The sequence below is a fragment of the Apium graveolens genome, chromosome 3, assembly GCF_009905375.1.
Source record: "Apium graveolens cultivar Ventura chromosome 3, ASM990537v1, whole genome shotgun sequence".
NCBI lineage: Eukaryota > Viridiplantae > Streptophyta > Magnoliopsida > Apiales > Apiaceae > Apium > Apium graveolens.
In genome coordinates, this window is record NC_133649.1 from 280,129,292 (window position 1) to 280,201,380 (window position 72,089).

Genomic DNA, 72,089 nt, shown 5'->3' on the forward strand with positions numbered 1-72,089 from the left:
GAGGTAAAGTGGCATCCCATAAGGGGGGTTAGTAGTTACAACAGTTGAATATTCATACCCAACGGGTCGAGAATTCACAGGTATATGTACTTGTTGAACTTGAGGATTCGTACTTTGAATAGCCGGGGGAGTCGTCCCTTGTGGCTGAGGTTGAGTTGCCCATATCTGGGCTTCCACTTGATTAGATGCATAAGTTGAGTGGGGAGGTATCTCCACGGTTGATGAAATCACTTGGGTTGTCCCCGATGGTGTTCCTTCTTCTAGAGCTCTAATTGTTCTCCGTGTTCTCACCATGGTTGTTGTTGTGCTTCCCACAGACGGCGCCAAATGTTATGGATAAAAAACTAATATATATCATTGTTGTATTTATTACTAAGGTACGGGAGCTCAAGGCCTTTAATGGCTGCTCTCGTGTTTCGTAGTTTAACTCTGCCTTTACGAGATGCCTACGTATCTCTGTGAATTAGAGAATCAAGCCAAAAAACGTAGTTCTGATTTGTGGGGTGAGACCCCTTATATAGATGTGGGAGTCATTGAATTGGACTTGGTATAGGAGACTTGGTGGTCAAGTCTCTGAATTAGGATAGACTTAGGAGTCCTTGGGAGTAGGAAGCTGATTCCTTATCCCATGAGGTTCCTTGGAGGCCAATCTATAAGGATTTATATCCACACTAGGACTTATCTTAATAGCTGTTTTTCTCCCTTATTTATTAATTACGAAATTAATAAATAATCAGGGTTTTTGGGTCTTCTTTGTTCCATCAGGCCTGATCTGGTCCATCAGGCCTGATCAACATGTTAACCTTTCTGGTCTGAATATCATACATCTTCTTATTGGGCCTTGCAGCCCAAACTGTAATATTTAATTATGTAATCAGGATTTATTTATCCCTATCAATTATATTAAGTAGATTTTGGCTAACAAGTTTTTACTTTTCACTCGAAATGGTTTTTCTTGTTTCAAGCACCTATGATTTCATTTTCTAGTTGAATTTGGTTTATATGTAATTTTCTATTCAGAGTAGGTTTTTATGTAATTTACTATATGGATTAGGTCTTTTATGGGTTTTCAAGTTGGACTCAAATATAGCTAGGTAGTTGATTTTGAATATGATTAGAATTCTAATGGGCTTAGGTTATTTACCTAGCCTATATATACCCATATATTATAATCTTTTGAGACAGAGAATTTGACGAGATTAAAATTGTGAGTTTATACTTGCAAACCTTTGAAAGTTAGTGGTTAATTTCTTTATATTTTCTTATCCAGATTTCGTTTAGTCTGTGGGTGATTAAATTCTTTAAGCAATCTAAACAAATCGATCATTTAGTTTTGTTTCTTGGTGATTAAATTCTTTATAAAAAACATGCTAAAGTTATTTTTTCCACAACAGATCTGATATACATAGAAAATATATATCATCTTGGTATTAGAGCTCAGTTTGATAATTTGTTTGAAGGTGTTTTCTTTTAAAAACGTTGGACACAAGGTTGGTGTATTTTGTGGCTGTTCAGAGACATTTTTGAGTATTTTTTTTTAAAGAAAAAACGTAGATAACATGGTTGATTTATTTATTGGTTGTTTAGAGACTTTTTCGAAAGGTTTTCTTCATAATAACAAGGGCAACATGGCTGATTTGTTCACTGATGAAGAACTGAATATTATAAAAAGTTTAAAGGCACAATGAGATATGGAGATCTACAATTTAAGGGAGCAATTGAAAGGGGTTTTAGTAAAATTAAATAAAAAAGATTTGTATCATAGTCTGCAAAAAAGATAATAAATATGCACACAAATCAGATTTAGAAGAGTATCCAAGAAATAGGATTTGTAAATCTAAGGCTGATGGTAATGGCTTACATTTGGATATTCTAGATTTTGATGGTAGCATGGCTCCTGAAATTTTTGTTGAATGATTGAAATATGTTGAATGGGTCTTTGACTATAAGGATTATGATGATCACAAGAGATTTAAAACAGCGAGATCGAAACTCAAAGGTTATGAAAATTTGTGGTATGAACTTTTAAAATCAAAGAGGAGAGAAGAAGGTAAAGCACAAATTGATTCTTAGAAAGTACTTAAGCGGAGAATGAAAAAATGTTTTATCCCAACTGATTATTTGAAAGATATATTGGTAGAATCACATGGTGTCAATCAAGATGCAATCTTTTTTGATGACTACACACTTGGTTTTGAGAAGAAGGTACAAAACATTGCTCATTCTTATGTTGAAATTTCTCTTAAATATGATGCCTTGAAAAAAGATGACGATGACACAACTCATTTATCAATTGAAGACCAATTAGTTGATTTGAAGTGCAGGGGTTATGAAAATGTACAAGAAGAATTGCCCAGTGATATGATGATGAATATGCGTGACACTGAGGACACTACTACAACCATTATTTTTAACGATGGGGAAATAGATGAAGAAGAGGAGCGAGTTAAACATGAAGAAGAATTTGAATTTGAAATAGAAAAATTATTCACACATCCAATTGTTGTGGATAATTTATACTTGTTTGAGAAAAAAATTGAACATGGATTGGAAAAAGTGGATCATGATAGCTTGTTGATTACTCCTCCATTTATTATACCTGATTTTCTTAATCCTTGTAAAGTCAAATGTGATGCAAGTGGTGTTGGGGCTGTTTTGGTTCAAGAGAAGAGTCATATTGAATTTCTAGGCATCAAAAACTTGTTGAGAGAAAATAGTGGCATTGGGGATGTTTTGATTCAAGAGAAGAATTTAATTGATTTTCTAGGCATTGACAACTTGTTGGATTAGATAGTGATGTTGGGGTTGTTTTGGATCATAAGAAGAGTTTCATTAATTTTTAAGGCACATGCAATTTATTGAGAGCAGATAGTGGTGTTGGGGTTATTTTATTTGGAGAGAAGAGTTCCATTGATTTTCTAGGTTTGGACAACATGTTGAGAGCAGATATGAAATAAAGTGTTGGGGATGTTTTGGTTCAAGAGAAGAACTCTATTGATTTTCTAGGCATGGACAGCTTGTTGGGAGCAAATACAAACACAAAATTTCTTGTTCTTAATGTTGTTACCAAAGATAATTATCATTGGGCTAAAATTTAATGTTCTCAAATTCTGTAATATATCCCATCTTTGTGTGTTGATCATTCGATTCTATAAAACTCGTGGTCGGGTTTTTTCAAAGGAGAGGATAATGATGCGGAGCATGCCCTTAAGATATTCATATGCATTTATTATCAATTGAGGACAATTGTTTTTTGAAGAAGAGGAGAATGATATATGGGCATCATGTGTTGATATATTTGTTCTCATAAGGACAAACATGGCTTTGAACTGATCTACATTCATTATTGTTACAACCAACTCTTTCGGTAAAGCGTATATCCATCTCCTGTACCGTATTTTTGAACAAAATATCTACGATAAATAATATTTTATGGATCGTAGGCTAAAATATAATCTGATAGAGGATGCTTGCTAGTACATCAGCAAGTATGCCAAACAATAAACTTACTAAAAGTGAAAAGAAGAAAAATGACTAAAACTTGTTTTCATATGCAATGATATCGAGCTCCCCATGAACACTAGACATGCTGCTCACTCCTTTGTTGAGCCTAACCAAAGTTGTCAACCCATCTCAATCACATCTGCATTTTGATCTGTTCTATTATCTGAATCATCATTAGCAAGAGTTTATTAGCGATTACAGTTTCCTACAAAAGAACTAAAGAAAACAAAAAGTGTGTTGGTGACCAAGCAACTGCTGGTACGAACATAGTTCCACGCCCAATACCAACTAGCTCATTATTAGATTGTCCTCTATTTATGTGCACCCTTACATGCCTAAACAACCCACTACCTTCACCTTGAACAGAATCAGTGACATACATGCGCTCGCCATACCCATAAGGAATCATTTCCTGCAAGTGTCTGAAACAATCCTAGTACTCGTTGATTCAAAATCATCGAAAAATAATTTATTTATTTTTGCTGAATGTGTTAATGTGTACAAATGGGCATATTTCAGTAGTCAAGTTATACAAATAAATAAGAACTTATTTACCCTCAGCCAATAAAGCACAAAAAATTTTGAACGGAAAAAATGTCGTGATGTACAAAAGCTATTTCACGGGCCCGAAAATACATTTTTGTACTTTTAAGATTCCTATGTATTTTCCGTGAAATTTTAAGGGTCAAAATGTATTAAACCTAATAAAATATTTACCTGAAATTCTCTGAATAGTTTAAGTAAATTAAATTAACTTTGTTACTTCTTTCCTTTATACAAATTCATGTGAAGAGGAGAAATTAATTAGTCTGCAAGCGATTCAGTGAATGCAAGTGATTCAGTGACTTCGTATATGTGCAATATAATCTGAAGATAAAATAAGATTTGAGAAATTACGTGCTAATATTAGCAAGGGTTTTAATCCATCAATCATTTATGACTTGTAATAGGAAAATGAATGAGTTGCAGATGACCCTATATAGCTACACGTAGATAATGCAAATGGTGCATCAAATACAAATGAGGCACGAAAGACGATCAATGCTACTCAATAAAGACCTTATATCATTCTTATATAAATTGTTCACTTGGAAATCACATTTAACGTTTAGACAAAGCCTAGGTTGGCTTGTAATCAGCCCAATTTTGGTTGCTACGTCCGATTAGAAATATCTAGCATAGACACCTTGTCACTAACTAATAATTCCAGATCACCCCGGGGTCCCTTCTCTGTTGAAGCCGGACTCAAACTCCGTTTGGACAGAAATGACGGCGGCGTGCGGTGTAGCTGTAGGGTGGGAACCTACAAAACGGAACCAGAAGGGGGTGGCGTCCCCGCGGTACCTCCGGCGTGAGAATGAGAAAAGGTTTTGAAGGAGAAATAGGTAAAACGGGAATTACACAAATATTGTGGTATGTGTAAATATGTGTGTATATATGTGTGTATATAAGGGATGAAGTAACTATAGGGTTTCGAGCACATAAACGCAACGAAAATAGTAATTAAAAAACATAAAAAAAAACAGAATTTTCGAAACCCACCGCAAGATCCATGCAAAAAACATATATTTAATTCGTAGATCAGATTGTTTATCTTAAGAAGCTTTACCAATTGGTTGACAAATGGAGATCCAAAGCTTGTTCAATCACCACGCATCCCGCTCTCGCGATCTACGCTCTATCGGTATCCACACGAATGCTTGAACTCAAGGATTGGATGTGTACTAGCACAAACTCGTTTCTTCTTGCTCTCTCCCTCTTCTCTCTTGGTGGCTAGGGTTTTAGTAAAAGTCCTTTTTCACACAAAAATCAGCCACACAAGAGATATTATATAGAGAGTAGAAAAACGAATTATAACTCTTAACTAATTAGGAGTTATTATTAATTCGAAAATCCTATTTGTATTATAATTAAGTCTCACTTAATTATTTAACAAAAAAATTTCATAATTAATATTAGTAAATTTGAATATCAATATTTATCTAATTAATTAAGTCATACTTAATTAATATTATAAATAATTCGAATTAATTTAATATAATTTAAATCCAATTTAAATTAAATAATCCTTCAAGCATTCTTAGTGTGTGACCCTATAGGTTATTATTACATTGGCAACAAATTTTAAATCTAATTTAAAATCGTAAAAAATGAGCGGCATCTAGTAATACATCATTGTTACCCAAGTAATAATAATTGTATCGGTGATCGATTAAACCTTTTGTGAATAATGTACAATGTAATATAATCCCTTTAACCAAATATTATAGAGTAAACTAGAGGCATATAATGTTTCATCCTCATCATAGTTTAATCCAAATTTCCTTGATCAATGAGTAGACTATCATATCAAATCAACATTTGAGCGTGACCACGCATTTTATAGTCTAGCTCACACAAGAGGCCAATAATATCACCCCTAAAATAGGAGGGTTAAATCCCATCTAGATCATTCATATTTCTCATACGATTCATATTATACCCAATGTCCACTTTTATCATTAACCGGTCAAGGATAACTTTTAATGGAATCAATGTATATTAATTCTCGTATAGAAATATAATGACTTCAGGTCTAAGGACCATTACATCATTATCACTGTGAGAATTACTTATGACACAACATACATGTAGAATCTCACATTGGGTCTGTTCAGCACCATGTACATATACATCTGCCTGTATTTTTGACTTTAGTATCACTATACCTATGATTAATGAGATGTGATCATCAGTCAACAAACACACCAGTCTTAATGCATTATTATTGTCCCTTAATATTAATACTCGACTAGGGACATTTAGGAATATTGGTACTATTCCCATAATCTCATTTCTAAGTCACGTACTTAGAGATATAGAATTACATATCATATTCCAAGGACATTTATTAATCTAACATTTATATCGCAGTAAATTAAGAATTAATAAATTATAAATAGAATAATCGATAGAACATAAACATTAATAATCCTAATGTCTTAAACTAAAATATCATAGTGTTGTCTCTAGGGAACAAACACTAACAGTAACCCCTAACACTCATTTTGTTCAGCCTTTTATAGGCTTCCCATTAGGGTTTAGGGGTTTGTACCTTTTGATCTGGACCGTAGGTGTGTCTTTTCGACTATAGGACGCGTGGATGCCCATGATGAGCTTGTGTACTATTGAATCCGGACTGTAGAAACGTCCTGGACCCGAGCTACCTAGACGGTGGTGATATTGCCATGTGTCCTGGGGTCCTTCAGTGTTACTGCTAAATGGGTCTTGTGCCCTTCTTATTGGGCCTTGTGTTTTTATAACTGGGCATGTACTATTATAGGCTATCATTTGCCCCCACTTCCTTATGCGGGTTTACCCGGCTGGGGGAGTAGATTAGTTATTGTTGTGCCACAACGCCTTAGAGAAATAATTTGGGGGTCTTCTTTGATTTGTTTCCCCCTAAACCCGGGGTCCAAAGGGGATGAGACTCCGGGGTTGACTTGGTTAGTCTCTTTGATTTGAGTGCAAGATGGGTTCCTTGCATTACTTGAAAAAAATTTGGGGGTTTTCTTTAATTTGTTGCCCCCTAACCCCGGCGTCTAATGGGGATGAGACTCCGGGGTTGACTTAGTTAGTCTCTTTGATTTGAAATTTGAATTTTGGATAAGGTTTGGTGGATAAGGACAGGCTGACATTTGATTTGACTGGACTCTGAAAAGTTGATGCTGAAAATCCGGGTTGTCAGGAAACTGTTGGGATTCCAGCCGGGGTCTAAGATACATGCATTTATATACATATATATATGTATCTTTGAGTGTATAAAGTTTTTTAACTTCCCCCCTTTTTCTCCTGAAAAGCCGTGCCACGACATGATTACAACAAGGGTAATAACTGCTGCAGTTACTTTTTGGGACGAATCGTATGGAGCCACGTGGATGTGACGTGACACTTGGTAAAAACTTTTCATCTCCTTCTGCTCCCTATAAATACTCCCAAAACTCTTCTCTATATTCTTTTACGCGAACACAAGGATGAAAGCAGACATTGTTGGAGATTTTAAAGCTTTCTTTGCGACTCGAAGCCTCATATTTCTCCTGACTTTTTGTAAGTTCTTTTCCTCTGTGTGCTTCTTTCTTGATTATTTTCTCCCTTCCGCCATGCATGCCATCCTTTTATACTAATTTTGCTTTTCTATTATGTATTTTTTGTTCGAGTTTTGTGTTTGGAGGTTCGCAACTGTTTTTAAAGGCACGAAGTTAAACTGTGTAGTTTTGTAGTTCTTTTGTGGTTTTTGTGGTTGTTTTGTGTTTGATTTGTATAAACAACATCGATTTGGCCAGTTTTTGTGTAAAAATATGGCTTTGTGGAAGTGTAAAAGTGTAGTTGAGTCTAGGGTATGTTCTTGATTTGTGTTTTTGGTTGTAGTTGTATGTATGTGTTATAGATCTTGTTTTTAGGTTTAGATTTTTGCATGAACTATTTCTAAATCTCTCTTGTTTCTTGTCTTGTTTTAGTTGTAGGGTTCTGGCTGGCATTAACTCCGGAGTACACATACATGTATATATAGTATATGCCAGGTAGTCACTTAAAGAACACTGCTAACCTTAGAACCCGGTATCCAGGGCGATCTAGTGGTTTAAGTGAACTATTATCTAACCTCCCTTCTTCTTCTTCCTCTAGTATTAACTCTTCAGAGATGCCTCCCCGAGCTGACCACTTGTTCAGGTTTTGACCCAAACTCTAGTTCCAGGACCCGGGGGTACCTTGTCGAATCCGGATGGGTCCTAGGAGGACGTAGACCAATATTTTGTCCAGTCTCGGTAGACCCTAAGCCTCTGGGCTTTTACTATAGAGATTTATCCGAGGTGTATGGGGGCCGGAGGGCTTGGATGGTAGGGAGCCATATAACGAGGCTGACATGGATAGGAAATTTTTTAACGCCCCTGGGACTCGGTATGAGTACGGGAACGTTCATAGGGAGGTTGATGAAAAGTTCACCGCCGAACAGGTAGATAGTTCCCTCAGGTTGGCCTTTAATCTTGGGGATGAGTACGAGTTCATCACAGACCGGCGGGGGGCTATGTCGAAGTTCCTCTAGAGCATCTCCGGGGTATGCGTTTAGGGTTACACCAGTTTACGAAGTCATTATGCCGAGACGTTTATGGGATTCCTTTCACACAGTTGGCCCTGAACTCCGTGAAGTGGATTAGTTGGTTCCTGACTTGTTGTCACGCTAAAAACTACCTCCCCACCTACAGACTCTTTCACCACATCTTCAAAATTAAGAGATCCATTGCCCGACCTATCTTTGAGTTCTTGTTTAGGATAAAGTATTGTGGCTATCCTTCAGATAAGATGGTTCTCCCGGTTAGTATATTGACCTCTCTTAAGGGATGACACCGGAAGTTTATTTTTATCCGGGGTGGGGATTTGGAGTTTATGCCACTCCATAAACTTCAATTAAAACAGATAAATTTCTGGTCCAGCGGCTCGGGCAAGCAGCTCTCACGATGGTGTATGCCTTCTGTGGGGCACTCGGGACACAGTTGACCCGGGATTTATTTAATAACAACGAAACCATGCATGTTGTCGGCTGTATGTCTTTAGCCTTAGCTTTATTTTCTTGTTTTACCTTCTTATTGTTTGTCTGTATCTGGGGTTGATGTTTTCGTTGATGCATTTTCAAGTATTCCGAAGCTAATCCCCTACCCCAAGAACATGTCTGCTCAGCTTAAGGACTTGGCTGCAAAGTGTAGAAGGATCAGGGGTTTGAACAGCTTGGACACCGAAAAGAAGAAGGTGGGTGAGGCCGAGGAAGCTGGCGTCGGGGCCAGGAAAGTTGCGCCTCCCCGTTCGGGGAGGACGACAATCGTTATCAACGAGCCCCGGGATGAGGACGTGCAGCAGAAGGAGGTGGAGAGGGTACAGGTTCCCCAGAATAGGAAGAATGCTCATGCTAGGTCTGGGGACCAGGAAGATGAGGGTTCGGAGAGCCAAGCTTCAAATAAAATTGCTATTGAACTGGCCCCGGACACTCCGGAAACCCTCAAGGCTTTGCTGGCTAGCTTTACCCCGGAGACGCGCCGGAAGGAGCTTTTCGAAAACTATGCCAGTACTGCTGAGAGGAAGAAGTACCGGAAGGAACCCCTTGAGGACTTTCTGGTTTCACTTCAGGAGGAAATGACTGTTGTAAGTTTCTTTCTTGCTATTTTTTGTACTTGTCTTTTTCCTACCTTATATCTTCTATCTCTTTTTTTCGGGCCAACTCCGGGGTTGCTGGATTGGTTTGCATTACCCGGAGTCTCAAGACAAAGGCTGATGCTGTAGAGGTTGCTAAGAATGAGGCCGAGAACCACTGCCGGGAGCTGAAGGTTTTGAAAGGAGCTAATGCTAAGGAGGCTACAGCTCACAAGAAGATCTTGGACGAGATTCGGGAGAGGCAGGACCGGGCTGAGGCTTCGGCTCGGGATATGAGGGCGGAAAACAAGAAGCTGAGAGATGATCTAGCCATCCGGCCCACTCCTGAAGAAGTTCTTGCCGGGTTCCGGGGTACTCCCGCGTACTTTAAGGAGTTAAACGACAAGGCGCTGAAGAAGATCCAAATCTGCTGGAGGGTTGCCTCTAAGTACCTTGGCAAAAATTCTCAGGGTACAATTGATGTCTTCCTTGAGAAGTATATTGAGGAAGAGACCCGGTTGGAGAAAGAAGCAGAAGCCATCCTGGCAAGGGAGTCCGGAGTTGAAACCTCCAGCAGTGCTCCTCCCCTTCCCGAATCCCCTCTCGCTCAGCAGCCTCCGCTTCCTGAAGATGATCCGGAGCAGTCTCCTCCCCCTCCCGTCGAGCCGGCTGCAGCAGAATGAAGACTTTGCCATTTCGGCATGTAATTTCCTTTCCATGTCTTTAGTTTATGTGTTCCTGTAACTAAACGTATTGTGGTTTGCCCCCAGGATAGGTTTCCCCGGGGTAGTTTAATGTACTTGTGCTTTTCCTTCCTCTTTTCACTTGTCATATTGATTTGCATATGAGAATTTTTAACTTTCGAGAAATTTTTCTATGTAAACATATTGCTTTAATTGACCCCGGGAAGGGGTAAATTTCTAACTTATAGAAATTTTTCTAAGTACACATGGGCTGTGTTTTTGCAGACCCCGGGATGGGGTAAATTTCCACTCATAGAAATTTTTCTAAGGATACATGGGCTGTATTTTTGCAGACCTCGAGATGGGGTAAATTTTCACTTATAGAAATTTTTTTAAGTACACATGGGCTGTGTTTTTGCAGACCCCGGGGTGGGATAAATTTCTAACTTATAGAAATTTTTCTAAGTACACATGGGCTGTGTTTTTGTAGACCCTGGGATGGGGTAAATTTCCACTTATAGAAATTTTTCTAAGGACACATGGGCTGTGTTTTTGCAGTCCCCGGGGTGGGGTAAATTTCTAACTTATAAAAAAATTTCTAAGTACACATGGGTTGTATTTTTGCAGACCCCGGGATGGGATAAATTTCTAACTTATAAAAAAATTTCTAAGTACACATGGGCTATGTTTGTGCAGACCTCGGGATGGGGTAAATTTCTAACTTATAGAAATTTTTCTAAGTAATATGACGATAGTAAACAAACAACTTAATGGAATTGATTTAAGCTATGTGATGCTCAAAGTAGAGTTTTTCATTCAAATCGAAAGCAAAAATTACATTCTGGGGTGAATGAGAAGAGTGTTTACATCAAGATATAATAGCATAAACTCAAAGATGATCCCAGAATGTACACATTTCCCTCACTGGTAGAACTTCATTAACCGAGCTCCGTGCTAGGTGTTTGGGACTTCGGTTCCATCGAGGTAGTTTAACTTGTAAGTTCCTGGTCGGAGCACTTCTTTGATTATGTAGGGGCCTTCCCAGTTTGGCTGTAGCTTTCCTTAGTTTGTTGGGTCTGAAGCTTCGGTGTCCCGGAGTACCAGATCTCCCACCTCATATTCCCTTATCTTGGCCTTTTTTGCAAAATAAAGCTTTGTCTTTTCCTTGTAGATTTCCATTTTTTCCACAGCCCGGTCTCTTACTCCATCCAAGAGTTCTAGGTTGGTTTTGAGGCCTTCAATATTTGAGACTTCATCAAAGTTGACCACTCTGTGGGAGGGGGATCCGATTTCTACCAGCAGTCGAGCCTCGATGCCATGGGCGAGCTTAAAAGGAGTTTCACCGGTTCCAGTCCGGGAGGTGGTCCTATAAGACCATAAGACTTTCGGGAGCTCATCTGGCCAGTTCTTCTTAGACTCCTCTAACGTCTTTTCTAAACCTCGGGGTATCGTCCTGTTGGTGACCTCTACTTGTCTGTTTCCCTGGGGATGGGTCACGGATGCTCTCGTATGCTTTATCCCGAGCTCTTTCAGATATGCTTCGAAATCTGAACCAACAAAATGTGGGCCTTATACTTTCGGTAGCGTGCCTTGCTCTGATCTTCTGGTAGGGTTCCATCTTTCAGATAGGCTATGTAGGGAGTCATCCAGTTATCCGGGCTGCTGATGCACAAGACTTCAGGCAGATCGGTGCTGGGCACCCCGAGCTCCTCGAAATAGACCGAACTGCTTAGGTCCGAAGTATTTTGGACGAGCTTGGATAGCTCATCTGCCTTAGAGTTTTCTTCTCTGTTTATTTGCAAAATGACGGAATCGGGGATGGTTTCCAAGATAACTCTCACCATTGTTTGATATTGAGCCAGTTTGGGATCTTTCGTAATATACTCTCCATTGGTTTGTTTGACCACAATTTGTCACCATAGATGATCAAACATTTTACCCCAAGGGATTTGGCTAACCTGAGTCCGGAGAGGAGTGCTTCATATTCAACTTGATTGTTGGTTGCTTTGAAAGCGAAGGTTATGACTTGTTGATTTGTGAATCCGTCCGGGCTGGAGAGGATTAAGCCTATTCCGGACATTTCGGTTGTCGCCGAGCCATCAACATACAATGTCCATACATTATTGTCGCGAGTCTCCTTCTTGCCTCCAGATTGGGTTGTTGGTCCCTTTGGGGCTTCGAGGAAAGTACATTCCATGACAAACTCGGCCAACGCCTGGGCTTTTATGGTCGTCCTTGGAACAAAATTAATTTTGAATTGGCTTAATTCAATTTCCCAATTTACCAGTCTCCCGGAGGCATCCGGCTTGTGAATGATTTTTCGAAGTGGTTGATTAGTAATCACCTTGATTTCCTGGCCTTGGAAATATTGTATTAGCTTCCTTCTTGTGTATACAAGAGCTAAAGAGAATTTTTCTAAGTTTGGGTACCGGGTTTCAGCGTCCTTGAGGACTTGACTTACATAGTAGACTGGGCTTTGTGCCCCACTTTCTTCCCGTACGAGAGTCGAAGAGATCGCTCTTATCCTGACTGCAATGTAGAGACATAAAGGCTCCCCGGGCTTGGCTTTTGAAAGAATAGGTGGATTTATCAGGTGTTGCTTGACTTCTTCGAAGGCAATGTTGCATTCCGGGGTCCAGTCGACCAGCTTTTTGTTCTGGGCTCCTTTTAACAGCTCAAAGAAAGGCATGCATTTTTCTTCTAGTTTTGGGATAAACCTGCAAAGGGCTGCCAAACATCCTGCCAGTTTCTGAATGTCTTTTTGAGTGTGGGGAACTGTCATTTCCAATATAACTTTGATTTTCTCCGGGTTGGCTTCTATTCCACGTTCACTAACCAGAAAACCGAGAAATTTCCCATAGGGCACTCTAAAAGCACATTTTTCCGGGTTCAGCTTCATGTTGTACTTCCTCAAATTTTCGAAACATTCCTGAGGTCTTTGATGTGATCTGGGATCGTGACTGACTTAGAAATCATGTCATCGATATAGGACTCCATATTCCTTCCCAGTTGGCTTTTGAAGATGGTGTTCATCATTTTCTGATATGTTGCTCCGACTTTGATTAATCTGAATGGCATCATGACGAAGGCGTATACAGCCCGGTGTATAATGAATGGAGTCTTCGTGATGTCTTCCGGATTTATTTTGACTTGGTTGTATCCAGAAAAAAGCATCCATGAAGCTTAGCATAACATGGCCCGAAGTTGTATCTATCAATTGGTCGATATTGGGTAGGGGTAGGAGTCTTTAGGGCATGCTGAATTGAGACTTGTGTAATCAACACACATTCTCCACTTTCCGTTGGACTTCTTGACTAGTACAACATTTGCTAGCCAATCCGGGTACTTAATTTCGTAGATGATATCTGCCTTCAACAACTTTTCCACTTCTTGATCGATTGCTTGTTGTCTTTCTGGGGCAAAGTTTCTTTGCTTTTACTTGATTGGTCTTTGTTTTGGATCTACGTCCAGGCTCTACATTGCAACATATTCTTCAATCCCTGGCATGTCCTTCGAGGACCAGGCGAATACATCAGCATATTCCTTCAATAGGTCAATAAGCTCTTTCTGAAAGGTGTCTTCGAGGCCTTTTCCAATTTTGATCTTCCGGGTGGGGTTCCCGGGCTCCAGTTCAACTTCCATTATCTGTTGGGTGGGTTCGACCTTTGTCTTCTCTCTTTAATTTCCACGAGCTTCTGAATCCGGGCGTCAGCATTGGTTATGCTATACCCCGAGTCTTCGATCATACTCACAAGTCACATCTGGTCTAGTCCTTTTACTGAGATGTTCTCGGTGCTTTTTTCTGATTTGTCCCCTGGGTAGGGACATTATCTTTTTTCTGTTTTCCGGTTCCGTTTCTTCCATGATTAAGGCTTGATCATAACACCTCCATGCCATCTCTCTGTCTCCTTTCAATTCTCCAATGCCTCCCGGGGTGGGGAATTTGAGCTTTAAGTAAATAGTTGAGGGAATTGCCCTGAGCTTGGTGATCGTGGGCCTTCCAAGGATTATGTTGTAGGATGAGGTTGCACTTATCACGTAGAACTTTATTACATGAGAGACCTGCTGGGGTGCAGTCCCAAAGATAATAGGCAGATAAATGACATCCTGGATTGGAATCATTGTATTCTCGAATCCATATAAGGGGTCATTGAGATAGGGGTCCATGCGGAGGTGTCCAAGTTCTATCCTGTTGAGTGTGTGCTCGAACACAACATTAGCAGAGGAACCGTTATCAACTAAAATTCTTTTTACCTCGTTATTCTTCACATCAAGAGTTACCACCAAGGCCTAGTTGTGGTCCGAATTGAGTCCTTCAAAATCAGAGTAGGAGAAGTAAATTGGTTCATCCTCAAAAGACTGGATCATAATCACATCATTATCCGGGTCTGGGCTCGGGGGTGGAGAAGTCGTGCCTCCGAAGAGAACATTTACCATATTTTTGCCGCTTCCCGGGGCCCTGTCTTTGTCTTTCAACCTTCTCTGAAGATATTGGTTCATGTTCCCTTTCTTGATTTGATCTTCAATGAACATTCCGAGAGAGAAGCAATTTTCTGTTGTATGGCCATGATCTTCATGATACCCATAATGTTTATCCCGGGCCCTGTTCTCAGGGAGCGCAAGTAAAGGTTTCGGAGGATAATAGAATGGTTTACCTTTAAGTTCGCGCAAGATGTCAGCCTGGGGCCTATTGAAAGGTGTCCACTCTGGTTCTGGTTTGGGCTCTCTTTTAGCCTTGGGTTTTCTTTCATTCTTCCTGGGTTCAGAGTATGAGTCTCGGGGTGGGGTCCCACGAGATTATTGGATGTAATTCGCTTGTCTTTCTAGCTTGTATCTTTTATCTTTCTGGGAGGAAGTAGGACGCTCTGGGGACTCATCATTATCATGGATTCTCCTGTTCATCTTCATTGACTTGAGGAAGTCATTTTCTTTTATAAACTTAGATGTCAAGGCATAGGCATGCGCTAAGCTCTGAGGTTCTCTGTGAATCAAATCTTTGACGTATCCCTCGCAGGATATTGGATGCAAGTTCCTTCGAAAGATGTTCACAGCTTCCTTTTCTTCTAAGTTGGAGAGTTGGTTGACTGCTTCCTGGAATCTTTTGATGAATTCGGGCAGGGATTCCTTACTCCTCTGCTGGATTGTTTCCAAGTGGCACATTTGCAACTTATTCATTCGGTTAGCCCTGAACCTTTTTAAGAATATCTTGCGAAAATCTTTCCAGGAATCCACACTCCGGGATGGAATTCGGTTGAACCATTTTTTAGCCCCACCGTTGAGTGTTGATGCGAAGAAACCGCACCTTGTGAGGTCACTGTAATCATAAATATTGGAGATCTGTTCAAAGTAATTTAGATGCTCTTCGGGGTTAGCTAACCCGTCAAAGGAGTCGAAATTGAAATGTTTGAGCCCAGCTTCTCTGGAAGTTGATTCTAACTTCCTAGTATAAGGGGTCTCCGCCGCACCAACTTCCATGTCACCTTCTACCTTTCTCTTGAGGTCACGAAGAGCTCGGGCCATCTGCTCTTGTTTGGACTATTTTTCGGGCTTCGAATCGAAGGAGACATGAATTCGGTGGGATCTCTTTTTCAACTTTGCTTCTTCATCACGGATTCTCTTTTCAATGATTTCTTTAGTCTTGACTTCTTCTTTCCGAATTCTTTCCCGGAGGGCAGCTCTTTTGATTTCATCCCGGGCATCCTCTGGGGGTCTTTTCAGGTTCTTTGCAATTTGATCCAGGACGGATTCCCCCGGACTACCTGGATCGCTCCTCCTGATCCCCTGGGCGGGTCTCAGGTTCGACATTATGTTTTTCCTTCCACAGGTTCATCGCAGCTTGTATCTAATCCGGGGTCATGTCCCCCCAGGGGTTGGCTGAAGTTTCAGCATACTTGTGAGCATCTTTCTCGATGGTTAGTCTTTGATCCCCTGGTTGGAGATGTTGAGAGGGGGTCTGGGTTATGGGGGACCCTTCATCCACATCCTCCATTTCTCCGTCCCTGGGTTGGGGCGGAGGCGGCTGGAACGAGGCGGAGATAGCTGCCTTGCTCTTTCGTGACGTAATGGTTGTTTAACGATATAGCAAACTTATAGTAATATAACTCACAATTTCAAATACTAATACAGATATTCTAGATCTAAAGTACGCTATAATCAACTACTGAGAGCTCCAGAACTATTACAATATTACGACTAGAGTGGCTAAACAAGATCCACTAACGGTACATAAAGCAAGCAAGTTCAGGGTAAAAAGTGGATCTGAGAAATTGGGAGTGAAGTTTTTACTGAAGTGTGGTATTCTGAGTTCCTGGGTGGAGTAGAGCAGCAGATATGAACACCACTGGACGGAGGTTTGACCCCTCCTTCTAGCGCCAATGATAATCCCAGATCACCCTGGGGTCCCTTCCTTATTGAACCCGGACTCAAACTCCATTTGGACAGAAATGATGACGGCGTGCGGTGTAGTCGTAGGGTGGGAACCTATAAAACAGAACCAGAGGGGGGTGGCCTCCCTGCGGCACCTCCGGCGTGAGAATGAGAAAGGGTTTTAAAGGAAAAAGGGGTAAAACGGAAATTACACGAATATTGTGGTGTGTGTGTATATATGTGTGTATATATGTGTGTATATAAGGGATGAAATAACCCCTAACACTCCTTTTGTTCAGCCTTTTATAGGCTTTCCATTAGATTTTAGGGGTTTGTATCTTTTGATCTGGACCGTAGGTGTGTCTTTTGGACTGTAGGACGCGTGGACGCCCATGATGAGCTGGTGTACTATTGAATCGGGACCGTAGGAACGTCTTGGACTCGGGCTACCTGGACGGTGGTGATATTGTCATGTGTCCTGGGTTTAGTGTTACTGCTAAATGGGTCTTGGGCCCTGCTTATTCGGCCTTGTGTTTTCATAACTGGGCATCTGCTGTTATAGGCTATCACTAACCATGATCATGTTACGGCTTAATTAAGTTGGCTTAATTAAGTTGTTCTTACAAATTACTCCTTTGATTTGTCAGTTTGACTGTTGACATATTTCAATATATTTTGATCGGCTAGTTAGAAATATAATTTAAATTTTTTTTTCATGAATTATAATATAAGTTGGTACTTTTATTTATAATTAGAAAATTTATAAACGATAATTTTAACTAATCGATTAAACCTACAAAAGATAAAGCGATAAATAAAATAACAAAGAAATACTCGCAAATATATAAAAAAGAGTGTTACTCGGTTAATATAAGTCTTTAAATACATCAGTTAAAAAAGCCCTTTTAAAGTACATGTTACAAACTAGATAGGCCAAAACAATCAATTATCATTTATATTTGTAATTAAGGTTGGTTAAGATTTATTTACTAGGAACGTCAAATTTATATTTTAAGGATTCAGATTTAAGTTTTTTTGCATGAATATTTTTAGTGGATAAAAAAAAAGACAAACTGTGAATAAAGTAAAAATAATATTATCATTTTACATAACCCGTGATGTAACGTAGCGTCCATTTGAAAAATCGTACAATAAGTAACTTATGATTTAAAATGAATAAGTGTCTTAAAAGTGATAAGTATTTTAATACTTGTAAGTTATTTAAGTGCTTGGATAAATTTATTTATAAGTTAAATTTTTTTTACTTAAATGAACTAAAATAAATAATTTTAAATATAATTATCTTAATTTATGAAATTTAAATTTAGATTAATATTTTAAAACAACTATCTTAAAACTGAAGCTAATGAAAAAGTAAAAAAATCAAAATAAATTGAAAAAAGTGCATCATTACTAACATACAAGTTATCAACTTATAAGTTATAACTTCGACATATAAATTGGGTCGACAAATATTTATCGACAAGTAATTAAATGTTTATAAGCCGTAAACAACTTATAAGCGAACAAACAAATATGCCGTGAACTTTACGATTTAAAACATTGCAACTTAATTCTAACAATCTATCCATTCTTGTAAAGTAGAATCGGCAATTTTGAACACAACCCGATAACAAAAAAATATAAAATAGATTCAAATTTAAATTGCACAAAACTTGACTATTATTTTAAAGGTCGACTAATAAAAACTTAATAAATAAATAAATAAATATTATATTTATATTTATTATTAAATTTAAATTACACGAAACACGACACGAAATGTATACGAAATGAAGGTACACAAATACGAAACGAAACAAATCCTTAACATATCCTATATATTCCCATATATACGAGAGAGTTTTGTATACTTTACCAACAACCTTGAAGTTGTGCACTTATTTTCTCGGGGGTACATTGAACATAAAAAGCTCATACTATTGTTTACTTAAAGAACAAAATTATAATCTCTTTTGTAGACCAACAGTGTTGTATTCTATGTTTTGATTGTCTAAACAGAGATTACTTTGGAATTTATCAGGAGACCAAGGAGGGGACATACATAATTCCCTAAGAATTAGGCCACTGTGTGTTTTTCTTTAACCAGGAATCAATCATGTAAACCATTTTTAGCTTCCTTTAGATTAGTTATATTATGGATTAGATCATCTTCATGTATCTAAATTACATATTTATTCTAACATCATCATTAATTTACTTTTCATAAACTATTGTTATGTTATTAACGTAGGGGCTGATCAAGACAAACGATTGTTTAGAGCATACGTTATGCATACATATATTGTAGAAACTTTCAGCAATAAGATATGCGGTAACAATCGTTTATCCGTGACAATCTCTCCCGACTAAATACAATATTAGAATAAAGAATGAGATGGAACTATAACAATCTCCTTCTTCAAGTATCGAATCTCTACATCCACCAGAAACAGTTTATATTGTATCACAGGACGGGCTCTCAGAGACTCTTCTATAATTTCATCAGGAGTGTGTTGTCAACTAAAATTTTATATGAATATCAAGTGTTATTCAACTCTCTCGATCCCCATAAGTAGTTAAAGGAAAGTAGTTCCACTTACTAGCTAGTACACAGTTCCTTCCACACAACTGATAATGATTTAACAGACCAGAACTGCTGCGTTTCCAGTTAATAATCTCGAGGTTTACAGGATGTTACAGTTATTAAGGTAAACTCGTTAGATGCTGAGTTAATTATTAGAGCAAGAATAGAAGAAGACGATGAAATAATCAAAGCGATTACAGAGTTAATTAAAAGAACAAGAGCAGACCATGTAATCATTTGGTAACATGCATGGTTGTAGGACAAACATCTTTTCCTCATTTGAAAATGGACACTACTGATTATCTACTTGTTATAATAGCATATAGTATATACTTGAAACACTAGGCTTTCGATTTAAATAATCTCTTGTTCCCTTATAAATTAATCCCTAGTTCCGACAAATGATCATAGCAATGCAACTTCTTGGAGACTCTGTGGAAAGAATTGAAGAATGTATAACAAGTCTCATAGAGAGAGCTTTGTCATCCAAGTTAACGATATTAAACAACGTCCCTGTTGTCAAAATCCTCGAGCACCTGCAGATTCTAGTTCTTCTCTAAAATTTAATTTCTCTTCCATGAAGATCTTTAATCGATTTAGAAGGATTCTGATGGGATTTGTTTTTCCATTTCCTTCTTCTAGAAGTCGTCGCTCTTCAAGAAGGACAGCATGTGAGTCATCGTTTCCAAGGCGAAGTTCATGTGATAGGTCTGAACCTCCAAAAACTTCTTGCAGCTCATCATATTACTCATCCAACTCACACTATGATGAAGCAATTTCTGACTGTATTGAATTCTTCAACAAGTCTTCTCAAGAGGATGCCTTTGATGCTAAATTTTCTGACCTTAGGGTCTGATTAGCATGTGTAATCGTGCTTTTTACTAAATGCTCGTTTTACTTGTAAAAACTGTTTGCGAATGATTCAGCTGGTTCTTTTGTGTTCTAGCTATGCTGTACTAATCTCCAGTTTCTATCATACATATTAAACCCACAATCTTATAATAAACAGGAGCTAATAGATATACATCTCTTAACAAATAGGTAGAATCGAAAACCACTGCAAAGATCAGAGTATCTTGTGGAATGTACTTGTTCATCAGACTAAAGTACTATGTTCACAATGTCTGCATACCCAAAGAAATGAAACACGTATGGTAACATTCATAAATCACGAGTCTTACATATTCAACTCAAACACTCTTAAGTCAACCAAGTCAAACTAAACAGAGGGAATGGAAGCCGCTTTTTCCCCTGATATCATGACATTTTAGAACAGAAAAATGAAAAAATTACACTTCAAAACAGCCAATGTCATGCATTTCTTGTATACACAATGTACCTTGAATTCTTATTTGTAACTCTGCAAGCTTTACTTAAGAGTATATAGTTTCATCCTTATTACTTGTCGCCTGTACTATTGACAGATAATAGCTGTTACCACACTACAGTAATTTTAGGATATTCAGCATGTTGACACCAATGTAACAGTAATTAAAGATTTCAGAAATCACTTAACTTGTGCCCAGCCTGTGTAATTGAAATTCCTTGTTACCCTTTTTCCTCGAAAAAATACCTCCAATCAGTGGTATCAATGGCTTCTTTTTCTTCTTTCTGAGTGAAGGGTGTCTCTCCAGCACAGGATCTTCTTCTTGTTGCACTATGAATTTTGTTAGACAGGGTTCATTTGCAAATCTGACGTATTTTTTCTTTTGAAACTCGGCCTCTTTTTCTTGATTCGTATTTTCTGATTTCAGCACTTCAAATTTTGTAACGTCCTCAACATGCTTGACATCTTCTTCAACCTGATCACCGATCATTGATTGGTATTTGGAGTATAGATCTATCTGCTTGAGCTGTTGGAGCTCACGCTTCGTTTGTTGGAGCTCTTTTTGTAAAGAGGACAGACAAGTAGCCATTGTCATACCTTCATCTATAGCCTTTTGAAGATTTTGTTTAGTCTCTTCGAGTTCTACTGTCATCGAGTTGAGCTTTAGAGGTGCGCAGTCTGCCTCACCCCTTGATCTGTCCATCTATAGATAATCAATATAGTCATTCTTTATCTCATGTCTTGTGAACAATTCAAAAAATAATGTTTTTAAATCAAGTTTAAATCAATTACTTAAAATTTAGTTTAGTTATACAACTGATCTGATTGCTATTAGTTGCATTGCTCACCACGTGATAAAAGCTGTGAACTCTCACACACTAAGATATATACTTGCATTGTTGTTTAAGCAAATCAACACGGCAACATTTTATACCCTTTTTCAGCATCCAAATTTCTTAGCTTTATACAGTATGTCTGAATCTTGTACATTCATGTTCATATAGTCATATGCATGTGAATGAGTTGCTGTATATTTTCATGCAAGGCTTATAATATTTATGAAATATGTTTTTCGTATTTAGCCAAAAATTACGATAACTTACATCATTCTGAAATTGATCTGTATAAAAAATGACAAAATGGTTCTTAAGAAAGGGAAGTGTCAAGACTCAAGAGTTGCATAAATGTCATTTCTATACTCATTAAGATGCAGGCATGTAGTGAACAGAAATGCATGCATAGAATTGATGTACCTGTTGAAGCCTGTTGGCATGATAAACGTCCCCAGCCAGAACTCTCTCCCCGAACAACGCCACTGCCTCTTTTACTGATCTAAATGGCGCACTCGTATCAATTTCTGCGTTCCCCTTCATCTTGATTGCTTCTCCTGTTTCTTCTCCCACCATATATGCAATTTGACTGTCCACCAGAATCAATGTAGTTACAATTTATGTATATGTTTGTGCTATATCTTATTCTGTGTGAAGGTACATTGTAATATATGTGTTGGTAGGTAGCAGTTGTGATGGTATATTGGCATTGGGTAAATTCGTTTCTTGGCGTTTACTTCACTGGTATTAATCTTTTTGTTACTACTCTGAAAGCTACCTCCCCTCACCCAATTCTATTTTTAAGATTTAACTTTTTTCTGAGGTGTGGGCCGTTTGGCTCATAGTGTAGACACCAGATGGTGTTAAAATCAATTAGATGGGCTCTATGAGCTCTTCTTCTACACTAGCCCAACTGAAGGCTTCTCACACCAGATGTGACTAAATCAGTTAGATGGATTCTATGAGCTCTTCTTTTACACTAGCCCAAGTAAAGGCTTCTGCCCATTTGTGTGTGTGCTGTGGCCAAATATAACCAACCGGAAACATACAAGTTAGTGAATACTTGAACTATATAGCAAAACTGCAAATGGGGGTTGTTCCCTAATCGCTGGATAGGATACAATTACCGCAACTGCGGTAGCACTCACCTGCCGAAACTTTGCCGTAAGTGTATCCCAGCCAAAAAGCCAAGTTGGCTGGGGATATTTGCCACTGCAAATTGCTTTTCCAAAAAGAGTGAGCAACAACATATACTCGGAATAACCAAAAACAGAGAAACTTGGATTGCAACAAAGTTAACTCCTTTTAATAAGTAAATACATTTTTTGGGCCAAATAGCAGCATATAATAGTTTAGAAGCTAAAAAAAAAGATAATTATTTAGAAGCTAAAAAAAGTAAGATAATCTTTATAACATTGGCATATGATCTAAAGTTTCTTAAGGTTTGTGTTCCAATCAAAACCGTTCTCTTGATCTGTTATTATTATGACAGAAAGAGCCATCTAATGTCAAATTGCCAAAGAATTTGACAAAATGATGGTATTTAGGATTATTAAGAGGCTATTAAGTCATATGTAATATGTAATATGTAATATGTAATACATGTATAATTTGATATATAGAGCTGACATCATGATCTTTCGATAAAAATATACTGTGGGTAAATTGCGCTCCATCATTTACATCACGAGGTTTCATCTCCCTTGCTGCACTCTCTTCTCCATACCATCGAACTCTAGGTATGCTCTTTGCACAACAATGGGATGGCTGCTCGATTATCGGGACGGAGTCCACCTCCATTACCCATGTTGCTTGTAGAAAGTTGATGATGATTATACATTGGCACCCTTTGGGGAAATAACGATGTAGTAGAAATAAGTGGCTGCTGTTGCGCTGAGACTGGAATATATCTGGGGCCAAGTACTTCCAGTGCCGCGGGGTGGATGAATTGAGCATACTGCATGATGTGGGGAAAATCTTGTCTGCTATTTTGCCAATTTGGAATATGTGATGCTGCAGCAGCGAATTCCTCTGGCTTGCAAGGAGCTGTAAGTTGAGCTGCCCAAAGCCACTGTTGGTGCTGTTGCTGTTTTTGTAAGCCTGTCAGAGATGATGTTCCGGACGTCAAGTTGCTTAAATATGCCTGAAATCCATGCAAGTAATTCAGAGTTCATACCTTGTAAGGGAAACAAGCCATAAATAATGTTCAACCAAGGAAAATAGGAACATGTAAACCTACAGTCTAGACCTAGATACTAGATAGCTCGATATCACCTAGCAAATATATAGAAAGAGATGGAGATACACTAGAATGTGATATGTTGCCTTTTTAGCCATCCACACATAGAAACTGAAACTAACTATTACAATTAAAAAATAAAAATATCAATCACCTTTTTTGCTGCTCCCGTTTCTGCTGAGTCAACAAAAGAAGCAGAGACAAGGCTATTTTTGGGCAGGGATAGTGGATTGGGCGTACAACTTTGTGTAAATGGATGCAGAAAAGGAACATCTGATTGTGTCAATCGATCTGGTCGATGTTGATTTACTTGTCCACCATTTTCATGTTCCAAACTTCCAGCCAACCCAGAGAAGAGATTGGAACTCTGGTGAAATCATTATGTTCAGCAACAAGAAGCAAAAAAGAAAGCAAGAGTAGTAGAAATAGAAAGGTTACCTGATTATCTGTAGCGTATGGCCCGGAATTCGTAGAACCCTGTTGATCATCATGTAGCCTCTTATGCAAGAGAATTCTATTGCGGAGTTTGCCTGGGGTATCCTCGGCACCAGAACAGGCTATGTCATTGGTGAATACAACTCCAGTTGGGCCATTCTTGATCACGGGTAGCTTCTTGTCTTCTGACATTGTTCCTTGCATTGATACTTCATGTGCTGTCAATCGAGTAGGCTGCAAAGGCAAACTATCTTTTTCCTCGGTTACCTTCAGGACCCTAATAAGTCGACTTATGTAAACATGGGTAGAACATTTCTTCCGTAGCTTCTTTTCATCAACTAGAGACTTGGATTCCTGTATAATTTAAATGACAAAGAATTAATCTTATTATCAAATACTTGTATGAAAATATCTTAGGAGGATGTATAGACCTAGACTGAAAAAGGTTCTATTAGGCCACCACTTTGGGTTCAACTTTTATACCTTTTCAGCTATGGCAACTTTCCTTGAAGAACAAGCTTTGGCAGTACTAGTAGAGATACCGAGCCAAGTAGGAAGTTTAGCAGCAGATAACCTGGTACACTGAATAAATGAGACACCAAAAAAAGAAGGTTTTGAACCAAACATTAGCTGTTTAACAGAGAATTACTTTGCAGGAGATCCCAGAGTTTTAGCACTATGCACGCTTGTTGAAGATAAACCCGGCCATAATGCTGAACCATTATTTATACATAAGAACCAAAAATCAGCTCAAATTAGCCGTTTGATACCCAAAAGCAAAGAATACAGAACAAGTCAGTAGAGATTAACAACAAAAAGTCTAGAAGACAGGAGAGTGTACCATTATTCCCGTTCTCCCTGGTACTAAGTCGTACTTCATTCTGTCCCTTGAAAGTTGCAACCTAGAAGATAGTGTGAAACAAAACATATAAATAGATGATATATAAAAAAGGTAACTAATAGGAGGTGATGGTAAATCATACTGATTCAACAGCGATCCCTTTGTTTATCTCGTTAGCCAAGTTTAAGTTGTGCATGGGCCTTTTCAATCTGCCAAATGATTACAACATACAAAAATAAAAAGCGGGACGAGAAACTAGAAAAAAAATATGGAACCAAGAAAAGAGGTACCCACCCAATCTCCCGGCTTATCTGAGAATGACTGGGAGAACTAGAATTGCTCAAGCGATTTTCATTGGCTGATGAAGTCTTGGAGAAAATTGGAACTTTTGTGCAATTCAATTTGGGAATGTAATTCGGTGATTCCGTTGGATATTGTTTGTATCTGAGCATATCAAATTCTGTTCTTCGATTTGAAAATTGAATTTTTCCAGTTTGATCAGCTGAACCTACTGTTTTTAATGAGTGTTGGGCAGTCTCCGGAGCGGTAGTGCTAGAGGGGGTCTGTAAGTCTTTCTCTACTTCCGGAACTGCAGTTTTTAACAGTCTATTAAAATATCTAACAATCTACCAGAAGTGTGCGGAAAAAGGAAGGAAATAAATGCAGGAATAGAAGCTGTGCTTCTCGTAAGATGCAACAAAGAAAACAGAACCAAATTTAGTGGATGAAGAAATATATTAATGAATGAGTACATTCCAACACAAAGTATAAAAGTTTGTGCTTCTTGTGAATTAAGAGATTTTGCATTACACAGTTTACCTGTTGACTTGAGCATCTCTGTCTTATGAGAGTCTGGAAACATATCAGCCAATGCATACAGAGCTTCAGCAACTTCTTCCTCGTCTTTGCTGATCGGCATTACAGAAGCCCGTTCTGGAGAGCCTTCTGATTCCTCATGTTGCTGCACAAATGCAATTGTCAAACTCCAAACAATATTTCATCACATATCACATCAATGTGAAATCACTAAAATAATAAAGTACCTTCAGTTTGGATTTTTTTATTACATCCCTCTTCACCGGTTCAATGCCATTTGCAGAATGGTTCAGCTTTCTCACTTCCGGAAAGTGTGGAGAAAGCGACTCTCGCCTACGCTTCCTTATAGCTGTTTAAAGTATATCAATAAAATTAAATTTGTCATTACATCTTTAGAATCTTATTGATTAAATTTCCTCTATCTTTCTTTTGTTAAAGACTAATCTGATAGAGAACAAAAATAAGTCTTACTTCAAAAGTCCAAAGGTAAAGTTTTCACCAGTAAAAAGAATTTTACATTATAACCAAATATGGATTATGATCCTTTTACTCAAATCAAAGTGAATAAAGAGATACTCAATTGGCTGAAAAGCAAAAAGAACACAAATGGGAGAGCACAAACTTAAACACAAATAATTGAAAAGAAATCAAACCTGACTGAAAAATTTAGTGAAAACAAAAAAAGATATCAGATAAAGTAAAAACAAAAAGAGATCCTGAGGAAACCCCACAATGACAATTCAACTACAATTTGGGACTTCCTAAATCTAAAACAAACAATGTGCATAAACATTCATAACAATTACTAATGATCCTCGAAATCACATACCTGATCTTAGTTTCCGAGGAACCGAGGAATGATCAACTTTCTGGCAGTCATCAAAAAACTGTAAATTGAACCATTAGAAACCAAACCACAGTAAAAACAGACAACCATTTACAATCTAAACAATAAAAAGTTACCTTTGTGGGTAATTTAATTCTCTTGCTTTTACTAGCACAGGGATGATATTCATCCTCTTCATCATCATCAGATTGCATTTCAGAATCAGGGGTTTTGTCACAAAGCCTATCAACAAAACTCAATCTTCTCACTTTATCTCTTCTCAACTTCTTGAAATCTGTACCTTCAATCAACATCAAAGTAAATTCAAGAAATGTCAAAACAACAGTAAAACAATCAAAACAAAGAAAAGCCCAGAAAGGGCTTGCATTATCTATAACAAAATCAACATTCAACACATAAAAACAAGAAATATGCAGATTAAGACAAGCCCGTTTCATAATTATCCCCAAAAAATAAAAAGAAAAGTGTTTGATCAATGATCACTAACCAGAATGAGCATTAAGATGCGTGCTTGCAGAGGAGAAGCGACTGGGTTTCACACGCCTTACATCTTTAGCCTTATCCATATCTGTGAATACAACAACATCAGTGTCATAATCTACTTGACTAAACTCAAGTTTATCAAAAACCCAATCTATAAAAAATGCAACTTTATTATAATTTCAATACTTCTAACAATCGGGGTTGATTTATAACACAAGATTGGCGAGAAAGTTGAGAAAAATTGAGTTAAACTTTTGTTAATTGTATGTATGTATAATTTACATGTGTGTGTAGTAATTATGAGACCAGTAAAGAAGGGGGGGCAAGAAAGCAGAGAAACTGAATGTAAACATGCAAACAGTACTAACCTCTCTCTCTCTCTCTCAGTCTCTCTCAGTCTCTCTCGTTTGTACAGAGAAATGTAAAAAAAGCAAACTTGTCCCCTTTTTGTGGAGAGAATCAGGTTCCTTTTACAATACTACCCACTTTACATACATGATCATGGAATAATCATGCAAAAACTAAAAAAAATATACTAAATTAAAAATTAAACATTTTAATCTGTAGAAAAAGTAGAAAAATATATAAATATATTCATATAACTCAAACCCAATAATCCAATTTTCATATATTGAATATTCATAGATACTCACCAGAAGTTATGAAAAAAATCTTCAGATCTTGATGTTTAATTGGAGAATTGAAGATCAGTGCAACAATCAGCTCAAAACACACAGGAACATGTATGTGTGCGTAAATGAGAGAAAAACAAGAAACAGTTATACGAGGAGAATTCACGAATTTCGAGAAGAGCTCACAGAGAGAAATGGTTACAATTAAGGAGAATAAACAAAAACAAACAAAATCTCTCCTCTCTCTCTATATCTCTCTCGCTACATGTGTGTTTGTGTGGGTATATATGTAAATGGGGCCAGGGAGTGAATGTATGTGGAAAGATTTGTTACTATAAAGTACTCCCTCGGTCATTTCGTCTTTTGACTTTCGGTACTGTTTATACTAAGCGATTGATTACTAATTTATGTCTAATTTATAATATCAAACATAGTCGTGAGTGATCTCGTTGGATTCGTATTTATCAGTACTTTAATATAGTAAAATTTTTATATTTAATACTAATACGAATTTAAAGATATTAATAATGAAAAGTGTGCATTGGCAAACGTGTCCAAGATAAATAGGAAACGTTTTTCGGGACGGAGTATAAAACACTCTTACTCGTGACTCATTTCTTGCGATTCTTGTCAGCCGTTGGATTGAATATAGCTGATTTTTCGAAAGTCCACGGTGTCAGCCATGTCAATTAAAGCGGCTTTTTTTATTTCTGTTTTTTATTTTTTTGTGTTTGCGAATACACGTGCCTATGTCGCATCTACCCACGTGGCAGCAGAACTGTGAAGTGAAGGCTCGTTTTGCTTCCAATTTATTTCGTTTAAATAAATATATTTACTTGCACGGTCCGACGAATTCTCGTTTCTCGGCCATATATTGTGTATTTCACTCCTCACGCGTAGGGAGTGAGCATTTCCCGGTTCGGAACCGGGAACCGAATCGAACCGATCAAAAATTGTGGTTCCGATTCGGTTCTTAACTAATTCGGATTTAGTTCGGTTCTTATTTTTCTAGAAATTTCGGTTATTGGTTCGGTTCGGTTCGGTTCTTAACATACTAGAACCATAAGAACCGAACCGTATATAAATGAACAAAAACAAATATATATATATAAATATATGTATATATATTACGTATTATGTTTTCTTATTTATAATATCTTAATAAATTTTAAGAAAAATATCATTTTTATTGTATTAATCATTTCTTTAAATATTTATGGAGTTTTGAATATGTTTATAAATATTTTTCATCTTAAATATTAGAAAGTAATCGAATTCAAAATGATCTACCACTAATAAAAATCTTCTTTTACTAAGTTACCGCTAATACACAATCAAAACTAGTCAAAATTTAAAAAGTTAGAATACAAAATAATATGCAAAATAAATAAATAAATATGAAATAAAAATATAAATTCGGTTCTTTCGGATCAGAACCGAACCGAACCAAATTTTACGGTTCGGTTCCGGTTCGGTTCTTACATATAAACGGGTCCGGTCCGATTCTTAAAATATTCATATTTCGGTTCTCGATTCTTTTGATTCCAGTGCGGATCGGTTCAGTTCTGACCCGTTGCTCACCCCTACTCACGCGTCTAGTTTTAGCTATGATTACACAATCTCTTTCTTTCTTAACGCCCTCAACATCCTTTAAAGCGCGGATGCATAAAAAAATCGAATCTGAAAAATTCGTCTGATATGTCTGGAAAAAAAATTGATAAAAATTTGATGGAAAAAAGTTCGACCCAATTCGATTCGGTCCGTGGCCTTGAACGAGACACATATTTTTCATAAAAATTCAGCCCGGTCCAATTCGTTAAAAGCCCGGATTGAAACCTGATCTGAGTTTAGTCACGATCCAGACAAAAGCCCGGCCCGATCCGAAAAAAACTCAGCCTCATCATGCCCGTTAAATGCCCGAATTTCATGTTGATTTTTAATAAATATTTGAATAGAACATTGAAAAATTATTCTTTATCCTAATTATTTTATAACTGAATACAATTTCGAATAAAAATTTAAAATTTTTAAAAATTATTTAGAGAATTGATAGTTATACATATTTTACTTATATGTGAACACAATTTATTAATATTAAGATTGAATTACCGAGATGTAAATTTAAAATTCTAAATTATTCTAAGATATAATATGAATAATTTGTTTCAAATTCTAATCAAGAGTGTGCACGTATAAATAAGACTAAACTTACAAATACAATTAAAAAAATATATATGAAAATCATATATTATTACTACAAAAATTAATATTAAAATTATTTTAAAAAAATTTGGCGGCCCGGTCCGATTCATGGGTCTAAACGGGCCTAATTATTTTGAACGAAATCCGTTCTGAATCCGGCCTGATCCGGTTTTCGTGCATCTCTATGTTAAAGTAAGCGAGTGATATATCACTACAATAATATATTTTTACGTAATGCTTATGATAATAACATCAAATATTGTTAAAAAAATCGGTATTTAAAATTAAATCGATAGATCACAAAACAAGAATTAATAGGTCATTCTTCAAAAAAGAATTAATCGGCTAAAATAGAGAATTTTAGAATCTTGACGGCATCTTTTGAAAATAATGTCCAGATATTTTATTGAGATATTATCCTTTTACATATATAAAAAAGGAGTTCTGGTGCAAAAAGTAAATTGAATTTTTTTAAAAAAACACGAGGGGGGTTGGCAGATTGAATAAAACTTTTCAGTTTTCATTGAACGCAAGTTATAGAAAACTTGAGTATTTATTTTCATATATCAATAATAAAGTGTAGGCTTCGAGTTTGAGGCACTAAATAAATAAATAGCGAATACTTGGTGGGGAATGTAACTGGCACGCGCCGGCGAGGGGTGTCGTTAGTGGTTGGAAGCTAACAAGTGAAAGGAATAAATGAAGGATAGAGTTTATAGATAATGATTTGATATTCTGCGAACGGGGTCGCAGTCATGCATATAGCGTGATTACAGTTGAGATTGAGTAGTATTGAATGATGACACTTTAGTCCATAGTGGTAAATGATTATAAAGTCTGTATCCCCCGAGCCAGTAAACAATTATGTTGCCTCGCACGTCACCATAGTAACACCTCTCCTTTTAATTTTAATAGGGCGACGACCGAAAAATCGAAATTGAACCGAAAATGGTGAAAAATGATAAAATTGTGTGAAATTGATTTGAAAATAAAAGGAAATCGAAAGTGGTGAATTTCGATAAAAATTAAATAGTGTAAAATTAATTTGGAATAGCGGAAAATTAAAAGATAAACCTTTTTTTAAATATCCAATCTCAACTATAGATTCAAAACCAAATGAAAAAGTCGAAATCAAACCAATTATCAAGATAATTTTATTTTATAAAATTAATATGATCTAGAAGCTGGTTATTACCATAAATTCATGGATCCGGGGCGTATAATCATCACAAAGTCATTTCTTGATTTATTTGTTAGTGAGCATTATAGATCTAAGTGTAGAAGTTGAAATAGAATAATGCATTTTAAAAAAAACAACTTGATCTTTGCATTTTATTGGAACACCTTTGACAACAACTAGTGAACTATGCGCCTTTGGAAGTGAAATTGCTAATATCCGATTAATGGGTAGTGAAATTATTTTCGTAGTTTGTCCATTTTTCTTGTTTGACGCAACACTACTCCACATGTACGGTTTCCGAATTTTAAAACCGTTTCAAACTGAAAACGTACAATTTTATGTGATTTAATCCAAAATCATCATGAAACTCGGTTATACTCAAGTTGCCCGCTTTGTCTCCGGACAATTTTAACATAACCTTTTTTAATAGAAAATATTGAATAATATACTTTTTAAACCGTATCATGATGCCACTGGACCATTAAATCATTTTGGGCGAGTCAAAAGATCATTTTGTAAAATTTCGATACTACTATGTCTTTTAAGCAACAAAGAACAACATAAGTAGGAACAAAGATATACACAGAACATTACATAACATTTTAAACAAACATAAAATTATTCAAACTTCACGATGATTCATCTATTTCACACAGCTAGATGTGTCCTTCTCCATTATTTATATATATAAACCCTCTGTGATCATATATGTGTCAAGCATATATGTAAATATTAAAAATAGGGAGGAGATAGGTTTGAAATAGCAATTAAGGGCACTTCTTCTTGCCGCCAGTGGTAGTGAGATTAGCGTAACAAGGACAAACATCATAGTTGCCATAAGTTCCAGGAGGTACGCAGCTGCAACGCTCGCAGCAAGTCCCGCATGCCCTGTGGCACAGGTTTGGCCTCCCCGATAACTTGCATCTCTCTGCACATTTTGCTCCGCAATCTGCATACATGAAACCCTTGTAATTACTATTTCTGTTCGCGCATTTGTAACTTTTATGTTTTCATAGACCTGAAATCTCTCTGCGTAATTGCGGTATGCTAAAATTGAACACTTTTATATGAAATATATATGTACCTATTTTCTCGAGAAGAGAGCGGCCAGTACTAGTAATCTGCAATAATTAAAGAAAAAAATAAAATAATTGAGGGCATAAAGGAAGAAAGAAACAGGAGGAATTATAGAGTAACTTTATTGCAAAACGAAGATTAAAATTGCAATTAATTGAAATCATACCGTCATCTCATCACCATGAACAACCTGCATAAGAATTATAAGGGAGATCATAAGAAAGATGAAAGTTATAACTGACTTGGAGATGGCCATGGATGAAACACTAAGTAGTTTAGAATCGAGATTTGATCAAGTATTGCATGTGTATTTAAATGGAATTGAGAGGTGGTGGTATTTATAGAGGGAAAAATCAAGTGGAGTTCAGCTAGCTAGCTTAATGGTGATGGTTGTATAATTGGTAGGGGTCAGGGTGATTAGGCATGCTAGCTGGAACACCATCGACCTACGAAAATGAAAGGAGCCGATGTTAGCTAGCTATCTACGATGAATTGAGGGGACTCATCATTCTACGTATAATTTCTGGACTTACAAATAGGTCCACTTTGCATATTACTATCATTGAAGTTTATATCTTGCAATTTAAAAATTATAAATTGCGATAACCTACACCTTTGGGGGCGTTTGGATGGGTTGGAGAAATGGGACCGGGTAATGGTAACCTTGGTACTAGAATTAGAATGAGGAATTTAGATTATTAATTGGTTTAAATTGTAATTCAAATTTATTATTAACTCCAAAAACGTGATATAAATTTTGATCCAAATTATCTTTTACATATTATAATACACAAAAAATAATATTAAATTCTTTATTTTTAAATTTTTTTTTAACGATTATCAACTTTATATTATATTTGATTGATTGTTCAAATCAATGACAAAAAAATTCATATAAGTAAAAATAATTAAAAATTATATACTTAATTAACGAAAAACACATTCATTTTATTAATAAATATATAAAACATCATTAAAATTCATTAATTAATCACAAATTAATTTTAAATCTAACAAACTAAAATATAATAATAAGAAAATTATTATTTTATATTAAACTAAATTTGGATCAATGAATAATGATAATGCAAATTTAAATCATTGTTCACTGATTCAAATTTGGATCACCATTTAGATCTTTGTTGGAGTGAAATATGGGATAATTTGTCCCAAATTTGAAATTTTAAATTGGAGATACCCTATGAAATGGTAATATAATGGGTAAAAAATATAATTTAATCATCTAGTGGGCGAATGAGATATTCATTCTCAACAAATTACCAATTCAAACACTATATAATATGAAATTAAAGTTCCAAACACCCCTTTGTCCTTATTTCTATTTTTTAACAAAATAGCTAGATATTCATATAAATTTATAAATTTAACATAACCACTTAGTTTATATTATTTGAGATACCTTTTTGTAAAAAAATAAATTCTCAGAAAAATTTCTTACAATTGTACAAGCCTATATAATCTATGTGAAGTAGCTAACTCTAATGTTTTAACATCTAAATCCATCAAATGGCTGGCAGGGTCACAGTCATTGCCCCGCATAATTGAAAATTTTGTCGTCTTTAAATATTCCGCGGACTCGAGCATGATTGTCGACCTTCAGATTTTTGGATACCGCAAATGGATGGCGGACTGGTTCAGTGGTGAAAAGAAATTGTAATTTAGCAAAAAAAAAAAGAAAAAATTGTAGAGACTTGATTTTGTTTAATAAAAGTTCGTCATCGTGTGTATTAATTGGAACAGCTAACAATAAAAAAGGCGGCTTAATTTTTTAACATACGCACTAAATAGTAAATACTCCTGTAACAAAATAAGGTTTTATTTTATCAACCGATTTTTTTTGATAAAAAATGACCGATAGTAAATGACAACATAAATGAACCCGCATTAACAATAAAAGAAGTCATAATCACAAAATCTCCTTGCGTCGAACATGTGATCAAGAGAATAATTATCCCCTCTTTAATCAACTACTTGCGGACCTTTTTTTAATTTTTTGATTTCACTACCTTTTGGTTTCATCCTTTTTATTCATATTATAACTTTAAGTGCATGATTTTTTATCCTATAATTTGAGCACCTTTTGATTTCATCTTTCTTTTATTTATATTATAACTCTAAATGTATTATTTTTATCATTTTTTATTCATATAAGAATTATATATGTATTATTTTTACCTTTTTAATTTTTATAAGTCATATATTTTTATTATTTTATAGGTTGAAATTCTATTTTAAAAAATGTTTTAAAATAGGTTCATAAATGTATTGTTTTAAAAAGTTCATAAATGTTACTTTGGTTTCACTATTTTTTGGTTAAATGTATTATTTTATAGGTTGAAATTCTATTTTAAAAATATCTAAATGTATTGTTTTAAAAATTATATTAATAAATGAAACCCTTTTTAAATGTTACTTTAGTTTCACTATTTTTTGGTTTCACCCTTTTTGATTCATGTTATAACTCTAAGTGTATTAATTTTATCCTATAGTTTCAACACATTTTGATTTCATCAATTTTTATTCATGTTATAACTATAAGTGTATTATTTTTATCTTTTTTTTTATTTTTATATGACTTTTAATTCTATATTTATTTACCCATTTTTTTATTTTTATAAGCCTTATATTTTAATTATTTTTATAGGTTGAAATTCCATTTTTAATTATATTTTGAAATAGGTTCATAAATTGGCTCAACTAAATATTGTTATTCCCAAACAATCTAACAACAGAATTACAAAAGCGGGGTTAAATGAAATTCAGGTTTCTTTTGGAAATTTAAAGCTTCTGACAAATATATATGACAGTATTTGAATAAGCTAGATGCGGATAAGAAGTATTCAAACACAAAGTAAATAAACAAGGGTGTTTAAGAACTTTCTGGTGGATTGATATTTCCACCAGAGATATATAAATGAACTTGAGAGTTCTAAAAATTATAGCTTACAAATGCTCTCAAGTGATTGCTTGTCTTGACTGTGTCAATCGATTATTAAGTCTTTGCTACATTTGGTTTATATATCACCAAGTTACATGTGTAATAAGACAAAACATAAGTCTATTATCTAGGTCTAATCACATGTTTCTTCATTTCTCTGTCTCATGCAATCTAGATAGATATAGCATCTTTAAACGTTCCTGTTTTGCATGTAAATGAAAATGTTTCTTGATCTTCATAATCCTGATTACAGGCTGCCACATTCCTTCTGTATACAATCAACCCATGTGATTGTCAAGTCGCTTTCAACTGCTATTTAAATCTGATGTTCTTTGAGACTTCAGCATTATCCATTGAGTCTGTTATGAATCATCCGTTGAAGGTGCCTTGAGTCATCTGTTAAGAGCTTTGCAGATTATTTGTTGATAGTATTTCCTTAGTAGCTGACACTCTTTCACTTATGCAGAATTACAATGCATCATCTATTTACAATTAGAAAACTTATTTTGTATATCTTGCTAGTAGTCGACATGACTTGGAATTTCTAACAACTTCTAAACCTCTAAGATATTGTAGTATACATGAATGTGCTACAGACTTATTTAAACATAAGCTACTCCATCATTTTGATGGTTACAAAATCATTTAACTTATCTATTTAGAGTGTTTTGTTGAGTTATCATCAAGCCTACAATATATTCCTAACAATCTCCCCCAATTTATGTCTAATAGAATTATATGCATAAATTTAGGTTAACTTGATGATAACAAAACACCCTAATTAAAAACTAAGACAGTAAGTAGTAGATAAGTTGCAAAATGCTTCAAATAAAATTTGAATAAAGAAAGTTGAGTATGGTTACATGTCATTTCAAGATGCTCCTTTAGCCTGAGCTGATCATTTTTTTCTCCTTGAAACTCTGGACCTCTTCCCCAGTTTCTTGTCATTCTCCTCAATTTGATGTTGTCGTTGCGATCCAACATATCCTGCATTTCTCTGAGAGTTTCATTGCTAGATATTTGCAGCTGGTCTTCAAGTATGAAAAATCTTCTGACTCCCTTTTCATCTCTAAACTCTATCATCAAGTAAGGTCTCAAATGAACTGTATCACCAGTGTGTGGGATAGTTAAAACTCTAGACAGTGCATTTGGATCTCTCCGGCTTTGTCTAATTTGGATGATCTTGTTGAGAACTTCAGTTTTGGCTGTTTTTGTGAAACCAAAGTCTTTCTTCATAGCAGAGAACACTTTCACTAGAATATTATAGCTTTCATTGAGGATTTTGTATAGAGGCCAAATGATCTCGTTGCCTCCCTTGTATCTAAACACTGATCTTTCTGGAAGCTTGGTGTTAGCATCAATTCCCCTTACTTCATCAAGCTCATACAGGTAGAGATTAAGGTCTAAGAATTCCTTGATGTCATATACGAATAGTTGATCATCTTTGTTGACTTTGGGCTTGGGCTTGGAGATCACTTTGTGTTGAGGTGGATTTGACTTGACTCCCATAATCTTTCCCTTTCTTTTGTTCCTCTTTTTGGTGGGCACCGGAATGTTCAAATCAGGTAAAGGCAGATTGTCCCAGTCTATGGGTTCATCCTTGGGTAAGATAGGCTCACCATGAAAGTTGATGCCTGGATGAACCTTGATTTCAACAGGTTCCTCGGTGAACATAGTTGGTTGACTTGTAGAACATGACAGGTAAATAATACTACGACTACACAAGAAATCAGAAGGAATGAAGACAAGGCAAATACAAAGAATCAAAAGATTAGAAGAAAGCTTGAAGTTTGTTTATAGGTCACTGAAAGAAATTCATTAATATGTTCATGCCTCAGTGAAGAATAAAGGTTAAAGACTTGCAGAGTTTCAGAAATGATGAAGATTTAATGTATAAGTGCTACCAGAAGATTTCAGTGTATTGGCATTGATTGAAGATAGACAGTGTTTGAAGCATAGGAATCTGAAGAATTGAAGACAGGGTAAAGAAAGAGGTTAAAGAAGACAGCTGCAGTCTTGAAGTTATACTTACTGAAAGGAGTTCATTTATATGTTCAAGTGTCAGTGAAGAACAGTGATTGAAGTATTCAATATTGTAATAGCAAAGAAGACGTTGTCTAAAGTATCAGAAATGATTCCATTGAAAGTACATTTGTTTATTGACATTCAGTGTTCGAAGCCATAAAGTTGTTGCAAGCTTAACAATGTAATAAATGCTATAATACGAAGACCTGAATCGAAGTTAGTTGTCTGTGAACCAGACTAGTTGCACTAGGCGTCAACGGCTCGTGATAGGAATCTGGGTATTATTTATAGAAGAATTGTTAAGTTGAGGAACGTACTTGGATTGAACGTTTATCTATTAAAGTACGAGAAGAGGTGTGCAGGGTATATAGTTAAATAAATTTATCCAATGGACTTTATATAATTTATTTAACGAACTTAAAATGATTTATTTCATAAACTTTAATAAGTTTATTTTATAAATCTAAATTAGTTTATTTATATAAGTTATATTTAAGTTAATTTTATAAATTAAATAAGTTACAATTTAAACTTAAATAAAAAGAAAAAGGGAGATGGCCATTTCATTTAGTTGATTAAGTTGTAAAAGAAACAAATCTACGCGGTTTGTGTTTTGTTTGATTAAGTACATGTACTAGTTCACACATGTGTCACCAGTTAGATGAAGAAATGAAATGCAGGTTACTTTTTGGCTTAAATAAAAGCTAAGGCATGCACATACCTCACCTAGTGGTCGCAAGTAACTTGGAGGTAAAAAAAAACTAAGTATAAATCCTACTTTCCTGGTGGCCAGTAACTTCTTAGCCATAATTTTATTGGTTTATTCAATTGATTTGTGTGGTTAATATTTGACCACATATTTCAATTGAATATAAAGTCTACACTCAAGTAGCAGATCAAGAAATCAATTCAATTTCTGTTCATCTTCTCTCATAAAGATACTTGATGAGGTAGTGGAAGAGGAATCGATCGACACTAAGAGAGTACGAGGACATCCTAAAAGGATAACAGTTTTTGTAATGGCAAGAAGATTTACTGTGTTGTTTGAAATCATTCCTAAGTGCTTCAAAATCAGATATCTTCAGATGATGCTTAATAAAATGAATAATCCACATCCCATTAATGCACTTGAAATAGAAGCTCGTGATTTGTTCCAAGCTAGCTGAATGACCTTTTGGATAGAAGTAAAGGATCATCTCTTCTAGATTCAACAAAATCAACAGATCCCGGAAAGAAAGCTACCAAGAAAAAGTCTATTCAGACTCAATCCACTCAAGAAGGAGAAGGTAGTCAAGGCAAAAAGTTGAATAAGATAAAAATAAAGAAGACATAGATTATCTAGTTCAGGATAGAGGAACACTTTTTTGTAATTTATAATTTAAGAAATCTGGAATTGTATATGTAATCCAGAATATATTTAATATCCTTATATATTTTGAGGTTGTACTTTTTTTTATTGTCAGTTGAGGTATCATTAGGGATTTGCTTATCGAACTCTAACAATTAAATAAGGGGGGATTGTAAAGCATAATGTAACGTAATATGTAATCGAGAAATTATAACTCAACATGAAACATAAATCTAAAGATGAAGACCATATAAATACAAAGAATCAAAAGATGGAATTAATGCTCGAAGTCCATAACTAGGTCATGGGAAGAAGTTCATAAATATGTTCAAGCCTCCATGAAGAATAAGATGTCAAAGGACTTCCAGTGTCAGTGAAATAATTTGATTTGAAGTATTAAAGATCAGGGGTTCAGTGATTGAAGCAATGAATAATCAACCAAGATGAATCCGTTCAGAATTGTCAAGAAAATTGATTTAAATCAGTGCATGTTAGTTATTTATGAACCAGACCAGTGCACCAAGCATTAGCATATCAGAAAAGGTTTAATTCAGTTATACAGAAAGATCATTGTTGATACAGTAGTTAGAAGACAAGAATTTTTCTAAGTCAAAGCTTTTCTATTATGCCTTCCCGGTCGCAAGTAACTTGCAAGATAAATTGGCTAAGGAAAAGTTACTTAGCTTATTTATTCTCATACTCCCATACAGCTTCCTAGTTTAACAGGGCCTTCCTGGTCGCAAGTAACTTACTACAGGGACATATATGGTCGCAAGTAAGTTCAAGGAATGAAATTGGCTAAGGCAAAATCTTACACTGGTTCCCCTAGGTCGCAAGTAACCTTGCCCTATGGAACTAGGTCACAATTAAGTTTGTATGGAAATTTTTCTAAGGCAATAAACTTCCCTTGATGAATCCAGGTCGCAAGTATCTCCTTCCCTTGGTAAAAGGAGTCGCAAGTAACTCTGCACTAGGAAAGAAGGTCACAAGTAAAGAAGTCAACTAAAGAATTCCCTCTGGTCGCAAGTAACTACTTGGTTGATTTGTTGTTGATTACAAATGCAGCAATTCAAAGGAATATATGGATGAAAAAGTGCCACTTGTCCGAGATGAATTGAAGACTACAAATGCAGCAAATGAATTCATTTCATTTTTGGTTATCTTCCTCAGCTAACAGAAGTGTTTTATGAGAGCTCCATTAAAGACCTCATTTATTAAGCTTGTAAACACAAAGTTGTGCTGCTGAATTTATTGTAGCTAATCACTTGTTTGATTAGATTGTAGCAACCTCAAGGTTTATATTACTAAAATAATATATTTCTCGAATTGGTTCGTGTGTATTTTGATTTCACATAAATAACGAAGAACTTAAAACGAATCGAAAAAGATTGTAGGTATCGTATTCACCCCTCTCATTCTACGATACTTAGGTATCGTATTCACCCTCCCCCCTTCTACGATACTTTGAGACTAACATCCACCAATTCTCCTCTTGAATGCTTCCCTCCGTTCTTTCTCTCATACTTTTCTCTATTTTTCTGTGTAACTGTTCTCCACCGAGTCACGTACATGTCTACTATTTTTCTCCTCCATATATATATATGTGTGTGTGTATATATTATAACTGACTTCTATCTAATAATATTATACTTTACTTATTTTCTAACAAAATAGTTGAATCTCCTTAATAGAATAGGGTTCCAAGGTTGTAAATTTGAGCTGACTGCTTTTGGAAATTTTTTAAGAATATTGGAGTATCAATAAAAACTGAGACCATAATTGAATTAAAAGTCTTCTTGTAAACTTTTTAACGGCTCCTGAATCACCTCATTTCAACATCTGGAGCTCCTGTAATGGCCAAAATAGTGAAAAATGCGCAAGCTGTCCCGAAAATCTGAATTTTGCTATAATTAACTTTATATTTTGTTCTTTCAAATCCAATCATTCTCTTATAAGAAAGTCCAATTTTCCTGCAATAAAATATAAAAATTAATCAAATAACAATCCAATTTCATGCAAAATAAACTGAAAATAAAGAGAAAATATGATCATAAAGATCATACATCGAGGACTAAACTTGTTGGAGTCATGAACAAAGACATATGCATGGAAACCAAACACCAAGAGTAAGGAATAATCCAGTAACTCATTTTAAAGGCAATCATAGGTGTTTGATGACGTATAACAGGGCTACGTAACCTATTTATAATGTATGAGGTTGTCACAACACACTCCCCCTAATACTTAATAGGAAGCCCAGAATGGAACCTTAAACATCTAGTTATAGACATAAGTTGTCTATATTTGCGTTCGACCCTGTCGTTTTGTGCAGGAGCGTTTAAACAAGAAGTCTGCTGAAGAACTCCTTAATCAGCAAGAAAGGAAGAGAATATTTGATTTACAAATTTTGTACCATGATCACTTCTAAAGGTTTTGATGGATATATGAAATTGATTTTGAACATAAGTAAAAAATCTTATAAGTTGAGTTGTAGCACATGTTGTTTGGTAGGAAGGAGATATGTCCATACTTCCCTAGAGTGATCATCAACAATGGTAAGAAAAAATGACATCCATTTGTTGTTTCATGAACATAAGGGCCCCACAAGTCTACGTGAATCAGTTAAAATAAATGATCATCATGACTAGTACTGAAATAAAAGGGAAGCTTAGTCTGTTTAGAAAGAAGGAAGATGGGACACTTCTTATTTCTATCATCACATATTTGTGGAGATATTGAAGAAATCTTATGAATTACATGTGAAGAAGCATGCCCTAATCTCATATGACATAGTGCACTGAGATGATTCTCGTAAACAACATAACTGATAGAAAACTTGAGAAAATCAAAATGGATGGCATGAGGTACGTCTAGACAATAAAGACCATTAGGCATTGTACCATTAGCAAGAACTTCATTCCGTACTGGAGAAATGAAGGCACAATGATCTGTGTAGAAGTTTACTATCCCTTTTATATCTATTATCCATTTGGACACTGATATCAAATTATAACTAAAAGCAGGAACTAGAAATACATTGTTCAATAAAAGATCATTCATGACTACATATCCAGCATGAGTTATCACAATATGTGAACTATCAGGAAATGCAACACTAATTGGTTTAGATAAAGGTTGAACATCTCTCAAGAAATCCAAAGAACTACATATATGATATTTTGCTCCGGAATCAATCAACCATATATTTTTAAAATCAATTGAACAAACCAAATTTAGGATGGAAATAGCCATAACTTCTAGATTTCATCAAGACTTTTCATGCCCTTGCCAGAATCTCCAACAAATATTTGCATCATCTGAGTGAGCTGATTGAGCTGTTGCTGCATCTGATTAACTTGAAATTGAGACTATTCCTATGAACAATCTATAGTTACTTGATTAGACGCAGAAAGTAGACTCCTGAACTAACTATTTATTCCATGTCTAATATTAGCACCACTAGCACTGACAACTTTATCTGTGCTCTTCCAGTTAGGAGGATAACCTATTAGTTTGTAATAATTTTCCTTAATATGACTAGTGAAATTGAAAAAAGTACACTTGATAATTGGTTTAACACTATTGGAACTGGTAGGATTAGAGACTCATTTATGAGGATTGTACTTTTTCACAAAAGGAACAACACCACCATTATCAGGCACTGCCAGAGCGGAATTAACACCATATACTGAATCCAAAATCTGAAAGCCTTGTCGCTCATCTTGTTTAACATAAGCGTATGCTTGTGAAACGGAAGGCAAATGTGTCATCATGAGTATTTGACCCCGTACAGTGGAATTACTATCATGTAATCCCATAAGAAACTGCAGCAACTTCCGGTTCTGATCTCTCTCAGTTTATGTTTTGTGTGGTCCACACACACAATTAATACTAGGTTCTAGAATAACATACTCATCTCACAAACCCTTCATCTTATGGAAATAAACTTCAACTAATTTATATCCTTGTTCCAAATTATGGATACTCTTCAAAACTTAATAAATCTTATGTCCATTCACTCCAGTAAATCTCTCATGGAGTTCATTCCACACATCTCTAGCTGTAGTGAAAAAATTCAAACTATCATTAATATCATCTGCTATAGAGTTTAAGATCCAAGTAATTATCATATCATTTACTCGTTCCCACTAAGCATAGAGATTAGATTTAATATCTGGTTCTGCAAAGGCTTCACTGACAATATGACAAACTTATTTCGTGCATTAAGAGCTATCTACATTGATCGACTCCATAAAGTAAAATTCTCAGGTACAATAAGCTTTTTAGCATTTAGCACCAAATCAGGATCATCATTGTTATGAAGATAGATATGATGAGAATTATCATCAACGACCGGGGGATTGTATCGAAAACTCTGATTATTAGTATTATCTAAAGGAACATCTTGAGATATCGAATCTGTAGTATTCTGAGAAGTACTAGTACCTTGAACAACATTCACAAAACTTTTAGACAACATGACTAAATCGCAAACTAGGGTTACAAATCACCAAAACGACACTCTATATGTCAAATCAATAATCAACTAGCTTCAATCATAAAAAATAACTTAATTATACTGTAATCTCAACAAAAACACCTCTGATTGATGTATAATAACAACAAATCTTAGCAAAACTCAACGAAAACTCAACAAACTGCAACAAAACTATACGAAAACACGTATATAAAGCTGATACTGTGATTGACACGCATATAATATCGATCTCAAGAGATAGAAACACAAATCTTTAACCATTACAATTAGAAAAGAAACGGGTAGAAAATGGAACAAAAAATATGAAATTACCGAATCGAAGAATTGTTTGTGTTGGATTTAGCTATGTAAAGCTCTAATACCATAATAGATTTGTGTATTTATGCTAAAGTGTATACATCCAAGTATAAATGGAAAATGAAAAGGAATGAGTTTGTTACATTTCAGACTAAGCTCAAAATTTGTTACTTAACAATATTTATAGTAAGACTAGAGTCAAATATAAAGTCAATGAGAAAAGTCTATTAAGCCCATTAATTAAGCCCAAATACAATTCTTCAATTTGCTATAGTTGAGAGCCCAAAGCTTTCATCACACCAACCTTGTTTTTTTACACACTATTTATTTTACTGTAACTTAAGGTATTATCATTCTCAATAGTGTTTTAAAACATCCATATAGTCTTTTCTTAGAGGAAAAAGATTTATATACTTTGTTTGACTTCAATTATAATATTAGGCCCTTAATCAACTGTAGAGGGTGTAGAGGGAGGGGGTGAATACAGTTAATACGATCAACTAGACAAAGCTTCAACAGAATCAAACAGTTTTAATATCAATCTTATAAAAACTCATTACACAAGTACTCTCTAGAAAGGATGAAGAAATATCCTTGAGAGCTGCTAGGTTATGCGAAAAATAATAATGTCGCAATGCATATAGAATGAACCTAAACTATGCTTTATATAGAGCACAACTACCAATATATAAGGAATCCTATTCTATTAACAACAAGGAAACTTATACTATTGCTTCTGAGATAAAGTCATCCACCGACTTAAAATTCCTGTTTCTTTTTCCTCTTTAAAGATCAACTGATATGACAAATACTGATTTTATCATCTGTTGACATCATCATCCGTTGAATACCAACATCCGTTGATGTCATCATCATCCGTTCTCCGCTGATGCTTGTAATCATCATCCGTTGATGCTTCTGGTAGTTTCTGTCTGATATCATCAATTGCTCCTAACAATTTCCCCCTACTTGTTCATTATGGAATTATGGACAAGTTCCAATTGATGATGTCAAAACTATCTAAATACAGGAACCAAGTATGCATATTCAATGTTGCTTCAGTGAATATCAGACTTTAACTCTTCATCCTGAACTGCTTCTTTAACTTGAGCAATATCAGAGGTTAATTCCACTTCCTCTGCTCAGAATGCTTCCAGAAATCCTCCTTTAATCACCAGCTTGGATGATTTCTGCTTCGATAAGATTTTCTTTCAGTATCAAGAGCTTTAACTACTGTATAGATTTAATCTACCAGACTTTAAGATTTAAATTCTTAGATATTGTCTTCATCTTTGGCTTTTAACTTTGAAAACTTTGACTTTTCTTCTATCTTCTCCATTCCTTTAAGTTTCATGTCAGCAGTTCCAATAGCTTGTAATCTGGGAGAACTTTCACCTTCTGCCTGACGAATTTCCCTTATAACTATACCTTTGGTTGGTCTGTTAGAAGGATCATCTTCATAAAGTACTTGAGAAATAACAGAAATATTAGCATTTGTTGTCTTCATAGAATTTTTAAAGTCTTCTTCCGTTTGCCTTAGCTATAACTATACCTTTGGTTGGTCTGTTAGAAGGATCATCTTCATAAAGTACTTGAGAAATAACAGAAATATTAGCATTTATTGTCTTTATAGAATTTTTAAAGTCTTCTTCCGTTTGCCTTAGCTGTTCAAGATCAACTCCAGGATTTTCCTTTGCAAATATTCTTCTACTTACTTCAGAATCAAATAATTGAATCTTTCGATCTTTGTAGAATAGAGTTGTCTTTCTTCCTTTAACTTTCAGAGTTTAAAGATATTGGCTTGCTTCAACACCAGCTTCTTTCTCCAGAATACCTTGGTCTTCATCAGCAACAATTGTGACTTGTGAAGATTTTTGAATTTTAGTAGTCACAGTCAAATCTCCAACTCTTTTTTCATTCATGTTGCTTCCCCTTTTAATCTCCTCATGTTCCTCCTTATTACTTCCATCATAATTTTCATCATCGGTACTTATTAATGACAGCTGTTTGTATTTAGATTTAACAATATTCTCCCCCTTTTTGGCATCATCATGAAGTAGTAGAGAAAGAATCAGCTCCATTGTATTCTGTACTTCAGTAAGTTGATCAGACATTTGAGCTTGATTAGCTTCCAATCTAGCTTGACTGGCTTCAATTGAAATTTGTTTGATAACTATTGGTGAAATTTGTTTTTGAATTTCCTGATGAGTAAGCAGCTTTGAAGCAATCAATGATTCTTTAATCTGATTGATTTGAGTAGTTGTTGCTTCATGAGATGTGTGTAAGGATCTGACAACCAAAGTAGTTGCTTTCAGATGTTTCAGCACATCAGGATTTGTAATCTTCTGTTCTGCTGTTTTCAGATGTTCAACTACATGTGTTCTGGAAATAGGATATGCACTATCTTTCCAATAAGCATTCCAGAGATTATCAGAATAATCCTGCTTCTTCTTAGCATCTAACTCTGTCATTTTCTGTTGTCGAACATGTATAGACATATCTTCAGGAAAGAAAAGATCACTCTCAAGATCTAACATAGCATTAAATATAAGAGTTTCTTTACCATCATTAGATTTTTCAATAGCAGCTGGATCTTGCACTAATTCTTGAATTTTATCTTCAACTTCAGTATGCAGAATAGAATGAGAAATTGATCCAGTGTCTTTAGAAACTTCAACAGCTTAAGCAGTTATCTCCACATCTTCAAGTATTGTAGATAAATGAATTGGAGCTTCAATAACTTCCAGAACTTCAGTTCCTGTATCATGTTGTGGTGAGTCTGAAATGGATGAATCTTTATGAATGGACTGTTGTGCTACTACATCTTTAGTAACAACAGGGATTATCTCATTTGATGGAATAGAAGAATGAGGGGATTGTTTTTCCACAAAAATAGGATTATCTCATGTGATGGAATAGTAGAATGTATGGACTGCAAGAAAGTATCAGTACTTAGACTTGCAGGGAGATCAATAGCCTTATTACATCAGAGTGTTCCTGAGATGCAACAGACTGTTGTTCAACATCTATTCCTTGAAACTCTGAGCATCTGCAAACATGTAGCAAATTAAACTTAATCTCTCTATTCTTTTAAAGTAGTCTCACTACTCCTCACACCACACATCTCATGACTTTTAATAGTCAGAGTTTCCTCATAAGGATTACTAAATCCTATCTCTCATCTACCTCTCCTTTTCCCAGGAAGGATCCCGCCTCTCTTAAATTCTGTTTTTCTCTCAATCTTTTCACACATCTCACAGAAAAAGGCTCAGAAAGATTATCGTACAGAAATAAGAGGTGGCTAAAGAAGAGTGATATGTAATCATACAACTAGAGGTAGTCCTTTGTAAGGTCTAGATGTAATCATATCAACATGATTTATATCATGAAAAACATACTATAAATGCAGAAAGAACTAAATCAGTATTTAAATTAAATATTGATAAAGTAACACCAATATTTATACCTTGTGATTTCACAATTAGACTCACAGTAGATACTCTGGTTATTACAGTTGTTGTTCATCAATAATGAGAACCTCCATTTGAATTGGATAGGATTTGATCAGGTTACTATCATGTACCATGATCTCAAACCTTTGTTCTTCTTGCAAAGAACTAACACTTGAAATGTTTTTAATGAAAGTTATCACAGAGTCTTCAGTAAAAAATGATGAAACCTCTGTGTCTCTGTTAGTATCATCAAGATCTACCTCAACAAGTAGTCTCTAACCAACTAAATGTTAATGAGTGGTGAACATAATTCAAGAAATATGACACTTGATTTTTGACAACATTTGAGAAAAGAATTCAAGTGTTTCAGTTGTAAGAAGAAATTTAAGATATAAGATATATGAAATTTGAGATTGAGTGTGGACAACTTTCTTGATAAGAAAAGAAAGTTTCAAAAGATTTTATATTGTAAGCAACACTCAAAGATTGTAACTCTTAGTGATTAATAATTAGATCTTTCTTAAATTTTCTTCTCAACCAACATTTACTTCTTGTAGTGTTCAATCTATATTGAAGTGTCATATGAACTGAAACAAAGATTAGTTTATTCACATGCACTATGAAAAATATCTTAAATTTAGTATGCAGTACTGATTAATCATTTAACATTTAAGAACATTCAAGCACACATACAAGAAAGTAATGAAGAAGCCATTCAATAAAGTAAAAGAAGATATTATATATTCATTTACTCATGAAAAGAAAAGTACAAGGCAGAAACAAGAAAATAGTCCTAACAAGAACTAGACTATTCCTAGAATCTATCTAACTTTTTCTTCTTCATCTCTTCTTGCTTCTTGAGAGCTCGACGGTGATAAATCCTACTCATTGTTCCTGCAAGAGAGATAATATTCTCTTGCAGTTCGAGAGCTTCAAGTCTCTGCTGCTTAGCCTCCTCTGCTAAGCGCTCATCCTCAAGAGTCATTTCTAACTGAAACAACTGGAGATCCAGTTGTTGATCTCTAGAAAAATCCTCAAATACTGATGATAGAGCATTATAAGGACTAAAGATTTGATCGTTAATCTTAACTCTATGTCCCCAAGGGTCATAATAGACACGACCCTCTTCGAACTTAAAGGCAGAGTAGTAGTTTCCAGCAATAGTACGAATGCAAAACGATCGTTGAGCCATGAATATTTGAGAAGATGAGGAGTTGTGTTCAAGAAGCCTTGAAAAATGAGTGTTTTAAGTGAAAGGTCAGTGAGAAGTGTTGAGGGTGAAGGGTTGTATTTATAGGAAAAAGTAGAAACTGAAGAGACTCTTTGAATCACCATGCAATAATTAAACATAATAAGCATACTCGATTACACGTATCTTGACAAGCAAAAAGTAATCTCTCTCTTCATATTCATATTCCCAATGTAAATACTCAAGTATCAACCTATACTTGCATCAGTAGCTAACCCATTTAATCAATTAAAAGATATTCCACTCACTCACTGATTAATTAAAAATAATGTTAACAATTTATTTCGAATAAATTTAAAATAATCAATAAAGTATAACAGTCAATCATGGTTTGACCATTATCAGTATTTTAATTATTTCTATCAGGATTTATTAACTACTAAAATAAACTATTAGTCAAAACAAGTTCAACTAATAACAGAGTTTATAAGCATAATTAGTAGTTCAAATGCAATTTTCACATAAGATCATTTAGCACAGTTTGCATGTTATCATGGTATCAAGCATTTAGCATAAGAATCAGTATCTTACAAGTACTGATAAATAATAATATACCATGCTTCAAAAAATATCAACATACTTAATTATCAGAGTTTGAGAACTGCCCTGAAATTATTCCCAATTCATTCACCAATCTTGTGAATGTCGCTTCACAGAGAGGCTTGGTGAATATATATGCTACTTGCTGATCTGTTGGAACAAAGATCAATTACACTGTACCAGCTTCCACATGTTCCCTTGGGAAATGGTATCTGATACTGATGTGCTTAGTCATAGAATGTTGCACTGGATTTCCTGTCATTGCAGTAGCACTTTGATTATCACATTATATAGGAATAGAATAATAGTCTAACCCATAATCCAACAGCTGATTCTTCATCCATAGAATCTGAGCACAACAGCTTCCTGCAGCAATGTATTCTGCTTCTGCAGGTGAAGTGGAAATTGAATTTTGTTTCTTGTTGTACCAAGAAACTAATCTGCCTCCAAGAAATTGGCAGCTTCCAGAAGTACTTTTCCTGTCTATTTTGCATCCTGCAAAATCATCATCTGAATATCCAATTAGCTTAAAGTCTGAATCTCCAGGATACCATAATCCCAGATCCATAGTGCCTTTGAGATACTTGAAGTTTTTTTTACAGCTAATATATGAGGTTCTCTAGGGTCAGCTTGGAACCTTGCACAGAGATAGGTAACATACATGATATAAGGTCTACTAGTAGTCAGATATAGGAGTGAGCCAATTATATATCTGTAGTTAGTTATATCTGCTGAAGAACTAGTATTTAAATCTAACTTGGTCACAGTGGCCATAGGAGTTGATGCAGTTGAGCAGTCCTGCATTCCAAAACTTTTGAGTAAGTTCCTGATGTATTTGGATTGATTTATGAAGATTCCTTCATTAGTCTATTTGACTTGTAACCCCAAAAAGTAACTCAATTCTCACATCATACTCATTTGATACCTGGACTGTATTAGCTTTGCAAATATCTCACAGTGTTTATCATTAGTAGATCCAAAAATGATATCATCAACATATATCTGTACTAATAACAAGTCCTTACCATGATATTTATAAAAGAGAGTTTTATCAATTGTACCTCTTGTGAAACCATTCTATAGAAGAAATAGAGCAAGTATTTCATACCAGACCTTGGAGCTTGCTTCAATCCATATAGTACTTTATCCAGAAAGTAGACATGATCTGGATACTTTGGATTAATGAACCCTAGAGGTTGTTCAACATAAACTTCCTCTTCGAGTTCTCCATTTAAGAATGCACTTTTCACATCTATTTGTAACACCTTAAACTTCTTGTGAGCAGCATAGGCAAGAAATATCCTTATCGCATCTAGCCTTGCAACTGGAGCAAATGTCTCATCATAATCAATGTCTTCTTGTTGTGAGTAACCCTTTGCAACCAGTCTTAATTTGTTCCTCGTAACAATGCCCTGCTAGTCAGTTTTGTTTCTGAACACCCACTTTGTGCCAACTACAGATTTGTTCTTTGGTCTTGGCACAAGAGTCCAGACTTTGTTTCTTTCAAATTCATTGAGCTCTTCTTGCATTGTTGTGACCCAGTCAACATCTTGTAGAGCTTTTTCAACCTTCTTAGGTTCAGTTTGAGATAGAAAAGAATGGTAGAGACATTCATTCTGAGTGGTTTTTCTTGTTCTTACACCACTGTCAGGGTTTCCAATGATCAAGTCAGGTGTATGTGACTTAGATCATTTTCTTGCTAATGGAAGTTGACTCTTAGAAGAAGAACATTCCCCTTGATCCATGAATTCTCTGTTATTTCTTTGAGTAGTACCACTGTTGTTTCCTAATTCTCCCCCTGAATCAGTGTTCCCATAGTTATCAGCATTTGACTCTTCAGAGTTTGAGGAAGATGAGTCTGATGATCTTTCTACTGATGTTCCTTGAGTTGTATCACTCGCAGTAGTCTCTGTATTTGAGTCATGTTGCTCCCCCTCAACATATGCTTCAACATCAGAAGAATTTCCATTATTCTGTGGAACTTCAGAGCTTTGAGTGATATCAGGAATTAATGTATCAGAGTCAGGATTTAAAAGTTCAGCATAAGGTACTTCATTTTTAAATCTCAACTTATCATGGTCATCTGTATCTTCTAGACTTGTTATCTTCTTTTCATCAAAAAAATATGTATAGACTCCATGATTGTTCTTGTTCTCACATTATAAACTCTGAAAGCTTTTGTAGTCAACGGATATCCTACAAATATTCCTTCATCAGCTTTTAGATCAAACTTGGTAAGCTGCTCCAGATGAGTTTTGAGAACAAAACACTTACAACCAAATATATGAAAGTATTTCAAATTTGGCTTCTTCCCTTTCACCATCTCAAATGGTGTCTTTCCATGCTTGTTGATCAATGTTGCATTTTGTGTAAAGCAAGCAGTTTTCACAACCTTAGCCCAGAAGTAGGTAGGCAATCTTGTTTCTTCTAGCATGGTTCTTGCAGCTTCTATCATAGTTCTATTCTTTATTTTAACAACTCCATTTTGTTGTGGAGTTCCAGAAGAATAAAACTCTTGTTTTATCCCCTTGAATTTGCAGAACTCTTCCATAGAGCTATACTTGAATTCAGTTCAATTATCACTTCTGATGATCTTCATTTTGTATGTTGATCCTTTTTCCAGCTCCCTCACATGATCAAGAAGAATGGATGGAGATTCATCCTTGGTGTGCAAAAAGTACACCCATGTGTATCTTGTAAACTCATCAACAATCAGAAGTCCATACCTCTTCTTGGCAATAAACATAACATTCACCGGACCAAAGAGATCAACATGAAGTAGATGATATGGTTCAAGAATTGAGGATTCAGTTTTCCTCTTGAAAGATGTGTTCCTTTGTTTGGATTTCTGGCATGAATCACATAAGCCATCAGGAGTAAATACTGCATTGGGAATTTCTCTTATAAGATCTTTCCTCACAAGTTCATTGATATTGTTGAAGTTGAGGTGATAAAGTTTTTTATGCCAGTTCCAGCTGTCTTCCACAGATGCTCTACTTAGTAGACAAATTTTTGAGTTATCAGTTCTTGTGGAGACCCTGGCTTCACACAAACTACCATGTCTCACACCAGTCAATGTGATCTTGCCACTTAGTAGACAAATTTATGAGTTATCAGTTCTTGTGGAGATCCTGGCTTCATACAAACTACCATGTCTCATACCAGTCAATGTGATCTTGCCATCAGACTTACTGATAATTTCACAATCCTTCTTATTAAAATTGACATGGTAATCTCTGTCACAGATTCGACTCACACTGATCAGATTATGCTTGAGTCTTGCAACCAGAGCTACATTTTCAATGTTGACATTTCCAACTTTGATTTTTCCATATCCCAAGATTTTTCCAAAGTTGTCATTTCCATAAGAAACGCTTGGGCCAGCCTGTTGGGTTTCGAGCACATACACACAGCGAAAACAGTAATTAAAAACGTAAAAAATTAGAATTTTCAAAACTCACTGCAGGATCCATGCGAAAAACATATATTTAATTCGTAGATCAGATTGTTTATCTTAAGAAGCTTTACCAATTGGTTGACTAATGGAGATCCAAAACTTGTTCAATCATCACGCATCCCGCTCTCGCGATCCACACTCTATCGGTATCCACACGAATGCTGGAACTCAAGGATTGGATGTGTACTAGCACACCCCCGTTTCTTCTTGCTCTCTCCATCTTCTCTCTTGGTGACTAGGATTTTAGTAAAAGTCTTGCACAATAAAAAATAAGCCACACAAGAGATATTATATAGAGAGTAGAAAAATGAATTATAACTCTTAACCAATTAGGAGTTATTATTAATTCGAAATTCCTATTTGTATTATAATTAAGTCTCACTTAATTATTTAACAAACAAATTTCATAATTAATATTAGTAAATTTGAATATCATTATTTATCTAATTAATTAAGTCAAACTCAATTAATATTATAAATAATTCAAAGTACTTTAATTTAATTTAAATCCAATTTAAATTAAATAATCCTTCAAGTATTCTTTGTGTGTGACCCTATAGGTTATTATTACATTGACAACGAATTTTAAATCTAATTTAAAATCATAAACAATGAGCGATATCTAGTAATACATCATTGCTACCCAAGTAAGAATAATTGAATCGGTGACTGATTAAACCTTTCATGAATAATGTACAATGTAATATAATCTCTTTAAACATATATTATAGATTAAACTAGAGGCATGTAATGTGTCATCCTCATCATAGTTTAATCCAAGTTTCTTTGATCAATAAGTAGACTATCATAACAAATCAACATTTGAGCGTGGTCGCGTATTTCATAGTCTAGCTCATACAAGAGGCCAATAATATCACTCCTATAATAGGAGGGTTAAATCCCATCTAGATCATTCATATTTCTCATATGATTCATAATATACCCAATGTCCACTTTTATCATTATCCGGTCAAGGATAACTTTTAATAGAATCAATGTATATTAATTCTCGTATAGAAATATAATGACTTCAGGTCTAAGGACCATTACATCATTATCATTGTGAGAATTACTTATGACACAACAAATATGTAGAATCTCACATTTGGTCTGTCCAGCACCATGTACATATACATCTGCCTGTGTTTTTGACTTTAGTATCACTATACCTATGATCAATGAGATGTGATCATCAGTCAACAAACACACCAGTCTTAATGCATTATTATTGTCCCTTAATAATAATACTCGACTAGGGACCTTTATAAATATTGATACTATTCTTATAATCTCATTTCTAAGTCACGTACTTAGAGATATAGAATTGCATATCATATTCCAAGAACATTTATTAATCTAACATTTATATCGCAGTAAATTAAGAACTAATAAATTATAAAAGAATAATCGATAGAAAATAACCATTAATAATCCTAATGTGTTAAACTAAAAAATTATAGTGTTGTCTCTAGGGCACAAACACTAAAAATCTCCCACTTGCACTAGAGTCAATCACCAATGTATCTAATACTCATGGAACTAGTATGACCATCGTACTTCTGCTGTGACAAAGCCTTAGTCAGCGGGTCTGCAACACTATCATTACTATGCACTTTACATTTATATCTCCTTAATCATTAATCTCATTAATAAGGCGATATTGGCTAAGGACATGCCTAAATAGTCTCCATGGTTGTTTTAAAAAATATCAATATATTCGGCTTCCATAGAGTCATCAATGTTCTTGCTGTGAACTATTCAAGCTAACATCAATTATATTTAGACAAAACACAAACAAACATAAACTCATAATCATCCTTGTATGTCCAAAATTTAGGGTCAGAAACTAGTATCAGTGTAACCCTTTACAACCAGTTCCCTATCTTCTCCATACACCAAAAATAAATCTTTAGTCCTCTTTAAGTACTTAAGAATATTCTTGACAACTATCCAATGACCCTCACCTGGATTAGACTGGTATATGTTCATCATGCTCAAAACATACGAAATATCAGGACAAGTACATATCATTGCATACATTATAGATCCAATTGCCGAAGTATATGGAGCTTTTCTAAGATGGCCCTTATCATCTAATGATTTAGGGGCAATTATCTTTTGAGATCATTATCCCATGAGACATCGAAACATATCCTTTCTTTATTTCCTGGATCCTAAAATGATGCAATATTTTATCAATGTATGTACTCCGACTAGGTCGATTGATCTTTTCAATCTATCTCTATAGATCTCGATCCCTAATATATAGGTAGCATCGCCTAAGTCTTTCACCGAGAAACTATTTCTCAACCAAGTCTTAACATCTTGTAGAGAATGTATGACATTCCTTATTTGTAGTATGTCATATATATATAATACTAGGAATGTCACATGGCTAACACTAACCTTCTTATAAACACATGGTTCATCTTCATTTTGAATAAAGCCAAACTCTTTGACCGTTTCATCAAAATGAATATTCATTCTACTTGAGGCTTGCTTCAATCTATAAATAGATAGAAGCAACTTATAAACTATCTTAGTAAACTTTGGATCGACAAAACCCTCAGGTTGTATCATATATACATCATGTTCAAGGCTCCCATATAAGAAAGCAGTTTTGACATCCATTTGTCAAATCTCATAGTCAAAGTAAACAACTATTGCTAACAAAATCCTGATGGAATTGACCATAGTAACTAGTGAAAAAGTCTCATCATAGTCTATACCATGAATTTATTTGAAACCTTTTGCCACTAGTCGCACCTTATAGGTCTGTACTTTACCATCCATGTCAGTTTGCACCCTATAGGTTTTACCCCTTCGAGTGGATAAACTAAAGTCAATACTTTATTTTGATACATGGATTCCATCACGGATTTCTTGGCCTCTAGCCATCTCTCGGAGTCTGGACTGTTCATAGCATCTTGGTAGGTGTGAGGCTTATCCTTATCCGTAAGCATCACATCACCATCTTGAGTCAAAAGAAATCCATAATTTTTCCCGGACTCATGGTTAATCCTACTAGATCTACGAATAACATGTGTTTCCTAAATATGATTACTTTCAACATTTTGACGTACATCCTGATCTTATTCCAACTCATGTTCAATGTTATCATGTGGTTCTCGATCTTCATCGAGATGTATTATTCTCCCACTGATTTTCTTAGAAAGTAGTTCTCCCTCAAAAAATACAGCGGCCCGAGCAACAAACACTTTGTTCTCGAAAGGATTATAAAACTATACCCTAGTCTAACTTGGATATCCCACAAAATAGCATATATCTAATTTTGGTCCAAGTTTGTCAGAGGCTAAACATTTTACAAACGCTTCACGTCCCCAAATTTTCATAAATGACATGCTATGACATTCATCACTCTATATCTCATACGAAGTATTTTGAACCGCTTTAGTCGGAACTTGGTTAAGTGTATATCCAACCGCTTCTAGAGCATAACCCTAGAAACTGAATGGAAGATCCGCTTGACTTATCATCGATCGCACTATGTCCAACAAGGTATGATTTCTCCTCTCAGAATCTCTATTTCATTAAGGTGTTCCAGAAGGAGTAAGTTATGATACACTATCACACTCCTTCAAGAAACTCTTGAAATTTAGGTTTAAGTATTCTCCTCCACGATCTGATCATAAAACTTTTATACTTTTCCCTTGTTTTCTTTTCTACTTCGGCCTTATATTCTTTGAACATTTCAAAAGAATCGGATTTGTTCTTCATAAGAACCATATATCCTTATCTACTAAAATCATCAGTAAATGTTATGAAGTAGTATAAGCCCCCTTGCCATCATACGCATTCGACCACATACATCATTATGTATAAGTCATAATCGTTCGGTGGCCCTTTCACCTGATCAGGTAAATGAAGTTTTAGTCATTTTGCCAATGAGACAAAGTTCGCATCTTTCGTATGATTCAAAATCAAACTTATCCAAGTATTCATCTATATGTAACTCAGAAATACATTTCTCATTAATATGACTTAACGACAATGCTAGAGGTAATGTTTGATTTGAGTCAACTTAGAACGTATAAATTGTTAACTAATTGTGCAATATTATAAGTCTTATCATTGAAATAGAATAAACAACTATTGTTTATTTAATTAAAATGAAAACCTTTCTTGTCCTGACAATAAATTGAGTTAATGTATCCGCTAAAGGCAGACACGTAATAACAATTTATCAAGTTCTCAATCTCGCCGTATGGGCAAAATTAGGTATCTAGTTCCTTCAACTAGAGCAACAACTTTTGCTCCAATTCTAACCCTATACCTGAAGCTTGATCATTGCTAGTCTTCTTCTTTAGATCTTCCAAATAAGCTCGATAATTTAACTTCCATTCATCCAGTTATTTCAACAGAAATGACAATCATCTCCTTTAGCAACACCACTATTAGGCTTCAAAAGCCCTTTGGGATTGGACTTTGGTTTGGCACCGAATAAGATCAAATCTTCACCTTGCATGTCCACTTTCCTTTCCCATTTGCATTCCATGTGTACATTATTAATATGGACGAAATTCATGCCTTTATCGTGTTATTTTCAGCAGTTCTAAACATGCTTAACAACCCAGTGAATGTTCTGTTTATCTCATTCCTTTTGTTCTTAACAAACTAAGAATAGAAGTTGTTCAAAGATTGTTTGATCAAATCAAGCTGAGTCTCCAGACTATTCTTGAAACCCAAAATATCAAGGTACATATGTATATCACCTTTAGAACATGTGGTCCAACCGGATATGATTCTCCCATTAATGCAAAGTATGGTACCTTATTATTGTCAAATCTTTCTGACGAGCCTATCCTTCAAACATCTTTTGAAGGTGCTCAATCGTATCATAAACATCATTATGCTATTGTTGCTTTTAAAGCTCAACACTCATAATTACAAGCATGAGACATGAAACATCAGTTGCATATTTAATTTACTTCTGGTAAGCATTTTGTTCTGCACATGTTTCATTCTCAGCTATACGAAATAAGGGAGGGGTTTGAGTGACATCCTTGAACCCGAGGATAATCCTCAAGTTCTCATGTCAATCGAGAAAATTATTTCATGTCAGCTTGTCCTTCTCAAGGACTATTATATAGAGAAGTTATTTGTGTTATTTGTCATTTGATATCTACAATATTAAAGTGCATAAATGACTTAGTCTACAGATGATCATTAAATTATGTTCAAGTGATTATTCATATATATATATATATATTCACAATATATATCTCCCACTATTTTTATCAAATCAATAGCCCTAACTACTAATTCGGAAAAAATATCTTCTATATCCTTTCTAGTGAGCCAAGATCCATATTTCACCATGTGTTAGGTCAACTTTGGCTTTTCTCCTAAAACATGATTATTTAGGTAGATAACATTTGTCAATTATATCAACTATATAACTCTTGGATATCTTGGTGGAACAACATTTGTTCATATGTATCTAATAAATCTCGCCAAACTCTATGCCTCTAAGTTCACAATCCTATTGTGATAACGTAGTTAAGTCAAACCCAATAATCAAAAAGTATCAATATACTTCAACACATCTCCCACGATAGATAGGAGTACTTCGCTTTGGCGAACCCACTCCTGGTCGATCTAGGGGTTAACGCATTGGACTCATTGGAAGGCATCTGATCAACTTAATATTAACTTTAGGGTTTTGTTAACTTTAAAACGATCATGATCCCATCATAAAGAGATTCCCAATTTTTTCTTGAATAAAATACTTCAAATCAATATTCGTCAATGGTTTGATTTCCAGGTAGTGAGGGAGTCACAACGGTCTCGCTTAAAACCCACAACCTTACAAGTTCAATGAACTCGCTTTTGACAAAATCACCCCATGTCAGAAACAAAGAAAATTTGTATTTTATTCTGTGTTTCATAAACACGAGAATCTCATAATCGTTTGTTCATTTTAAAATCTTGAGTCGTTACAGATTTTATCTTGTTTAGCAAGCATGGCATGGGTGTCGTATCTAATACATACATCCTTAATCTAATTAAGCAAGCATCTTTATACACTACTCTACACATACATTCATCATATGCGCATATATATGTAAAGTGCAATATAAAGAGATAAAGAAAAGATATATTCAGAGAAGTTACTTTTTCTCATTGATCAAATGTGGTATTTATAGTGTACACTGCTCTACTTATATATGGCTATATGAATCAGTTACAAGTATGTAATAAACTAGACTAATAATCAGGGAGACAATTGTGCTAACTATTTACACAGCTGAAGTCTAGGAATCTGATTATGCTAAGTATCTGTACAACTAGTATTAAGGAAAGATTGACCATGATATGCTCAATCCTTAACACGCCCCCTCAAAATGGTCGGCCAACATGAGAGACCGATTTTGTGAACCAGGGAAGTAAAAGTAGATCGTGGAAGGGGTTTTATGAGGGCATCTGCTAGCTGATCATTCGTGGATATATAAGTGACCCTAAGCTTGCCGGATTGAACATTTTCTCGTACAAAATGATAGTCCAGACCAAGATGCTTCATTTTTGAATGGAAGACCGGATTTGCACTAACGTATGTGGCACCTGCATTATCACAATAAATTACCGGAGTAGAGGTACTTTGCAAACCCAACTCATTAAATAAGTTACGAAGCCATAGAAGTTCTGAAGTTGCATTTGCTACAGCTCGGTACTCCGCTTCTGTAGATGAGCGAGCCCTTGTGCGTTGCTTTTTTAGATGTCCAGGAGATTGTGTTTTTGCCTAGATATACAATGTAGGCTGTCGTGGATATGTAATCATCTCTATCTCGAGCCCAATCAGCATCTGAATAAGCATGAAGAGATAGTGGTGAATTTTTATGCAGAGTAATTCCCATGTGTAACGAACCACTTAGATATCGAAGTAGTCGTCGCAAGGCTTGCATATGATCTTCGGTAGGTCTTTGCATATACTGGGCTATTTTATTTACAGAGAAGGCAACATCTGGTCTGGTCAGACTTAAGTATTGTAGGCTTCCAATTAACGCACGATATTGAGTTGGGTCTTGAAGTGCCTTTCCTTTTAATGACAGTGGAGGATGAGTTGCAAGAGGAGTTGCAACTGGTTTTGATTCGTCCATATTGGCCCTGCATAAAATTTCAGAAATATATTTCTTTTGACTGAGAAATAAACCAGCAGGATGTGGTAGTACTTCAACTCCCAGAAAATATGATAAATTACCCAAATCTTTGAGAGAGAACCTTGTCGAGAATTTTTTTAATGAATGACTCTAAAAATTCTGGATTATTGCTTGCGACAATTATGTCATCTACATAGACCAACAAATATATAATGGATCCATTTGTGTGAAGTGTGAACAAAGATGAGTCTGACACCGCATTTTTAAATCCTGAATTCAACAAATATTTCCGCAACTCTTTGTACCAAGCTCTCGGGGCTTGTTTCAGACCATAAAGAGCTTTGTTGAGCTTGCATACATAATTTGGATATTCAGAATCCTTGTATCCTGGTGGCTGCATAGTGTACACTTCATCTGTTAATGTTCCTTGTAGGAATGCATTATTGATATCGAGTTGGCGAAGTGACCAGCCTTGTGAAACTGCAAGAGAAAGTATTAGACGTACTGTTGCTGGCTTGACAACAGGGCTAAATGTCTCATTATAATCAAGACCAGGCCTTTGATGAAAACCCTTTGCTACTAAACGCGCCTTATATTTAGTAATTTTGCCATCTTTATCCCTCTTTATTCGGAATACCCATTTACACCCAATCACATTTTGTGAGGTTGATGGCTGTACCAAGTCCCATGTTTTATTTCGTACCAAGGCAGCAATTTCATCATCCATAGCCTTTCTCCAAATCGGGCTTTTAAGAGCTTGTGTAATAGATTTAGGCTCAATTTCAGGTGATGCAACCTGAACATTTAAGTTAAGTTTAGTGATAGGTTTTCTTATTCCATTTTGGAGTCTGGTAGTCATATTATGACTTGGTTGATGCAAGACCGGAGGAGTCGAAGAAGGTGAGATAGCAGGTGAATGTGAGGCGGATGTATATTCATTAGAGATAGAAGGGGAGGTGTTGGAGTTTGTGGGAGAATTTATGGACTGACTTTGTGAATTAGTAGAAGAAATAGGAGAGTGCTGACTTACTATGTCCATGGTAGGAGTAGAATGACTTGGTAATATTGTTTCTGAAGAATTTTCTGTAACTGATGATGAAATAGGAAGAGAAAGTGGACACCATTCTTCTAGTAACATAGGTACAGATGGCGTTGGTTTTGTGAGATCCAAGAATGGAAATTTACTCTCCACAAAATGAACATGTCTGGAGATATATACCTTGTTCGTTTTTGGATCAAGGCAGTAATAAGCACTTTGTGCTGATGAGTATCCAACAAAGATACAAGGAATTGATTTTGGGTCAAGTTTATGTTTATTATAAGGTTTAATCCAAGGATAACATAAGCAACCAAAACCCCTTAGCTTTTGATAATTTGGTTGCTTTCCAAATAATTTAAAGAAAGGAGACTCATTTTTCAGTGTAGGTGTGGGAAGACGATTGATTAAATAAACCGCTGTTGAACAGGCATGCGGCCAGTATTCAAGTGGCATCGAGGAATGAGTTAGAAGAGAAAGAAATGTTTCGACAATGTGTCGGTGACGTCTCTCAGAGTACCCATTGTGTTGAGGGGTGTGAGGGGGGGTTGTAAGTCTTGAAATTCCAGCTACTGCTAGATATTCTTTAAGGGCTTCATATTCACCACCATTATCAGAGTATAAAGTAATAAGAGGAAGTTGGAAATATTTCTCAACTAATGCTTTAAATCGAAGAAATGTATTTTTGGTATCAGATTTTCATTTTAATGGGTACAACCAAATGTATTTAGTATAATGATCAACAAATAATATATAGTATTTGTAACCATCATGGGAATATATAGGAGCAGTCCATAAGTCTGTGTAGATATATTGAAGAGGGGCAGTAGAAGAAATAGAAGAAACTGAAAAGGGTAATTGATGCATTTTATTGCAAGCACAAGAATTACAATCTAAAATAGAAATACTGGAAATATTTAGATTATTGGATGAAATAATTTTTCTAAAAGCCTTTTGAGAAGGATGGCCTAATCTATGATGCCAATCGAGCGAATCAGTCTTGTTGCTTGCGAAAACTTGAGGTGAATTAGAATGAATTTCATAAACACCGGACTTAACCGGACCCTGAAAGAGAGAAGCCCCCGTTTTGAGATCCTTCACAAGAAATGAATTAGGTAAGAATTCAATAGATGCATTATTATCATTGCAAAATTGAGAGATTGAAATTATATTGTGAGAAATTGAAGGGACATAAAGAACATTATTAAGGTAGAGAGGAGATGATGGGTGTGAAAAAGACATTGAACCAATATGAGAAATTTTTAAACCTGTACCGTCTCCAATAATCAACTCCTCAGTTCCATCATACGGAGTGTGTAGTGCCAAGTTGTTCAGATCTGTTGTTATATGATGTGAAGCGCCACTATCCAAAAGCCAAGTAGATGATGAGGGAGGAATTTGAACATTAGCAGTGTGTGCTTGAGGAGTTGTTGGTTTCCTGTAACTTTGTGCATAACGGTTCTGGAATGGAGGAGGTGGAGGTGGTGTAGCATTAGGAAACTTCTGAGTAAACACTGGGCATTGAGATACAACATGTCCTTGTTGACGGCACCACTGACACTTACCCAAGTAGGGACGAGTTTACTTTGTAAAATTGTTGGAAGGGAGTGGGAGAATGCCAGGGGCATTTGAGCGGCCGTAATTCTTACCATGGTTGCGAGTTGTAACAGCAAAGGCAGTTGCTGGCATTGAGGAGTCTTGACGATTTTGTTGAATGGTGAGTTCTCTATTTATGAGCTTTTCATGAAGTTCCTCAAATGAAATAGGAGTATCTCTTCCATTAACAGCTTCAATCACAGAGGTATATGACTCATCTAGACCGAGTAGGACACGATCAATAAGATCTTCATGTTCCACCTTTTTTCCTAGAGCAGCAAGTTGATCGGCACAAGTTTTAATGGCCTGCATAAATTCAGTAATAGAACGATTACCTTTGGTAGTGCGGTTAAATTGATCCTTCAATTGCTTAATGTGGCCCCTGCTTGGTAGAGCATATGTTTTGGCAAGGATATCCCACATCTCTTTGGTTGTGTGCGCTTGAGACACGAGAGGGACCAACGTTTGAGACAAGGTACCAACAAGTGCACCGAATAGTAGCTTATCTTGACGAGTCCAGTAGAGAAATTCAGGATTGGTTTTTTCAATAGTGTCGGTTGTGACAACCGGAGAAGGACAAGTAAGAGACCCGTCGACATATTTATATAGGTCATGGCCTATCAGAATGGCCTCCATTTGTATTTTCCAAGAGAGATAATTTGTAGAGGTGAGTTTGATGGTGTTGTGAATGTTTAGAAAAGTAAATGGCTTGGTTAGATCGTTGCCATTAGGGATATGATATGAAGGAGTATCGTTGGCCATTAATAATGTGTTTAAGAAGAAAGGGAAAGATGGATCAAGGCTATGATACCATAAAGAGATAAAGAAAAGATATATTCAGAGAAGTTACTTTTTCTCATTGATCAAATGTGGTATTTATAGTGTACACTGCTCTACTTATATATGGCTATATGAATCAGTTACAAGTATGTAATAAACTAGACTAATAATCAGGGAGACAATTGTGCTAACTATTTACACAGCTGAAGTCTAGGAATCTGATTATGCTAAGTATTCGCACAACTAGTATTAAGGAAAGATTGACCATGATATGCTCAATCCTTAACACAATAAATAAACATGGTTCGTTATGGATTCATCCTCTGATCTTTATCAAGCTAATGACAAAGATCTAGGTCAATCTAAGGTAGAAAATAAATACAGGCTAACTATTACATGTCTTATTTCTTGTATTTCTTCCTTGGATGGCCTCCGCGTGAGATTACCCTTGATCTTCAAATATTCATGTCTTCATGTGCATTACAAGAATGAAATATGAAAACTAATCTAATGAACTTACAAGAAGAACTCAAGTTACATTCGAGATTTAATAATTACAAGATTAAACGACATGCAAACCGTATTTGAAAAACCAAAACCATTAACCTAAGGTCATAAGCCATAACCATCCACCATGCTCAGTTAACACAAAATAACATGTTAAAACACATAATCTGATCTTAACATATCATACCCATCATGATCTAATTATAAAAACCAAATATTGAAAAAATTAAAAATTTTGAAATTAAATCTGATAACATTAAATCGCAGATTACAGGGCCTAAACGACGTCAAACGCCTTACAGATAAGTCGATGGTAGCTTTAGCTATCAGTTACGTTCAGACGCTCGATTCCATATGAAATAACGTTTTCGTTCGCCAAAATCGGACACCAGACACAGATTTCAGCAAATCCGCTGCATCCGATTCAGAATCGTATCAAATACATACGATTCTTATAATAAGAACAAATACAAAACATGTATATATCAGTATATATACAGATTATATAATCATCATATGATTATACAACTCTCATGAATATCATATATTCAAAACATATATATACATACGCATATATAAACATAACAACATGTAAAACATTCAAAATTGCATACATAACAGTCATGGAATATTGTATACATGTTATCATCATAAAACCAGTAAACACATAAACGAATTACACACTTTTCGCAAGTAGCTCTAATGCCATTTTTGGGTTTCGAGCACATACACGCAACGGAAACAGTAATTAAAAACGTAAAAAATCAGAATTTTTGAAACCAACCACAGGATCCATGCGAAAAACATATATTTAATTCGTAGATCAGATTGTTTACCTTAAGAAGCTTTACCAACTGGTTGACTAAATGAGATCCAAAGCTTGTTCAATCACCACGCATCCCGCTCTCGCGATCCACGCTCTATCGGTATCCACACAAATGCTTAAACTCAAGGATTGGATGTGTACTAGCACAAACCCATTTCTTCTTACTCTCTCCATCTTCTCTCTTGGTGGCTAGGGTTTTAGTAAAAGTCTTGCACACCAAAAAATCAGCCGCACAAGAGATATTATATAAAGAGTAGAAAAATGAATTATAACTCTTAACTAATTAGGAGTTATTATTAATTCGAAATTCCTATTTGAATTATAATTAAGTCTCACTTAATTATTTAACAAATAAATTTCATAATTAATATTAGTGAATTTGAATATCATTATTTATCTAATTAATTAAGTCAAACTTAATTAATATTATAAATAATTTAAATTACTTTAATTTAATTTAAATCCAATTTAAATTAAATAATGCTTCAAGCATTCTTTGTGTGCGACCCTATAGGTTATTATTACATTGGCAACGAATTTTAAATCAAATTTAAAATCGTAAACAATGAGCGGCATCTAGTAATATATCATTGCTACCCAAGTAATAATAATTGAATCGGTGATCGATTAAACCTTTCGTGAATAATGTACAATGTAATATAATCCCTTTAACCATATATTATAGATTAAACTAGAGGCATATAATGTGTCATCCTCATCATAGTTTAATCCAAGTTTCTTTGATCAATGAGTAGACTATCATAACAAATCAATATTTGAGCGTGACCACGCATTTCATAGTCTAGCTCACACAAGATGCCAATAATATCACTCATAAATAGGAGGGTTAAATCCCATCTAGATCATTCATATTTCTCATACGATTTATAACATACCCAATGTCCACTTTTATCATTACCCGATCAATGATAACTTTTAATGGAATCAATGTATATTAATTCTCGTATAGAAATATAATGACTTCAGGTCTAAGGACCATTACATCATTATCACTGTGAGAATTACTTATGACACAACAGACATGTAGAATCTCACATTGGGTCTGTTCAGCACCATGTACATATACATCTTCCTATATTTTTTACTTTAGTATCACTATACCTATGATCAATGAGATGTGATCATCAGTCAACAAACACACCAGTCTTAATGCATTATTATTATCCCTTAATAATAATACTCGACTAGGGACCTTTAGGAATATTGATATTATTCTCATAATCTCATTTCTAAGTCACGTACTTATAGATATAGAATTGCATATCATATTCCAAGGACATTTATTAATCTAACATTTATATCGCAGTAAATTAAGAATTAATAAATTATAAGAGAACAATCGATAGAACATAAACATTAATAATCCTAATGTCTTAAACTAAAACATCGTAGTGTTGTCTTTAGGGCACAAACACTAACACAACCTTCTCCTCAAATTCTGATAGCAAGGATTTATAACCAGTCATATGTCATGAGCATCCACTATCCAAGACTAGAGCATTCCTCCCGTCACCCTGCAATCAGTAATTTGAATCAGTTAGTGTTTTTGGACCCAGACTTTCTTGGATCATTTGGTCTTTTTAAGTTTATTAACATATGCAGCAAAAGACTTCATATCAGAGTTTATGTTAACATTCTTACTACCAGTGTTTATACATGCAGAAACATATTTTGCTTTAAGTAAAGAGGGTTTGAGTTTATAAAAATCATAATATAAACTGTGATACTCTTTACATGTATAAATAGAATGCCAAACACTCCCACAATGAAAATAAGGGTTGTGTGGTTTATATCTAGCTATTCAATGCCTAAACTCTGATTTAGAAGGAACAACTTTTATCTCTTTATTCTTCTTGCAAGAATTAGCAAGATGATTAGTGCTATCACAGTTTGAACAGGTCTTTCTAGGTGCATTAGGTGGGGTTACATAGTTTCCATTCTTATAACACCTACCTTGCCATTCATATTTTTCCTAGACCTTTTTTCTCTTGTCTTTCATGTGTAAATCCTTCAGCTTTTGCTTAAGCTGTTTTTGAATCATTGAACTAATATTTACTGAGTTGGTGTGAACTTTTCACTCTTTTCAATAATTAAGTTTAATCTAGGTGCTGAGGTAGTACTTTCCTCATGAATAGATTTAACATTATTAGCACTTGGATTAAACTTAATGGTCTTTATTTGAACCTTGTTCAATTTAACATGACTATCAGTTTTTATTGGTTCGGTTTTCTCAGTTTCTTCTCCATTTTTCTTATCAAAATTAGATCTAGCTGAATATCCTAATCCTGATCCCCAACAATCCTTTTCTAAGATTTCCTGAGTTATCTTTTCAGAGTTAGCCCAAAGTTTAATGACTTCTCTTTCTTTAGCTACCTCCTTTTTCTAGATAAGCATGTTTTTCTAACAATTTTTCTTTAACATAAACATCATTATCTCTTTCTTTTGAAATTTTAGCATGGAAAGCAACTCAGTTTCTAGGTAATCTTTCCTTTTCTTAAGCACAGAGTTTTCACTCATGATCTTATTATTTTCTAAGGTTTGATCCCTAAAACTAACATGCAGAGTCTTAAGAAATAATCTTAATTCACATATATCATCAGTATCAAATGCAAGAGTAGAATGAGATACCTTTAATTCAGCAGTATTGGTCTCAGTATTAGCATTTTCCATGAGAGCATAATTGATCCCATCATCTGAGTCTGATGAATCATCCCAGTTTCTCTTCTTTGAGATCAAAGCTTGTTTTTTCTCAGTTCTGGGTTTTCTGCAGTCAGCTGCAAAGTGTCCAAGTCCATCACAATTGTAACATCTCTCTTTTGACTTGTAAGGTTTTCCAGATCTAGCTTCCTTCCAATCAGTATCTCTTCTTTTGTTACTCTTATCAGAGTTTGAGGAACTGGAGCCTTTTCTGGAAAATCTTCTCCCTTTCTTGAAGTTTTTGTAGACCATCTTCTTGATACTTTTAACCAGTAGGGAATCCATTTGATCCATATCTTCATTGTTGTTATGATCACTATCAGTATCTGATTCAATATCAGGATTTGAGTCATCATCAGAATTTGATGATTCAGTATCTGACTTAGCAATCATGGCTTTCCCTTTGGAGTAGATTTTCCTTCTAGCTTTCTCCTTTGGCTTCTCTTCAACTTTGAGTGCAACTGGTCTAGGTTTTGATCCTTTCCTCTTGCTCATTGGCTCCATCTCTAGTTCATGAGTTTTCACAACTCCATAAATCTCATCTAGAGGTGTGATGTCGAGTTGATAGTTATCCCTGATCGATGTGACTTTAAAGTCCCACTTTTTAGGAAGAGCAAGTAGAAACTTCAAGTTTAAGTCTTCCAAATCATATTCTTTATTGACAAGGGATAAGTCATTCAGCAACTTCTGAAATCCGTCATAAATTTCAGTTAGGGATTCATTGTCCCTTGAGTCAAAGTGCTCATATTCTTGAGTAAGCAATGTACTCCTGTTTTTCTTGATAACAGTTGTACCTTGACACTTTACTTCTAAAGAGTCCCATATCTCTTTTGTTGTTTTACATCCAATGACTCTATTGAACATAATACTATCAAGATTGTTGTGCAGGACATGTCTAACCTTAGCATCCTTCATGATTGGCGAGATATCTTCAGGAGTGTATTCCTTCATGTCTTTGTATATCATCTTCTCTGGTTCTCCTACAACCGAAACAGCTACCTTCATTGGTTTATGAGGACCATCATAGTTCCTGCTTAAGTATTCAGGATCTGTGGCTTCCAAACACATGGCCATCCTGACTTTCCAGATTGGATATCTATGCACTTTCAGGATGGGCACCTTGATTGCTTCATACCTACTTATGTTGCTACTTATTTGTGATGTGGTTGGTGTTTGTGGCTTCGGATCCAAATTCTGTGTTTCTTCTTCTCCTTTGTCTGACATGGTTGATCAATCTTCAGATCTTAAACTGTTTGTACGTTAACAGCAAACTCTGATACCAATTGTTAGGCTCTTAATCAACTGTAGAGGGGAGTGAATACAGTTAATACGATCAACTAGACAAAGCTTCAACATAATCAAACAGTTTTTATATCAATCTTATAAAAACTTATTACACAAGTACTCTATCGAAAGGATGAACAAATATCCTTGAGAGCTGCTAGGTTATGCGAAAGATATAACAATGTCGCAATGGATATAGCATGAACCTAAACTATGCTTTATATAGAGCATAACTACCAATGTAAAAGGAATCTTATTCCATTAACAACAAGAAAACCTATACTATTACTTCTGAGATAAAGTCCTCCACCGACTTGAAATCCCTGTTTCCTTTTTCTCTTCAAAGATCAACTGATGTGACAAATACTGATTTCATCATCCGTTGACATGATCATCCGTTGATGTCATCAGCATCCGTTGATGCTTATACTCATCATCCGTTAATACTTGTAATCATCATCTGTTGATACTTTTGATAGTTTCTGTTTAATATCATCAATTGCTCCTAACATATAAGAATTTTGCGTTACAATTTTAAATATAATTAATATGATTTATATTTAGTATGACCACTTATTAATATAAACTAGCTTAAAACCCGTGCGATGCACAGATCGCCCAGATTTTTTTAATATTATATAATTTTTTTATAAAATATTTTGAATTCAATTCAAAATTTTGTTCATTTAAAACTTTAAATATTATGACTTCATGATAATTATATTAGTAAACGTATATGTTCATAACTTTTTAGAACATTTAAACTTGTTTAAAGTGACAATATTACATTGGTAGGGGAGTAAATATTATTATAATAAAATTATTATTTTATTGAGGGTAAAAATATAATGTCTTCATTATGTTGGGACCTTAAAAAAATATTATTTTAGCATGGTGATTACTTAGTCGATTAACTATAACTCTATAAAAGATATTTGAAAAAGACAATACCGATTAAACGATATAGTTTTATTGATAATTCTATATGTACTTTTGAAAAATAATTTTTATGTTTTAATTAAAATTTGATTTTTTAGTTCATATTGATACGAATTATACTTATTTTAATATTAATTTGATTTATCTCTGATAAGTGGTTTACATTATTTTATTTTTGCCCGATGCTCAATACACCGACCAAATAAAACTAATTATTTTTAGTTTAATTTTATTTTTTTTAAATCTGGATCAATAAGATAATTTTGATTTAGACTGAATAATTATAAAATATGATTTTATTTTTGTTGGTCGAATTGTATTTTTATTTTAGTTTTGTGTTAATTTGAATCAATTGTATAATATATTTTTTATCATGAATAAATAAAATATATTATTTTGTTTATCCAAGTTCATTAATATAATTTTTTTAGAAGGATTAATCGTATTATTATTTTATCTTAGCATGAGTCACATTATATCTAACTAAATCTTAATATTTATATTTAGTTTGCTTAATTTAATATAACCCGAAGTAACAAATTAGAATAATACAGAATTCGATATGAATTAAAATTTAAATTGGTAGAAGAAGTTGAATTTCATATAAATTATAATGATATAGAATTCGATATAAAATAGAATTGAAATTGGTAAAACAATAGATGAAGTTGACTTTAATATCAATTAGAATTAGAATTGATCGACCCAATAATTAGAATTAGAATAATTAAGTAAGGCTAATTAAGGAATTTCAGCAAGTACCGACCAACCCACTACCAAATTTTTAATGTTTCGTCTATTATAATATAGTATAGATTTGAATTAATTTTAAGTTTTGAAAATTTTATTAATGCAAATATCTCAGAATGTATATAACATACACAATAAAATATCTAATTAAACTAATTTTAATTAAATTAATAATGATATATAAATGCAAGTCACTTATTAATTTTATATTTTTCAATGAAAAATATAAAATTATTAATTTATATTATTATTTAATAATTTATAAAATAAGCGTGTGCACTATTTAGCATTGTGTTTGGGCCCGCTCGGATCCTTCCACCCAAATTAGGCTTAATGGGCCCAGTGAGATACTCTGACCCAAAATTCTGACAGTAAATGGATATAGAATTAGAATCCGATATTCTCATTCGTTCCTAATTCGTACAAGCTCTCTCAAACAAAACCCTGGCTGTCACAATCTCACTCATGTCTAATTCATTCTAATCATCAAAAATAAAACTAAAATAATGTCTTCAGCAACGAAGAAAGGCAGTAAGTCAAAGGTGAAGAAAGAGGAAAATTACGATGATGATGATTTTGTAGACACCAAGCCCAAAATCAAACAACAATCTCAGGATGATGATTTTGAAGACAAGCCTGGAAACACCATCTCTAACAAGGTTACTTTAATTTATCCTGATTGAATCTTTTTTTAACCATCTTTTGTACTCCCTTAGTGCCATCGGTTTCTTACGGAAAGTAATATTCCTTATGAATTATTTTATTTTTTTTTCTTTTAAATAAAAATTTAATATTTAAAGTGTAATATAGAAAAAGAAAATTTTAAAAATAAATTGCGGAATCTTGAAATGCAATGTGTGGTATTAAAAAAATATGTAGTGAATTGAACGGGGCCAGAGGGAGTATTATTAACCATCTTATTTTAATCGTTTTGTTTGTTATGTTAATATATGTGTGTGCAGAGGAAGAGGGTTAAAAAAGAGGAGATGATGGAGATAAATGAGGAGATTAACTGTGGTGGTAAAAAAAAGGAAAAGAAGAGTTTTACTTTGCCAGGCCAGAAACGAGACCCTCCTGATGAAGTACTTTGCCTTTTCTTGCCCTGTTTTTTTATTAATGTGTATGCAGTATGCATGCTTAAGTGGAGGTTCAGCTGTATTTTGTGTTGTCTTACGCTTTTATATGTTTTCGACTTTTCAGAGAGACCCGTTGAGGATTTTTTACCAGAGTTTGTATGATCAAGTACCTACTAGTGAGATGGCTGCTTTCTGGTAATACTTTCTTTTGTCTTGTGGTTTCGATTTTTAATATGAGTCGTATTTGTTATTCGTTCACTATGAAGTTAAATTTGTTGTCAGTATAGGGATGAGTTCCTTGGTTAAGCATAATTTCTGAAATGTAGTATTTAGGTTGTCTGGTTTGTTACGCACATTATCGTTTTCAAGTTTTTTTGGTGAGATCTTCAGTTCATGCCTCATGATATTTGGCCAACATAATAGGGGAATGAATGGGAGAATTTAAAAGGACTAGTTCTAAATAAACATGTAGGTGGAAAAAGTCTTGACCAGACATGTATCACATTTTATATTTTTGGCTTGGAAAAGTAGTATGGCCGATCAGTATGCAGATTGCAGATATCATATTCAATTTATAAGGTTGCTAGATGAGTAGCTCAAAAGCTTAGTCATATAATGCGTTGAGGAAAATTAGTTTATTGAGCTTACTATGATAATATTTTTGAAGGATAACAGTGATATAAATTGCTCCCATTATTAGTAAAAGAAACTCCAATAAATTTTAATGGAATGCTCATGGGAATTTCGGGTTGGCCTGTAATGTTTCTATATGAAGTATAAACACACAATCAAAGGATAATTAAGGGAATATACTTCATGTGAATATTATTGCGTTTTGCTAAGTTGAAGACATATAATACCTTTGATAATGTAGATGTTATTGTTTGAACTTATGTTTTGTGTTTCCATCAATTTTTTGATCTCTTGTGGTCAGAATTTTTGTAAATTTTGATTATTTCCAATTTTTGTAGCTCGACTTGTTTTTATTCTTGGGTCTCTTGTGGTTTCTTTTATCATTTGGTTTATCTTTTAGCATCATGCGTGACCCTCCAACTCCAATCTTCCATGCTAAAATGTGTAATTTGTACTTAAACCGCATCTGCTAGTCTTTACTACATTGTATGGCTCCGGATATTAGCATGCTTCTCTTGGTCAACGTTGGATTTCCAAAAGCAAACCTTTTTCAACGATGTATTCAAGAGAAACACATTAATATAATATAACTCTCTAGCTTTTTGACTTCATATTCATCATGCTTTGTCAAGCTGCCTTGCTTCTCTTGGTATATGTACCGAACACCAGTTAGGCTCTTATATACGTTTATACATGGTATTTATCAGATTCAGTTGGCGGTTTCATGTTTGAATGCATTGCAGGATGATGGAGTCTGGCTTGCTACCTTTCGAGAAAGCATATGAAGTTTTTC

At 34.9% G+C, this 72,089-nt stretch overlaps 5 protein-coding genes across 6 annotated transcripts in view; 1 reads left to right on the top strand and 4 right to left on the bottom strand.

The window, feature by feature from the left end:
- Positions 1-11,408: 11,408 nt before the first annotated feature.
- Positions 11,409-13,245, bottom strand: LOC141715076 (uncharacterized). The gene is made up of 3 exons (XM_074518561.1): positions 12,776-13,245; positions 12,231-12,580; positions 11,409-11,893 (listed from the first exon to the last, which is right to left on the bottom strand). The coding sequence occupies exons 1-3, from the start codon at positions 13,243-13,245 to the stop codon at positions 11,409-11,411; spliced, it is 1,305 nt and encodes a 434-aa protein (XP_074374662.1).
- A 7,183-nt stretch (positions 13,246-20,428) lies between these two features.
- Positions 20,429-22,870, bottom strand: LOC141713443 (WEB family protein At1g75720-like). Of its 2 annotated transcripts, XM_074516871.1 has the most exons (3): positions 22,605-22,870; positions 21,880-22,045; positions 20,429-21,329 (listed from the first exon to the last, which is right to left on the bottom strand). In XM_074516871.1, the coding sequence occupies exons 2-3, from the start codon at positions 22,030-22,032 to the stop codon at positions 20,811-20,813; spliced, it is 672 nt and encodes a 223-aa protein (XP_074372972.1). In that variant the 5' UTR covers positions 22,033-22,045; positions 22,605-22,870; the 3' UTR covers positions 20,429-20,810. The 2 variants fall into 2 exon arrangements, with proteins under 2 accessions (XP_074372972.1, XP_074372970.1); XM_074516869.1 differs by lacking the exon at positions 22,605-22,870 and having other exon boundaries at positions 21,880-22,128.
- A 149-nt stretch (positions 22,871-23,019) lies between these two features.
- LOC141713442 (uncharacterized) lies at positions 23,020-27,374 on the bottom strand. Its single transcript, XM_074516868.1, has 14 exons — positions 27,304-27,374; positions 27,122-27,202; positions 26,751-26,914; positions 26,617-26,674; positions 26,015-26,136; positions 25,791-25,932; positions 25,266-25,560; positions 25,114-25,180; positions 24,972-25,032; positions 24,780-24,843; positions 24,614-24,704; positions 24,134-24,484; positions 23,850-24,062; positions 23,020-23,599 (listed from the first exon to the last, which is right to left on the bottom strand). The coding sequence occupies exons 2-14, from the start codon at positions 27,198-27,200 to the stop codon at positions 23,192-23,194; spliced, it is 2,115 nt and encodes a 704-aa protein (XP_074372969.1). The 5' UTR covers positions 27,201-27,202; positions 27,304-27,374; the 3' UTR covers positions 23,020-23,191.
- Positions 27,375-31,710: 4,336 nt separating this feature from the next.
- LOC141713444 (gibberellin-regulated protein 1) lies at positions 31,711-32,534 on the bottom strand. The gene is made up of 3 exons (XM_074516872.1): positions 32,375-32,534; positions 32,216-32,252; positions 31,711-32,080 (listed from the first exon to the last, which is right to left on the bottom strand). The coding sequence occupies exons 1-3, from the start codon at positions 32,462-32,464 to the stop codon at positions 31,899-31,901; spliced, it is 309 nt and encodes a 102-aa protein (XP_074372973.1). The 5' UTR covers positions 32,465-32,534; the 3' UTR covers positions 31,711-31,898.
- Positions 32,535-69,987: 37,453 nt separating this feature from the next.
- Positions 69,988-72,089, top strand: part of LOC141711081 (uncharacterized) — a 2,466-nt gene continuing 364 nt past the window's right edge. Inside the window, exons 1-4 of the mRNA XM_074513524.1 lie at positions 69,988-70,246; positions 70,550-70,669; positions 70,788-70,858; positions 72,040-72,089. The exon at positions 72,040-72,089 is cut by the window's right edge and continues 364 nt beyond it. Coding sequence (XP_074369625.1) covers positions 70,094-70,246; positions 70,550-70,669; positions 70,788-70,858; positions 72,040-72,089 — 394 coding nt within the window. The 5' untranslated portion in view covers positions 69,988-70,093. The remainder of the gene's footprint in view (positions 70,247-70,549; positions 70,670-70,787; positions 70,859-72,039) is intronic.

What these genes read in the sequence shown, in the direction of transcription:
- LOC141713443 (XM_074516871.1), bottom strand. Translation starts at nt 22,032, where the DNA reads ATGGTGGGAGAAGAAACAGGAGAAGCAATCAAGATGAAGGGGAACGCA. An exon ending in ATGCCAACAGGCTTCAACAG is followed by an intron (nt 21,330 to 21,879) that starts GTACATCAATTC and finishes GATTATCTATAG; the next exon opens with ATGGACAGATCAAGGGGTGA.
- LOC141713444 (XM_074516872.1), bottom strand. Translation starts at nt 32,464, where the DNA reads ATGGCCATCTCCAAGTCAGTTATAACTTTCATCTTTCTTATGATCTCC. An exon ending in TTCATGGTGATGAGATGACG is followed by an intron (nt 32,253 to 32,374) that starts GTATGATTTCAA and finishes TAATTATTGCAG; the next exon opens with ATTACTAGTACTGGCCGCTC. An exon ending in CTCTCTTCTCGAGAAAATAG is followed by an intron (nt 32,081 to 32,215) that starts GTACATATATAT and finishes TCATGTATGCAG; the next exon opens with ATTGCGGAGCAAAATGTGCA.
- LOC141713442 (XM_074516868.1), bottom strand. Translation starts at nt 27,200, where the DNA reads ATGGATAAGGCTAAAGATGTAAGGCGTGTGAAACCCAGTCGCTTCTCC. An exon ending in GCATCTTAATGCTCATTCTG is followed by an intron (nt 26,915 to 27,121) that starts GTTAGTGATCAT and finishes TGTTGATTGAAG; the next exon opens with GTACAGATTTCAAGAAGTTG. An exon ending in ACTCTGGGATCTCCTGCAAA is followed by an intron (nt 24,705 to 24,779) that starts GTAATTCTCTGT and finishes TCAGTGTACCAG; the next exon opens with GTTATCTGCTGCTAAACTTC.
- LOC141715076 (XM_074518561.1), bottom strand. Translation starts at nt 13,245, where the DNA reads ATGAAGCTGAACCCGGAAAAATGTGCTTTTAGAGTGCCCTATGGGAAA. An exon ending in CTCAAGGACGCTGAAACCCG is followed by an intron (nt 12,581 to 12,775) that starts GTACCCAAACTT and finishes TTTTGTTCCAAG; the next exon opens with GACGACCATAAAAGCCCAGG. An exon ending in GTCAAACAAACCAATGGAGA is followed by an intron (nt 11,894 to 12,230) that starts GTATATTACGAA and finishes TTGTTGGTTCAG; the next exon opens with ATTTCGAAGCATATCTGAAA.